General features: G+C 42.1%; 1 protein-coding gene across 1 annotated transcript; it reads left to right on the forward strand.

Moving 5' to 3' along the window:
• Positions 1–1,883: 1,883 nt before the first annotated feature.
• On the forward strand, positions 1,884–42,804 carry tiparp (TCDD-inducible poly(ADP-ribose) polymerase). The gene is made up of 7 exons (XM_079574148.1): positions 1,884–2,202; positions 3,291–4,328; positions 21,748–21,919; positions 23,846–24,033; positions 33,122–33,400; positions 37,269–37,526; positions 42,396–42,804. The coding sequence occupies exons 2-7, from the start codon at positions 3,316–3,318 to the stop codon at positions 42,583–42,585; spliced, it is 2,100 nt and encodes a 699-aa protein (XP_079430274.1). The 5' UTR covers positions 1,884–2,202; positions 3,291–3,315; the 3' UTR covers positions 42,586–42,804.
• Positions 42,805–72,089: the final 29,285 nt, after the last annotated feature.

The following is a 72,089-nucleotide window of genomic DNA, read 5'->3' on the forward strand; positions in this document are numbered from 1 at the left end:
TGGAACATTTGTTTTGTTTTCCTTTATTATATTGGAAATTCAGACGTTTGTGAGAAAAACACGGTGCATCTAATTAGAAAACAGTTAAATCAGTGTCATTAACCCTTTAAACCCCGACTTAGCCGAGCATTTCATTTCTCCAATTCAGCTTTACCCCAAACTAAAAGCTTCTCGAGTTGAGCTTACTGCCTACAGGTGCGTTTTTGTTGCCTGTTATGTTGTGTTTTTTGAGCATTTTTTTGCCTGGTTTTGTCGCATTTTTGCAGCTTTTTGACGCATTTTGGTCGCCTGTTTTGTTGTGTTTTTGGTGCTTTTTTGTTGCCTGTTTTGTTGTGTTTTTGGTGCTTTTTTGTCACCTGTTTCCCTGCGTTTTTGTCGCCTGTTTTGTTCTGTTTTTGGTGCTTTTTTGTTGCCTGTTTTGTTCGGTTTTGATGCTTTTTTGTTGCCTGTTTTGTTCGGTTTTGGTGCTTTTTTGTTGCCTGTTTTGTTCGTTTTTTGGTGCTTTTTTGTCGCCTGTTTTGCTGCATTTTTGGTGCTTTTTTGTCGCCTGTTTTGCCATGTTTTCTGGTGCTTTTTTGTCGCCTGTTTTGCCACGTTTTCTGGTGCTTTTTTGTCGCCTGTTTTGCTGCATTTTTGGTGCTTTTTTGTCGCCTGTTTTGCTGCATTTTTGGTGCTTTTTTGTCACCTGTTTTGCTGCGTTTTTGTGCGTTTTTGTCATTTTTGTGCTCGGTTAAGGCGCATAAAGAGGTTATAACTTACAGGCGAGTTTTCCTGCATTTCTGTGACCCGAAATAGTGACCCTGCAAGTTGTGAAATGTGTCTATGAACTCTTCGACTTCTGATTTAGTGGCTTCCTCTTTCATTGTTGGATGTTTTTTCTGTGCCATCGCCCCCTTCCCCTAGGTTTTATGTTTGCACCGCGACACCAAAGAGTTTGACAACCCTTTTCTGACAAAAGCAAATCCCTGAAGAAGCTGTGGGATAAATTATGTAATGTTTTAAATGAGTTCAAATAATCCATTCATATTTACTTTTAGAAAACATGCATAGAAAACGTTGACGCCCTGGTATTTCAATCCAAAATGAGCCACTGCATTTCTACATGCGCTTGATGACTCACATTTTAGCTACTTTGCTGAACAATCTGCTAAAAATAGTTTACAACAGTAAAGAATAAGGACAAAACACAATTCATTTTCTTTGAAATGTCATCTTGGCACCTAATTCTCCAAGTGAACTTCACCTAGGTCGCACTTCACGCGAGTGTCTTTGAAGCAAAAGTAGCTCTCTGACGTTTAAAAACCTGCTATAGATAATTCTCTGATGTTTATCTTATCTATATTATCTCTAACATTAGTTTTTATACAGTTTTAACCTCTTAACCCCCCATTTTGTCCCGTTTGGCTTTACCCAAATCTGAAAGCTTTTTGAAAATAGTGTCAAAATAGCAACAAAAATGAGATGAATACAAGGATGAAAACGCAACAAAAAGGTGACAGAAATGTGACAAAAAAGCCACAAAAGAGCATCAAAAAATAACCACAAAAAATGACAAAAAAAGCCATAAAAACGTGGGGAAAACAATGTCAAAGACAAAGTGACGACACTGCGAGGAAAAAGATCCATAGGTCTTAGCTTTCAAATGAGGCGTTACACTGGCCTATAGACTGCGACCTTATGGATTTGGGTAAAGCTGAACTGGAGAAAATGCACTTGGTTTAATGCGGGGGTTAAAAGGTTAAGCATCTCTGAATCTCACAGATTTAAAAAAAAATAGTTTATTCCCATTGCAGCTCCCGCATGCACCAGCAGACGCCTCCCTCGCGCAGGGCTCTGAGCTAAGCCCCGCCCCACCGCTCTGTGACCAGGTTAATGGGCGGGGCCTGACGCGCGGACACGGTGCAGGCGGAGAGCGCGAGCGTCACTCTCCACAGCTGTGTCTCCGAGCTGGGTCTTTGTCGGGCCCCAGTGCGCTCTTCTGTCCGGGAGCAGATACAAAGACACGGGCAGAGCAGACGGAGCATGAGCGCCGCGGGGGCAGCACTGGGACAGGGCAGACCCCACGGGACGACAGCCTAGCCCCCCGGGACACGGATAGTATTTCTTCCCGAGTGGATCAAGCCCGTCGCCGATGTGCGCACTGGATATAGCCCCGCGCAGAGAGTCGAGATCTGGGGGAGAGGGGCGGACTTTGTTGCGCAGGTACGGTCTTGTAGTCCTGGTTCCCAAAAAAATGTAGCGTTCCTTTTTTTTTTTTTTTTTTCTTTGGACGGCGAAGACTGCGGCAGCTGTAGGTCCACACACCAGTCCTGTCGCGGAGGGGCTTTGTGTTTGTTTTAGGGAAGCTGCTCGACTTTACAGCGTCGATCCGCGCTATAGAAGCGTTTAATCGCGAGAAGAAGAAGTGTGTTGTGCGGTTGTTGTGAAGCTCTTGGGCAATGTCTGTGCTGGCCCTGCTCCGCCGCAGTGCTGTGTGTTGGAGAGAGACTGGAGCCTACGTGCGAACTTGCTCGGGCAGCGTTGTGTAAGCTGCACGTAGACGGCAGGGGCTGCGTATCGGACTCCCGTGATCAAAATACATAGTCCCGGGAGAGAGAGAGGTTTTGTTACAGTAATGATTTTATCGCTCCAGCCTGGAGACGCAGCTGTAATTGCGCGGATGACGTTAGCGAGAGACCAAAGGCACAAGATTTAATGCTTAGTAAGCAGACCAATTTCGCACAATTACTGCAAAACAATCTAGTGTTTGTTGTTTATTGAATGCGAGATCCCGTCAGATCTCGGAGGCTGAGCAGGACCTGGTCTGGTTAGTCCCTGGAAATACCAGGTCGCCCCATTGGCATGAAATAGCCTACTGTTTAAGTTTGACTGTTTTAGGATAGATACGGATAGGCTGCCTGCGGAGTGGTACTTTGTTTAGACAATAGCCTATAGGGTGGCCCATTGTGTGTGTGGTTTAATGCCGTTCGCAGCGCGCTAAGAAGTCAGCCACATTACAAACTATCCCGACGCTTTTGTATTTAGCTCTCAAAACACTAGAGGTGCGTTGCTGTTCTGCTGCAGCTGGGATAGTCAGAATTTGTCGCAGGACAGGTTTCGTTTCGGCTCAGACAGGGCGAGGGCTGTGCTTCTAGAAAGGAAAGAGGAATTTTATGGCATAATAGCTCGTCCAAGCAACCATTAATCATAGCTTTATGCGCCAAGATGACTTCACCTTGGAAACTGAGCTTATAGGATTATAGGTGTTATCTTTGATGACTACCTCTTTCTCTTTCTTTCTCCTCTCCCAGGGCTATCTGGCTTTAGAAGGGGATCATGGATAAAACTTTGCACATTCTCCAGAAATCAGCAGACGTTGTGCCGACTGGGCTGTCGCTGGATATCAGCTTAAACATGGGTGAAGGGGACAACTTCACAGAGAACCAGATTGTGGGGCTGTCTGATAAAATACCCTTAGTGAAACCTTTCTTCAAAAAGAAGCAGAGAAAACTGGATGCCAAATGCCTCCACCGTGCCCTGGAGGACCCCATCCTGACCACTCTACTCAGCTCGGACACTCTGGTCTCTGGGGATGGGGTGTTTGTGCCCCGGAACCAGCCGGGCCGGACTCCTGGCAGCCTGTGTGCTGCAGCAGTAGTGAAACAGAGCTGTATGGACCAGGACTGTTTGAAAGACTCAACAGCTGCCAATGATGGCACTACTGGGCTCATATCCCGGGACACTGATATGGAAATAACTGATACTACTGTAGAACTGGAAGAGACTGAGCGCTCAGGGGAGCACCCCAAAATCCCCGATCCCTCCTCACACAGTAGTCACTGCTTTCAGGTGAAACCAGGCCTAAGGCCCACTGGGAGTACTCCCCCGAGCACGGATATACCCCCCACAGTCAAAGCTCAGACCCCTCTTCAGGACTGCTCCATCAAAAGCAATGACCTTTTAACCTCTGTTTCCAAAAGCCTCCCACTCAAAGACTGCACTGCTGTCCAGGAGTCCCTTCCCCTGCTTTTACCGGTCGCTCAGCCTGACAAAGGGGTACTGTTTCAGGATAAGAGTGAGGAGGCTTCCCTAGACCTGGTTTTCGAGCTGCTCACCCAGCTCCAGTATCATACGCACCAGGCGGACTCTGTGGACATCTGTGTGGATTTCCTTCAAGGACTTTGTGTTTACGGCAACGACTGCGCCCATCACCACACGGTGCTGCCCTACCACTGGCAGATCCGCCGGAGCAGCACTCACAAGTGGCAGAGCATAGCAGACGATTCCCAGGAGCAACTGGAGAGACTTTACTGCAACCCGGACAATGAGCAAGTGCGACTCAAGTACCAGTAAGTAGTGTTCCTCAGCACCTGCACCTTCATTCATCCTGTTTATTTAGATGTGGTTCCATAAGAGGAAGGAGACGTACTTCATTTCTCTGCTTCTGTTTTCAAAGTCTCATCATATTCTACTTTCAGTTCTGCCCATTCAAAGTAGTAACCAAATACTCACTCAAGCATTGTGGTGGATAAATATTCCTAAGCTTCCTTAAGTAGGCCTGGGAGAGAATTTGAATACCCGTCTCGTTACTTTGGCAAACCATGGTTATAACAGAAGACCAATATCCAATTCCTCCACTCCTGAAACCCGCTTTTAAGGGATGAATGGGCGATACAGTTGATTTTTTTTTTTTGCTTGTGACTCGGCAAACAATTGCGCAGTAAGTAGATAGGCCTCCTTGTTGTGGGAGATAAGCCTCTTCTGCGCTTGGGAACGGTGTAAAGCGCAGAATGAGCGCTTCCTCTTGGGTTTCAGCGGCAGAACTGAAAGCGTCAACACTTCCCAGCTGTTGTGTGCGCAGCCGATGAACCCGGGCCAAGTCATGCGTCGGTATCGAAGGTTACTTTTGAGCCAGTGTCTCCTGCTGTCGATAAAACAGTCATTTCACAAAGCAGAAGGAGCATTCGAGGAGGTTTCTGACTTTTACTGAGAATTATGAATGAAAGGGATGGAAGATGCTGTACGTTCTGTGAGAATATCGAGATCTATTCACTGTACTTGTGATATATATCGGAAATATGAATGAAAGGAAAGGAGAAGTCGCCATAAAAGTCACTATTATGGGGCTGCTTCACTTAGTTGTCAGCTGGTGTCACTTTTGTATCTGACGTTCCACCATAGTCAGTTCTGAAGTGATATTGGTCGGAAAATGACAAAGCGTCTTGACGGAAAGTGTGGTTCTCTTCTTCGGGTTCCACTCAGGGCCAGGGTCATCTCCAATCTTAGGATTTATTCATTTTAATGTAAGATAATGCCATTTCTGCTTTAGTCGTGCATTCAAGTTGGGTGTTATTCTGGCTGAGACATACTTTACACCCCGTTAAGCTCCAATTCAGTCCAGATATGGTCTATTTTAAACCCCTTTTGGACCTGGGTTAGTCTTGATTTGATCTTGATCTCGGCTTTATGTTACTTGGAAGTTCAAATTGTATTTTATGAGGTGCTACATGGTGTGACAAGTTTGTGAACCCCTGCTCTAGATGACTGAAGGGTTTAACAGATACAAAGATATCCTTGACGTAAGATGGAAGAGTCTACGCACTGACAGACAGAACCACGTTGACCTTTCATCCATCTCCTGATTTCACTTATCAGTCCATTTCCTGTAGCCTATCCCTCAGTCTCTGCGCCTGCGATTTGGCCGGGACGCCCTCTGCGGCTAGACTTAACAGCTCTCCTGGCAGAATGCTGTGAACTGCCCTGACCCTTCGCTTGCCTTGTGCGGTCAGCGTTACAGGCGTGCTTGGCAGCTTCTCCCCTCGGCCTCGGTCGCGCAGCTCGCTCGCGCACACCCACACGCACAAGCACGAACGCTCACGCACTCGTCTGCGCTGGCACGAAGGGGGCTCGCACGAAAACGGCCGGCACAAGAGGCGCTCGCTAGTGGCTCGGGTTGCTCTCACGCACGCCTCCTCGCAGACAGATAAACCCTCTCTTTTTACGAGCGCACACACGCACGCTCGGCACGCAAGCATTTGGCAAGAGCTCGTGGGCTGACATAAAGGAGCATGTAGCGCTTCCTGTTGAACTACTGTAGGTTCACACACACACACACACACACACAGCGGCGTCTGATAGAGGGGATCGGGCCGATGACCTTTTTCTCAAATAAGAGAGTGTTTGGACAAGCGGCTTACCTCATTTCCCCCTCTCCACGAGCTCTGACGGTAACCCGGCGGAGCGATGACATGCAGTTCTTTTCAGAAAGCGCTCCATGCATTATGTTTCATATGCGAACAGGCGACAGGCAGCGGAGGGAGAAGTTCAGAAGCAAAAGAACTTCCCTAACTCACAGAAACTCACAGATCACAGAAAACTATGCACAATCAGAGGAGTGTTCAAGCTACCCACATAGAATAAAGCAGCATTTAACACACATTTCCACCGAATGCAATGTTATCTCATCACTGCAGGCCTGGAATGTGGTCAAGGCGAACACAAACACTTTTACTCTAGTTCAAAAATGGAGTACAGATACTGCATGTGAAACCTGTGCAGCTCTAAAGCACTTTCACTACTTTTATGTTGTTCCTTTTACAGCTAAGCGCAGAATATGGAGCAGCTAAAACTTGCAGCTGGACGATATGGCGGAAAAATGAACTTAGATAAACTCCAGCTAAAACAAACAAACACCAAAGGTTAGCGCTGTGTCTGCCAAAGAAACAGCTGACGGTTTTAAGGTCCCATGACGGTTATTGAGATTGACCAGAGAAGAGATTGCGTACTTTGTGCAGAGGTGCAAGGCCTTTTCAGGTAAATGAGTGCGTATCATTCTGACAATAGATTTGAACACTGAACGCAGGTCTTTGAATATGCAAACGGCCATCCAAAACATCCATATTTGACTAGATAAGCAGACGATGACATCTGGAAAGCTAGACTTGCTACTTTTAAAAGTCACACAGAAGTTGTCGGGGTCCATTTTCGTAGCCTTCTTTAGAAAGTATCTTATTCGATCATTTGCTGAAACCATAGCTTTGCTTTAACCACATCTACTTTACTGTTGACATTATTGCAGTGACCTTGCAGTCGGCCTCATGACTGTATGAAGTGTTATCTATACAGAGATTTGGCTGCAGCCGAGTTTATGAATTTCCACAGAAACACGAGAGAAGCTTGTTCTGTAAACAGGATCTCCACCTGGTGTTAGGTTCCTCAAAGGTCCTTGGCCTGGGGGTCGTCTGACTCAGCGACAGAGCAGCGCTGACGTACGCGCGCCCTGATCATTCACGGCATTTGTGTCGCCTTTTATCCTGCGCGATTGTTGCAACCGTGACGTGAAACTGGTTTGACTGTTATGAAACGGTTGATTGAAAACACTGACGTTGAACATGTTCACGTTTTCACATTAGACAATAACACCTCCGGATACAATGTTTGCGCCTCCTACGTGTTGAGAATTCCCTGCAGGGAAAATAGTTACCGCATTGTTTTCTCCAATGGAATCTATATCTCACACTGCTCAAGGTCAAGGGGCTAGACTTGTTTCACTTCATAGCGGCTTCACACTTGGCCACGGGGGTTAAAAGTAAGGCTTCATGGTGTAAGTCCATTAAAGGACACTGTAATGAATTAAAGTGCATATCACACATTTGACACAAGTCTTGCTAAAACATCGTTATCACAATTATACTTAAGATTTTGCTCATAGTTTCACCCGGCTTTCTTTAGTTTGTTTATAGTTTCACTTCCTTATTGGACACTGACAGAAAGTGACATAAGTAGAGGCAAAATATTTTAAACTGTTGCCGTGCCGACCATGTTATGTCATTACAGTTTTTCACTCTTTTTAGTCATTTTCTGGCGAAATATAAACTTATTTATCACATACAAATAAAGTCAAGTGTAAATCGGGTCCATATGGATATTTATTCACAGCAGATTGTTCAGTAGAAGCGGAAAAAAAAAACGGCAGTCATAGCAAGCGCTAGCTCGCGTTCGCATTAGCACGATGCTAACATGTAGCATCATTTTGGCATTCTCTGTTTTTTTATGTATCTATGGGCTGTTGAACCACTTTGCTCCTCTCCATTTTCTTTTATCTTTATTTAGTAGAAAACTATATTCATAATTCAGCATTTGTTGAAGTAGTTTTTGAATAAATAGGGAAAGTTTAGATTCTTCTCAAAATTGTTTTCCCCCTTAACTGTTTTCAAACATGACCATATATGGGCGATTCCAGAGATGCTGTCTGTATCTATGGGAAATTAGTACCTCTATCTATGTCACTTCCTGTCAGTAGCTAAAAAAAAAAAAAAAAAATACTTTCTACCCAGCATTTCTTCATTAATTTGCTGCTTCACTGAAATAAAATAACAAATAAGAATTCACATTATTGGCGAATTGCTTCAAGAGTGAAAAGAATGAACAAACAAAAATCAGGTATAGGGCCTTTAACATTGAGGGAAGATGGAAAGCTGTGCATAATATCACATTTATTAAGATATTTTGTTGTTTGCAAAGGATATGTACTTTATAAAATATATGACCTGTGCTTGGAAGGTTAAACTGGGTGTAAAAAAACCCCTAACCGAACCAAAAAACACCTAATGAATCGATTAAATCTTCCAATAAAAATGAAATATTAGTCCTAGTTGTCCTGTTCCTTTTGTGATTCAGTTGCAGTTATATTTTCAGCCATAGATAAAAGAAGTTAAGCTGCAAGAATACAGAATGCTGCCTTGGTCTTAAAGCGACAGGAACCTAATGGTGACATCATCGCACCCTTTGAAAGTAAAGAAATCCAGTCACGTGACCTAATCCAGCTGATGACCGTTGCCCGACAAAGCGGTGGCACGTAAGCGCACACGCACTGTTGTGTCGCTCTGTCACTCATTCTCCAGGTTGTAATTGTTTTATTGTCTCGCAGCGATCTTCCGATGCCGGGGTAATTTCAGCGCGCTGACTCACCCACATCTAAAGGAGCACGAGCAGACTGTATAATTCGGTCATTGAGCCGTCGTTTGTGTTATTTACCGAAGCTTTGTGTCGGACTGGGCGTACCGCACAGAGCAGCCCCGAGTACACACACTTTCCGTCGCCGTGGAGACCGGCAGGCAGCGCAAGATAACACTGTTAGAGATCTGAAGAGGATGTATATTATAAGTCTAGATGGGACGTTACCGTGGCGACGCAGTGGGACTAAACATCCAGCTCGGGCGGCCATGTTTGATTCACTCAAGAGCTGGTTTAAACTGTGCCGGCGCCTTCAACAATAAACTGATGAAGAAGTTACAATGTAAATGTGTTTAGCGGACAAATCACAAAGCGCTTCACAAAACTAAGACAACAATGCAAATGGAAACAAAATGCGAACCCCAAAATATAATTCAATAGATACTAATGAAATACATGGTCTGTATTAAAATATACATACAAGTTACCCATTATGTCATTCATGGAAAGTTTGTCTAAATAAAGAAGTTTAGGCACTTTTTTGTTAGATACTGGTGTTATTGTCAAATAGAGGTACTCAGACAGCTTTTCTCTACTTTTAGTTAAGCTCGGTGCCGTTAATCGATGCCAGTGTGGAATATACTGTAAAAAAATATTGGTATCACTTTATTTTACACTACCTTGATACATTCTACCTAACTACATTAAGTCCAGTGTAATGTGTTCTGTAACAATCTGTAATAACTTGTACCTATGGGTTAGATGCACAATAGAGGAACTTGTATTAGTACTTTGTAGGTACATAATGTATTAGGACACGAGACCCTTAAGGTTTAAGGCTTAAGGTTAGAGTTATGTCTTATTACATTACATTGTACTTAATGTAGTTAGGTACAATGTATCAAGGGTACTGTTAAAAAAAACAAATAAACAGTATTTGTGGGATTGAGTTGGTAAGGGAAACCGTCTAAAAGTTACTCTGGTAAAATGTTAAATGGTCTCAACTTATACAGCGCTTTTCTACCTTCATCAGGCCCAAAGCGCTTTACAGTAACGAACCAGTCGCCCATTCACTGTCTCATCCATACACCAGTGTACTCACACACTGGAGGCAAGGAGGGTGAAGTGTCTTGCCCAAGGACACAACGACAGTGTCCATCTTCCGGAACTGGGATTCAAACTCCTACCTTCTGATTATGAGACGACCTGCTCCCCCATCTACCTACTAGGTTGTTCCAGCTCAAAGAAATGATGAAACAATGACCATTATCATTCGGTTTATGGCTCTAGATGTAATGTAATAAAGGCACCGTTAACCCGTTGAAACAAAATAGAGATACTTAACCCTAACTGAAATATTTTTTACCTATAGTCCCTAAAATAGCAGATTTTTATGGTAATGTCAAGACAATTGACCCCCAAATCTACTTATTGTTGACTTTGCCCTGTAACATCCATATTCAGCCGTACTAATGTGAAAATATCAGTATTAAATTCAATTCCTTAATCAATAAAAGTTCCCAAACTCCATGAAACCAGTGTTTGAAATATGAACAAGAATATTGATAACTCCGGTGAAAATTAGTGCGATGGAGGGAGTTCCGCATTGTGTCCGCCATGTTCGCACAAGGTGCCGGTCAGCCTGGCCCCTCGAGACTTTCATTATAGCTCTATATTTACTGGGCTCTTGTGTCGGTATGGAAACGCACCCCCCCCTCTTCCTTCACAAAGACGAGCGCGGGGGGAATGTGCCTGTGTGCTGAGCTGTTCCCATGTGTATGATCCATAGCGCAGGTTAATCCCATCCATATGATAAGCAGCCGTGGAAGTCCGGCTAATCCGCCTTTAGTCGTGAACTCGGCAGGAACGGCCCAGTCATCGCCCCGAGCGAGAAGTGGCGCGGCGATAAGCTAATGTTGGCAGGTTTATGTTTCGGGGCACTGCCTGTGGCCTTGTGTCGTACTCACGTCGGAGTTGGCCACTTCCTAACCCCCCGATTTTCACTACTTTTACTGCTCACCGCACAAGTATTAGACTGTGTTGTAAACAGTGTAGGACATGGGTGTGTGTGGCTGCGAAAACACGTGAGAGTGTTAAGAAGGAAAGTAAAGGCTGATGGAATATAGTATATTTTCAACAGTGTGCGTCATAAATCCAAACCAAAATCAAATTGTGTCAAAGCAGTACTTCTTAAATGACTAAATTAGAACCAAAACTTGGGTGAAGTGACAAACAAATATGACTAAAACGGAACTTTTGCAGGTTTTCAGTTCCCATGTGAGTGTTTTAAGCCCCACGCACCTATTGTTGAAGTCCTTTCTCATTTAGGGTTAACACTTCTACGCTGAGGTGCCAAAAAAATGACTTTAAAAGCATATTTTAAGATCACAAGTGGGTAGTGTTAAAAGTATTTGAGTAATGTACTGACATTTTTAGAATAATATCACTTTTACACAGCACTTTTTTTTAGCAAGTTGAATTTATGTTTTAGTGTTGTAATATGACAAACATGACATAAAATAAAGCAAAACAGTATTCGGCATCTCTGGATTCGCCCATATATGGTTTGAAAACAGTTAAGGGGAAAACAATTTGGAGAAAAATCTAAACTTTCTCTGATTATTCAAAAACTATTTTAACAAATGCTGAAATATTGGTATAGTTTTCTACCCAATAAAGATGCAAACACATAGGGAGGAGCAAAGTGGTTCAACAGCCCATAAATACATAAATTACGGAGAATGCTACATGTTAGCAGCGTGCTGATGCTAATGCTAGCTACAACTGCAGTTTTTTTCGCTTCTACTGAACAATCTGCTGTGGAAAATTATCCATATGGGCTCGATTTAGACTTGACTTTATTTGTATGTGATAAATAAGTTCATATTCCACCAGAAAATGGCTATATAGAGTGGAAAAAGTGTGTTTCCCTAAAGATTCTGTTTTCCCCCTCGGCGAAGCCACGCCCTCTATGACGCGATGCCGTCTCTATACACCCTGGAATTACACACAGTGGATAAAACCAGAATAACTTAAAGGAACAGGCCACCGTTTTTCCATATTGAGATATGTTCTTACCTGAGCTTAGACGAGTTGATTTTGTTTGGAGCCATAGGAATATACTCGGAGAGGCTAAATGCTGCCAACATCTTTGGTCTTTTTGTGTGACTGAGGGCACGCACAAAGACCAGACAGGTATGCATCAACTCATCTAAGCTCAGGTAAGAACATATGTCAGTATGGAAAAACGGTGGCCTGTTCCTTTAAGATAAAAGAGTTTTGATAATTTAAATTCCATTTTCATGCCAAATAAAGTTTTTGTCTATTACAGATTTACTCAGGAGGTAAAGAGTGACCACATGTTTCAGTCAAGAATACAGACGCTTCAATAATCACCCAAGTAGAAGTGATTAAACACCTTCAGAAAGCACATTTACTTGGAAAAACTCTCCACTAATTAGAGGATATTGGATTGATGTGAGCCACAAAGTCCGCCTAAATGAGCCAACAACCGTTTCGAACTAAAGATGTGAGAGAAAATGTGTAATATTTGTATTCTACTTCGTAAAAGCGTAGGTGTGCCACTGCCGTTTGTCCTCCGTGATTTTACAAAGAAGGGAGAAGTTGAATCCCTTTCTCACAAACCTCTTTGGGATCCTGTGTACTTGTTTCAAAGCGCTGCACGTGAGCGGCTGAAACACAAGCAGGCCCTTTGTGCGCCGTCGCCGCCGCCGCAGCAGCAGGTGTGCGGAGAGGGCGACTCGTCATTCAGAGACGCCGCGCTCCCAGGGCAGAGCGACCTGACACCAGCGCCTCTGCGTGTGTGTGTGTGTGTGTGTGTGTGTGTGTGTGTTGATATCGCAGGGGATTCCGTGTGAGCCGCTTTGTGTACACTGTCACGATCCAGGGAAACTAAAAAGGCGAGGCTTGAGCGAGCCGGTTTAGCGTGTGTGTGTGTGTGTGTGTGTGTGTGTGTGTGTTGTGTGTGTGTGTGTGTGTGTGTGTGTGTGTGACGTGTCAGACAGCTCCACGGTATGAATCAGTGAGGCGTCGCTGCTTACTCACAGCCTCTTATCCACTCATCCCTCCACCTTTCCACTCACTGTTTTCCCATAATGCAATTGCAGTTGTAAACTCTTTGACCTCGGTTTTATTTGCATCTTAAACTCTTTTCTATTGGGACAGCACTTATATTAAAATCCTTGAAATCTCGAAAGCAAGGCGCGTTTATTTGTAGGGCAGAATTTGTGCACAGGATCATTCAAAGGCTTTACAGTTCTGTTTTTTAGATACAAACATAAGTGTAATCATTAATTCTTTATGTTAAATAGTAAAGAGCGTAGATAAGATACTTTATACTGTTATATGCACAAAGAAATGGACAAGCGGGGACGACAAAGCCTCTCAACAAAGACCAATCTCAAACTTTGCGACAACAAAATGTGTTGTACTCAACGTAGACCAAACAAGGAGGTCTGGACATTCTGTCCCACGAGATCTTTTAAGGGACAGACTTCATTTATTTTTGAATTTGGTAGCACTTTAAAATTACTATGCTTTTCTTGCCTTATAAATCATGAATTAACACCTAATTCATATACAATTCATTAGTTAAGGTTGACTAACACTTAATAACTACTACAGGTAATGACTAATGAATAGTTCTTCACATACTTCGTCATTGTTAACTAATGAATTTCTAGTGATGAATTATGTGTTAACTCATAATTTATTAACCACTTAACCCCCTGTCTTAACCAAGCGCCTTTTCTCTAGTTCGGCTTTACCCAAAAGCTTCTTGACTGGAGCTTACAGACTATGGGCCAGAGTAACACCTCATTTGAAAGCTACAAAATAGATCTAAATGGATCTTTTTCTTCACATTGTTGACGTCACTTTTTTTTTACTTCTGTATCTTCACTTTTTTCATGCTTAACAACTAAGCATGATCAGAATTACACAGGCCACATAACCTGAATCAAACATAAAATTGGGTCCAGTGTACAGTATTGGCGCTTTGATAAATGTTTGCCATTAAAGTTGAAACTCCTATTACTTGCCCCGCCTTAGCTGAGTTCAAACACGCCGTCAAATCAATGCTCAGATTCTTCACAACTGCTTTGTTTTTTTTTTGCAGTCAGAATGAACATTATTATTATAACAGTATTCAATCTCATTACTGCATTAATGATGTTTGCCTTTTATCAGGGATCACGAAAAGCTTTAATAACTAACTACTATCTGATAATGTTTGAGCTGACCCATTCAGTTAAATTACTGATCATATTGGCTGATAATGCAACAAAGATTTCTCAACTGCAGTAATTCATTTGTGACTAACTCAAAATCTCTCTTTCCCTGACACCACATTTGCATTTGTTTACTCCGCTTACTTCTTTTCTAGTTTGCCCCGAAAGCCGTTAAACCGCACTCCAGATAACGGTGTCCCGGGCTCGTATTCTCTCCGCTCTCGCCTTTTCTTTTCTATTATTCGTCCGCCTTCTTCCCTCTTTAAGGCCTATTTGCGCGCTCTGCTCTTTCTCAAGTGTTCCCAGGTGGACACATTTATCATTTCATACTCTCCGTACTTTTTTCGAATGGTTTTAAACGTTCGAAGGCAGGGGCGAGAGGACACACTGGGGACACCTTGAGCCGAGAGCCGGGCCGGGGCCGGGTCTGAGGAATGTTTTCTTTTGCAATCCTTTACAAAACAGTCAGTGACACACAATGTTCGGCTCGAGCAAGTCAACATATCATGAATAACCAAGGCTTAAACATTCTTTCAGGAACTTCTCATTGATATTTTTCGATATTTAACAATGTCCACAGCTGCCTGACGAGCTTTCATTGTGAGCTAATGGCAGCTAGCAAATCGGTGGAGCCGTAACAAATGAACTTTGAGTGTAGAAGTGCTCAGAAAACGTTGCGAGTTTACAAAATGTGGAGGATAGTTTTGTGTTTCATTATCGACTAAATGACAAGCAATACAAGCATCGTCTGTACTAACGTAATACTTTATTGTTTTTATCGAAGTAAGCTGTGTTTCATTGTAGTTATGTTTATTGTGGGGTATTTTGCGATTAAGCAATGTTCGAACAAAGCTTCACTGCCATTTCTAAGCTTTAGAGTTCGATTCCTCTTTTCAATAAACTCGTTTATCGCGATATTTTCTTGCCTCAATATATCAATATTTTGTTTTATCGTGACAGGCCTATATGACGCAACAGTATCCTGGAAATTCAGATCCGACCGCTTTTAACTTAATACTGCTACTATGCAATAAATACTACATTTAGGTGAGTGCAAGATGAAAAATGGCATATAGCGCTTAATGGGCATGTTGCACCAAATCTACCATTTGTATTAAAATTGTAGGGCCTTAAAGCAGCACTAAGTAACTTGTTTACCTTAATAAACCCTTTTCGTAGTCCCTCTGGGGGTGATACAAGTGTTAATGGCATGACTGGGGCGTCTTTCATCTCCCCCTGGTGTCTCTGGCCAGAAAACCACAGTTTAAACTTGACTGCCACCGGTTCGGCGCCACCAATACACACAAGGAAGAAGCTAACAGGCTAACGGGCAAAACAGGCTAGTGGGCTAGCACCACTTGAACAGTATTTACAGCCAAGTTTCAGTGAAATAAATTATCTCCATTGTGTCATTGGATGTGCAATATCCCTCTCTCCCTTTGTCTTTTCTGTCAGTGTAGTATTTACTCTCACGGACAATTAATGAGTAAAAAATGCAACATGCTACGACACCTGCAGTAGCACTTATGGCCGGGGGCACGTACTGCTTTAAATCAAATATGCAAAATTCAAGAGAACGCTGTGTGACTATAATGTGTAAATGCTTATCCACTTTTGCACATGCTCCTCGTTTTGATATGAGCAATTGCTTGGTAAATGACCCCCAGATATGTTTTTGACAAGAGAACGACACTATGTTATGTAACATGGTTAAAAGCTAAAAAATTTTTTTGCAGGATATGCCTGTTAAGATTATTTCTATCCACCGTGGCTTTAAAAAGTTTCCAGAAATATTTGAATGAATAAATTATGTAGCCATCTGGTGTTGCAACCTCGTCAAATTACTGACAGTTTTTCAGTGAAATAGAAGTTTAAAAGGTAAATAGGAAAATGCCATTGCCCTCCATCGTGTTTGTGAACGTCAATAAAGGTTTACGCCTGTGGTAAATTCCATTCACTTCCCATGATGCAGAAAGGTGCAGCCCCTTTATAAGCCTCGTACTTCAACATAACAATAATAGTAAACGAATCATTGAAAGATAAAGCAAAGCAGTGAAAAAGGAACTAACCCGCGACCTGGAGGTGTCAGGCCAAAGCCGCCTCCGTCAGCAGATTCGCTCGACTGACTGACTTATCTGAGCATAACTGGCTGCCGATTGCGTGTACGTACATGAATCTGTCAGAGGAATACCTGCGTGTGTTATTTTCTCCTCTCCCCACAGTGTGACGTGCACAATGGCATGACTGATGCTGGTATGCGGGTCCCTGTATGAACAGACGTGAGAACGCCGCGGCTCTCCGGCGTGTGGGGATTAGCCGCCATCTTGACAGCGCCAAAGTTTTCTTAACCTTCACTTATTCCGTTTTTTTTTTTTTTTTTGCTGAGCGCTGAGGCAGCACTCTTCCCTTTACGCCGGGCCGGTAAACACATTCAGTAGGAGCTTGTCGAAATGAGCTGAAAACAGGTTTTTGCGAGCGGCTTCTCGGCTCCACCTGACTCACAAGAGCGTTTTCTTTCACTCTTTTGGGGAAAACGATCCAATTCAGAAGCTTTAACGCTTGAGAGTAAACGTATAAACCACTAAACGTTTGCCTGAAAAAGAGATTATGAACTACAGCCAGCAGGTTTGCCTAAAAAGTCCTCATGGAGAGATGCATTTTTTGCTTCTTTTTTTTTAAAGGGCATTTCCTTTCTCTGCAAATTAAATAAAGTTGCACTCCTGATTCTGCTTTGATTACCTGTGCAGCCCTCGCATCAACAAGACTGCTCCACCTCCTTGTTTTTCCCGTTACGCAAAATAAGAACCGAACGCCGTTTTCTTCGAATTATCTCGTGACCTTTTCTACCTCGAGGCTATCATTGCTCAGAGCAGCATGACATTTCAAGCCAGGTCTTGAGCGCGGTGCCAGCGTGGGCTTGTTTCTCTCTCTCCATCGTTCGATTGGCTAACACAATCAAAGCGCACATTCTCATCGCACTTAATTTAACAGATGGAATTTTATTTTTAGAGGCTGGTCTGAGATCAGTCCGAGAGTGGCCGCTGCGAGCGTAGTTGCTTATTGTTGGCGACATTATTGAACTCGCATGACGCTTTATTTGAATTGATTTGAATTTATGTGATGATTTTGGCTCGTTTTTGAGAGGTAGCCAGGGCCGGCCCCAGCCCTCAAGGGGCCCTAAGCATAATCTGACTTGGGGGCCCCTCATAAAACCAGTGCTGACTGGGCTCAATATTGATGATTGTGCTCTTAGTGCATGGTCTTCTGCTTATGTTATATTTAACTTCTTTTACTTCTTGAAGGGAGTTCAAACAAAAAATATGACGCTAAACAGAATTTCATTGTTTTGTTAAAGCAGTACTAAGTAAACTGTTTACCTTAATAAATCCTTTTCCGTAGTCCCTGTGGGGGTAGTACAAGTGTTTATGGGATGATTGAAGGGTCTTTCATCTCTGGCCAGAAAACCATGTTTGCAACTTGACTGCCACCGGACCAGAGCCACCAATACACACTAATAAAATCACGAAGAAGAAGCTAGCATGCTAACGGGCAAAGCTAACTGCGGGCTAGCATCACTTTAAACAGTATTTACAGTCAAGTTTGAGTGAAATAAATTATCTCCATTGTATAATTGGATGTACAATATCCCTCTCTTTCTTCGCCTTTTCTGTCATCGTAGTATTTACTCTCCAAGACAATTAATAAGTTCAAAAATCGCAACTTGCTACGACACCTGCAGTTGCGCTTATGGCCTCTAGGGGCAAGAGTTACTTAGCACTGCTTTAACTATATTAAGCGTTGTACCACCGTTTTCACTGAATTATTTTGGCCATTTTCTACAATAAAAATGTAGGCACTCTGGGTACCCCTGGTTGCCTCGGGGCCCTAAGCAGTTGCTTAGTCTGCTTATAGGCAGGGCCGGCCCTGGAGGAAGCAGACTTAAACGTTTTCAGGAGCTTGTGTGTCATAAGAAAGGTGCATAGAGCTGAAAATAATGGAGAGCGACAGCCGGAGATTTCCTTTTACAGCAGAGTTTGAAGTTACGGAGGTTCATTACTTTGTGTATGAATTGTGCTCTAAATGATTTTCCAGTATTTAGTATTTTATTTCACATAAGCTTCCGTCGTGCTTTTAAACTATTTTTGAAAAGTCTATGGAGGTTTTGAATGGGATTTCCGGCCCCATGAGGAGGAGGTGCGACCGTTGAGCTCCATTCCAAATGCCAAATGGAGCGATTTTTCAGGTGTCTTTTCAAAGGCCCGGCTGCTTGTTCCTCCGCGTGAACTCCGCGAACCTCTATAGCTGTGACGTTGGGACGGACTGACGGTAAACGCAGCGTCACCGTGACACAATTCGGCAAAAGCACACAGTGTTTGTGCTTGAAACGCCGCCGCAGTCCAAGGGTAGAGGGCTAGAAGCCAGCCGGAGCGCACAGGTGATGATCCCACTGTGTTCTCTCGTTCAGATACAACGCACACAAAGCAGAACAGGGGACGCACTGTGAGTCCGGGAATGGAACAAGCTCCGTGTCGGAACAAAGTGACACAAAATTAGTTACAAAGCGTGCTATTGGGCAAAGGTACACTAACCTGATGAGTTTCTTTGGAAGTCAAATTGTGACACTCCTTTCTGCAGTTTGCTTTTCACATCTTTAACATATTCAAGTCGTACAGTGCTTCTTGCGTGAGTGGGTAATAAGGGGCTTGGTATTTGCTTTGATGCAGATTACGCTGAAAGCTGCAATTTTGGAGAAGATGGCAATAGCGTGTTGGATCAAATCACACCTTACAAATGCGCTGTTCCATGGGGAAGTCGAAAGAGTATCTATAGATTGACATAAGCAAATAAAAAGAAAACTATTTAAAAGTGGAGAAGTGAAACAAGTCCATCAGCTGCGGCAAACTGTTAAATTCAACACACTGCAGTTCCCAAACGCTTTTATTGGAACGATAAAAATCTCAATTGGTGTTTTATAATAGTCCCAGGATACCACTAAAATATATATATATATATTTTTTTCTGTTTTGACGACACAATTCCAAGCTCTATTAGAAATACTGACAATGCTAGTAGCTCAAAGCGAATTTGGAGTGTTTTTTATGGAGGGGCCTCATTCATTCATTCATTCATTCATTCATTCATTCATTCATTCATTCATTCATTCAAACATTCAAACAAACCTTTATTTAACCAGGAAATATCTCATTCATGAAGCATATGCTGGTAAATACGGTGTCAATTTCACCTGGGTGCTTTTAGCAGAGGTTTAACTCGTGCCTCGAGCCTCTATTTAGGCTTTGAACAATAATGCCAGCTCATCCCCACCATCAAATGTTAGTTTTTGAGTTTATAATTGTGTAGAATTATGAAAGTTGCAGGGAAAAGTAGCCTCTCTGGCAATGTGTGCCAATTCAACAAGAAGCCAATTAGAACAAGAGAGAAAAGAGATGCATTCTGGGATGTGAGCAGCAGCCAGGAAACCACTTAGCATGCTAGCGTTTAGCAAGTTGGATGGGCTTGTTGTAAGTAAAGAAGTGGCTCTGACTTCCTGGTAACCTGATGACCAGACAATCTGCTTAGTTTTGCTTCTTCTCACATCAGTCAAATTCTATTTCGCTTCCCTTTCCAGTCATGGCTTCACGTGATGACTTAGCAGTGCCGGCCCGGAGCAGTTAGCTAGCGTCTTTATAATTAGCTTTGCCCAGAAGATGACTCTGCAGTAATTATCACCTCCTCAGTGAAACTGCCGGTGTGAGCACACAACCCCAGTGACCGGCACCACATGCAAATGTATACACAGTGTGCCGCATGAGGTTTCACTTCTCCAAGCTGTTTTGCAGAAGCTAGCAAGTTGTTAGTCAGGGCTAGCAGGTCACCACATTCACACATTCTTGCACACCTAGCGTGAAAAAAAAAAAAAAAATAGACGTAAATGCTGTGAAGTCGCTGTTGCTCATAAACAACACACACTTTCAATTCACAAATCACCCAAGAATGACCTCTAACTCTGGATTCAACCGGTTAGCCACAAAAAAACAAAGAAAAATCAATGAGGCCATTAAGCGACGCGGGCTGCGTGCATGTTTTCACTCTGTGCGCTAATCCCTGAGCGCATATACAGCCTGTGTGTGGAGCTGCTGTCTGCTCCTCATGTCGGTAGCGTGCCAGAGCCATGCCTGCGTTCATGCAAGTGCTGTGTCTGACCCAGAAAGGATTTGCCAGAGGCCGTATGGCGCAGTGGAGCAGAGACAGTCGTGCACACGGAGAGGGGATTTGACCCATGATGCCCAGACAGTGCGGGGTTAAGGGAGGATATACTTTTACTTTTACACTACAATTTCACGCGCTCTAAAGTATGCTGCTAATCTTTTAAGTAACGGTTAACAATTGGCAACTAATGATTTTATCACGGCTTTTCTTAATGGTGTTTTTTATGCTTCTATTTGACCTTTATTCAAGCATTAAAGTCACTCTTTTAAAGAACTAAGTAACTTGTTTCTCTGGGGGTAATACAAGTTGTAATGGGATGATTGGGAGGTCTTTCATCTCCCCCTGGTGTCTCTGGCCAGAAAACCAGTTTGCAACTTCGCTGCCTCCTGGTCTGAGGCGCAATACACACTAATAGAATCACAAAGAAGAAGCTAACAGGCTAATGGGCAAAGCTAGCTGCGGGCTAGCACCACTTAAACAATATTTACAGCCAAGTTTGAGTGAAAAAATGATCTCCATTGTGTAATTGGATGTACAATATCCCTCTCTCCCTTTGTCTTTTCTCTCAGCGTAGTATTTACTCGCACGGACAATTAATGAGTAAAAACGCAACATGCTATGACACCTGCAGTGGCGCTTATGGCCTCTAGGAGCATGAGTTACTTAGTTCTGCTTTAAGACTTCAGAATCTCTTTTAGGGGAGTAATGGCCTTGATGGTTTTAGTGATCAGGGAAACCTTGAACAGCCAACAAATTGTCTGTAGTTTTCAAATTTTTAGAGTTTGACGCCAGATGGGAGTACGACCAATTTTGCTTGAAGTTTTTTGTGTATTGGGTTTTTTAATGTGTTTAAGAGGTGCAAAAAGTAGGCACAGTTGAGATTTGTGTCTCTCCTAAACCCTAACAGGCCAAGGTTAACAATCCAAGTATACCCCACCACACCTCAAACTCATTCCAAACATCCTTTATTTTTGCTCATCTTTCATCTTCATAAAACTTTAGTCATGAATGTCACACAAACTGCTTTTGACATATCGACCTAATGAATTTGACTTACTTTCGACCGCACACGTCATCAGTGAAGTTGTGTTGGATTCCTTCCTTTTATGATTAACTACAAACGCAAAGTCATAGTGACATCCATAACTCACAATGACTCATTAAGCGTGCAGTTGGAGACTTGTTTAACTTCCTTCACGGCGAGTTACTTATAAAAGTCGATTACAGAAAGATAAGCCGTAAAGAGCGCGGTCACTCTGCCATGACCGGATGTCGCCCAACGTCCCGGTGAATGATTGTGGTTTTTCCTGCTTTCGTTGTCTCACGTTTTTTTCTCTTATTGTTGTTTCTGCAGGAGCCGGGTCTTCTCTCTCGATTTCGGGGCGATGCGAGTGTGCGACCTCGAGTTCGACCGCGTCCGACGACTGACCACTCCCCCCGGCACGAGCTCCGCCCCCTCCCCCAACTGTCACACCACGTGGAAGTACTACTGCCGAGACAACTTTGGCTGGAGGGAATACTCTGAGGTAAGACGCGCGTTGACTCCGCCCACGGGGCAATCAATGTCATCGTCTGGCACTGATCGATTCACGCTCTTTCCTGAATCGCCGCACAGCTGCGCCCGCTCTCAGGCAATTCAGCTCCAGCCCTCGTCTATTGATAGCTCTCTGTTTTTTATACGCATTTGTGAAACAGAAGGCATTTTGTTTTGGATACAGACACGGCATGAGAACCACTTTTTGTACCCAGCCTGGCCATAAAACAAGCCGATAATTGTTACAATAAACTTCCGGCAATGTCACAAGATTTATTTCCGTGCAGTGTGGCGTTCATTTTTAATCAAGGTCTTGCACTGTTGAGGGGAGAATCGGAAAATGATGTCTCTGAGTTACTTATGCTTTGAGGATGCTTTAGTAGCTGTGGGATTTAGGCAGAGTACACATTGGATAGTTCAAATTCAAGATGTTATTTCAACACCAGGAAAGAAAGTCTATTTGTTTTCCTCGGAATCCTATTCCTGTGTGTTCATCGCTCAATCATTTGGTGCATGGGGAGAAAATGCACCTACACTGCGTTCCAAATTATTATGCAAATGACATTTTTCTTAGATTTTCTAAATTGTCAACTCAAATGAGAGTCAGCATAATTTTCAAGTATTTAACTGGTAGAGGATCATTTAAATGTGGTTGAAAAAATCTCCCAGTGATAACAGTAAAAAACTCTACTCTCTACTGGAAAAATCTATGGTTCCAAATTCAGTAGAAATCTCCACATATTTTTCAAAGGTTATTTTCACACCTTCAGGGAGCCTAAACGGGCTTAAAGGGGCCGACCAGCTCTCTCCCCATGATTCTGGCCCAAAACATGACTCCGCCCCCTCCTTCACATCACAGCCTTGTTGGGACATGGTGGCCATTCACCAACTATTCACTACTCCATTGATTTGACCATCCAGGGCTACACGGCCTCATCAGTGAACAAGACTGTTTGAAAATGAGTCCTCATGTATTTCTGAGCCACTGCAGCCGTTTCTGTTCATCAGCATTCAGTTATCAGTTTAGGGGAGGCCCGGATAGAAGGGTTATGCACAACTGCAGCCTCTGGAGGGTCCTACACCTTGATGTTCGGGAGACTCCAGAGGCACCAGCAGCTTCAAATACCTGTTTGATGCTTTGTAGCATCTGTTCTCCTAATCTGATGTGTTTGTCTGGCAGAAACGGTCCATATTGTGCCTTTATCTGCACAAACCCGAGTGTGCTCTGAATCATCCACAAATCTCTTATCAGTACGATTATTACGCGTAATCTTTCATGAAATATTGAAGGTTTTCATACCTAGACCAAAGCATTCAACTATTTCACGCTTTTCATCAGCAGAGAGACCCTTTTTCTTTCCCATATTGCTTGAAAATTATGATCTGCTTAATAAAGTGGAACATCCTTTTTCAGTAGTTTTTCCCTTAACTGGGCTTAACCTGAAAACTAATCATCCCAGGTCTCTGAGATTAATGTCAGTGATTCATAGAGCCCCGAGAGACGATACCATCCATGAGTTTCATATATATATTTTTTTCCTACCTTTTTGACACAAAAATACAATTTGCATAATAATTTGGAACGCAGTGTATGATATGACTTGTACAGGAGTTGTTTAACACATGAAAACATTACCAAGGTTTGATACAAGATTTAGCAGAATTATTGAAAACGTTCATCCAACCCTTATATTTTCTACAAAGATCTTTCACATTATACACGACTGTCACAACTTCCCTGTTTGTTCTTGATTCACGTATATTTTCTGCTTCAAAACACTATATGAATCCTCTTTCCTTTTCACCACAATCTGGACAATTAAATAACTAAAATATCACAAACAAATCAGCCTTATCCACAAAATACGCCGTGTCCCTGATGTTAATGAAAGCCTTTGTCCCGTCTTCTTCCCGGCAGCCCGTTGTGAAGCTAATCGAGGAAGCCAGCGCCAGGGGTCTGAAAGAGGTCCGATTCATCACGCTCCAAAACCAGTACATCCTCAACATCCGGGAGGGCTTCCAGCAGAACGCCGTGTTCGGCTTCAGGCGGCAGATCAAGAAGCGGCCCATGTACATGTCCTCCGTGGTCCTCACTCCGCACCTACAGTACGTAACGCCCCAAAAACACGCTTTCTGCCCGTGAATCCTGCTGGTTTTAGCAAGGGGATACGTGTTCTTCACAGTTCACAGTCTTTTCTCGTTTGTGTATGTTCTTGGATGATGATTTGCATGTCTTACAGCAATGTCAATATTTGTGCTCCTCTTATGCCGGGTTAGAACAAGGTTATTGTGCTTTTTCAGGCATTTTGTGGCATTTCAAGCATATCTTACAAGCGTATCGTATTTTACCATTCGTTGGGCTATGTTTATCAAACTTTCCAACTCATTTCCTTTCTACACATTTTGTAATTGGCCTCTGTCCCTTTAAGACGCGCCTCTTTCCACTCCCTCGCTTGTTATCGAACACACCGCTGGCTGTTTCTCCAGCTCTGTAGATGTAATTTACCATCAGAGAGGGATGGATACAGTTGTGAAGCTCCAGTGTGCTGTGTGTTTTTGCCATTCTGAGGAAGACGGGCGAGCTTTGCTTATGGGAGTGGCTTTGTATAAACTCACTGTGTCCTTAAACGCTGAGGAACGGCATCTCATATAGTGGGAGCCTTAGGAGATTCAGTTTGCACAAACAGATAAGAAAAGACTCTATACACAACTGGAGGTATGTTTCTGATGAGGGACCAACATTGTATGGGAGAAAGTCTTATTTCACACACTGCACAGATGAGAAAATATTCTGATAAGCCCCAGGTTTAAGAACGGCTGATAATAATTACTCAGAGCATAAAGGTGCAGCAGGAACATCCAGTCCTTACGCAGATCTAAAGGTCATTTGTTTAAGAGTCGAGCCGCGTCTTGATCTACAATCCCCTTCTGCGACGACTCCATTGTGCAAACCGCCTTGAACGTTCTGTATGCAGCGGTATAAGTTAGAACAATAACAATTTGCCGTCGCTGTTAATGTGGTTTCCCGACGTTTGTTTGGGCCTGACGTCATGCTCGCAGGTGCGCACACAAAAAGGCAGAGCAGGCTCTTTGGTACGGAAACACTGGCGGCTTTATGGACGGTCGTATTGTGCGATGTGGCTGATTAATGAGGAAGGAATGCGAATGTTCATGACGCTATGAAGTGATACAAATGTCGATAGATTTGATGCAACACTGGTACAAGCAGCAGTGTTGTTGTTGTTGTGGGGTTTAAGCAGTTTTCTATGAATACAATACATAGTTTCAAGGTAGCCCTGGCTAACACTCCCCTTTCCCACCAAGTCACTGTAATGTGGTTTGTTAAGAAGCATATGACGGGTAGATCATTGTTTCTAATTAGTGTTGGATAATGCTGGTAGTAAATATGAACCTTCGTTATACAGCAAGGAAGTAGATTTTATGAAGACAATTTCACAAAAAAGGATAGAAAAGGGAAAATTCAACGTTCCAAGGACGTTCCAGTCATGGTTATTGAACTCATTCAAAATAATAAAAGAGAGAAGCTTATTGGATTGCGACCTTGCAGGCGACAACATTTCCTGGCCTTAATGAGGAGATTGACTATTCAGTATTTCTGTGAGGGCCCCTGCCTTGTGTTTCCTTTTTGGGAGCCGCATCTCCATGTTGTTCATTGTTCACCTGTATTATACTGTATTCTTGAATGTGGCATCCTAATATTCATGTTGTCACTCATGGTACTTATGTTTTTTGAATCTTGTATTTGTGGTCGTAGTGAAGGGGTGCTATAGATTTCCTAAAAGTAGAACATACCGTTATCTTTTATTTATCTTTTAGTTTATTAAAATAATGTATCTTCCAGTGTTTGATCATGCTCATCATGTGACGCCACACGTCCGAAAATAGTAGTAATAGTAAATAGTAGTCCAATATAGTATGGTTACCTCTGCTTATGCCAAATCCCATGCCAATTTCCAAAGCAGGAGTGAAATAATACTAGTAAAACATAAATCCATGAGCTACTGCCTGGTTTTCATGTGACTGAATCACATAGTCGGAGGAAAAGGCAAAGAAGAAGGAAAATAAACAAAAGCAATGCAAACAATCTGCATGTAATGATCTGTTCCGTCTTAGGAGCATCTTTATGTAATCCCGCTTCCATAATAAGAAAGAAGCTTTACTAGAATGCCGTTATTTGAGCTAGCTTTCATCGAATCATGAAGTTCTATCTCTCACATAATAGAAGTCTAGACCCATTCGATGTGCCAGACGGGGCATATTGCCTCGAACGAACGGGAACGAAAATGCCCAGATTCCACATCAAACAACAAAGAGCCCGGGACGTTTCGACGATGGACATAATGCGATTCTATTTGCCGCGGTATCGAGAATCCAGATATTTGTGGAAAGGAATGCGCTCTTTTTTTTTGGTACTCGGTTAGAGCTATAGTTGCAAAGAGCTGGAGCCAACGGAAAATAAGATAATGAGGTGAACGAGACCAGACGAGGGAAGCGCTCGAGACTCCGGGGGCTGCTCTATTAATCGCAAATGAAGAATGATTTTGAGTGGTTGTAATTAGCATTTTCGAATAGATTTGTTTTTGGTTTAAGATTTGTTGCACAGGCTTTATTGCTAATTGGTTGTGGTCTCCTTTTCCTCTTAAAGGGACCACAGTTGAAGGTTTTCCATGGACTGATTGTGTGCGTGCAGTGTTGACGTGAAGATTTCCCTGTCAGTTAATGCGTAAACAACACACAGACAGATTCAAAACCTGAAGGCTTATATATGGATATGAATAGGTAAAGCACATGGAAATAGTGGGAAGCACTCTTAAAGCCACACTGCGTAACATCACAGCCTATAAACAAAATTGAAACACAAGCATTTATTATATTACAGATATTTTTGTGATTGAAAAATACTTAATATTTGCTGTGAGCGACTCATCTCTCCTAAAACATGACTGTAGCTTTACCGGGAGTGGGTGCGTCTCCAGCTCGTCGCCATGGAGATGTGACTAAAGTCAGTAGGATTTGAGATTTAAACAGGTTAGGTTGATCACCCACTGCAGTAACAGCATTATCTGTATCAAGCTGGTCATTAGGAGCATGCTTTGTTCCCATGGCAACAGTAGTCCAAAATGTTACACAGTGTCCCTTTAAGTAAAGTGTATTATTCAGTCCCTCAAGGATTTCGCAGGCATTTTTTTTGTGATTGTTGCTTGTTTCCAAATGTTGCGATGAAAAGGAACATTTTTTTTCTGCTTATATTTTAACATTAGAAATTTTACGTCTGTTTTAACAAAAGAGACAATAGGGAGAGTTAAATATTTGAAATAGACATTATTTTAAATAGTTGTATCATCTAAAAACAGAAGCAGAAGTTGCGGAGTTAACCTCTTACCCCCCGCCTTAACTGAGCACATTTTCTCCAGTTGGACTTTACCCAAATCTAAAAGCTTCTTTCAAAAAAGCGACAAAAACGAGGATGAAAATGCACCAAAGAGCAACAAAAACAAATACAGGCAACAAAATAGTGATGAAAAAGCACCAAAAATATTCGCTTGGTCAAGGCAAGGGTTGAGAGGTTAAGGAATAGCAGTGGGAAAGTTGCAATACCGCTTTGAGTTTGCTTGATTTTGTGTTAAAAGTTGCGATCAGAACATCGTGAAGCCCTGGAGAGACTGATTATTGTCTGCAAAGGATATGGCACTGGCTAAATATTTGTAGTTTTCACTATTTTGATTTGATCGTGTTGAGTGTTGGCGGAGTTTGGCTAAAATGAAGGAACGTGACTTGAATACTTTTATGTACAAATAGTGCTCGTTTGTCTCTTCCAGCCATATTTGGACAAGCACGGAGGCGTTTGCATGCTCTGCACCTGCCTAGCCTTTATTTCAGCACGATCCACCAGAGAAGTGCATTGTTCTAGCCCCGAGCGCGTCATCCCAGCTCGGGCCCGTTGCAGGAACCTCGCGGAGACATCACGGCCCATTCGCGACATCCTAACACGTCCCGGCAGACGCTCCCCGAAGCCTCCAGATCGGTGCTCGGGAGGCGGAGGAGGAGGAGGAGGAGGAGGAAGAGGGATCCGATTAGGGCGCGGAGACGAGGAGCGCGAGACAGAGAGAGAGCGAGGTCTAAATGGTTTCCAGATTGGCTCGACAACAAAGGCGAGCGGAGAGGGGAGAAAGGAGTGTGAAACGTGACTGCGCGGGGCTGGGAGTCTGCCGCCAGGAATCCAGCGCTGGGACTTTTCCAGCTGTTTGTTGTGTGTGTGTTTTGTGTGAGCGCAGGATTTATCACTAAAAGCAAGAGACAAAACACTGGAAAAAATGCATAAAGAGGAGCTGCAGGATATACGAAAAAAAGGAGAACATGTTACATGATCTGTGAGCTATTTGTTTTATCATCAAACTGTGTCAAAATAACACTGGGAAAATGGTAATTAGCAACAACACAAGGCTAAAAATGAACTCAATTTCGAGTGTCATGACTAGAACTGAACTTTAGTGAATCATTAAGCTACCATGTGTTTTGTTTTAGGCTATGTTAGCGAGGAAAAAAAAGTGTAAATCTCAGTCAGATGGAAGACGTCAGGGATTTTGCAATCTTCAGATATGGATACCGTGTCACATAACATTGAGAAACAATAATCAGGCCTATCCACTGAGGTTGTTTAAACTGCAAGGTAGGAAGTCCTTGAAGACGTGTTCTGGTAGATCTTTATGAGTTTCATCATCTTCACAGTCGCATAGCTGGAGTGTTTGGTTACATTCTCTTTGGCGAGGTTGTCCGTTTAACAGCTCTTTCTAATAGATTTAGATAGTGATATTCTCAAGGAGAGTCTTTTGTGGTGAAGGATGACCCAGCGTTCTATGGCAAAATGAGTCTAATGCAGATAACTTTGCATAATCACTTTGGAAACTGCCCCAGAAAGCATCCTAAAAACAGGCTCCACATTCTACTAAAGAAATCTGTCCTCATTATTAAACTACAGGCCCTTTACAGTGTTGCTTCGTTGCATAAATTCAGCCTTATTAGTATTGGTATCGGGGAAAAAGTTTATGTACTTCTGGTATTGAAAAAAATCACAGCATCGAAAGCAGGTACTGAAAAACAGGGACAGCAGTAGAGGAAGTGACTTGGTTGTTTCAGCTCAAATAAATGATTTTCGTCCTCCAATTTTATCCTAGTTTGCCCCTTTTTTTTCTTCTTTTTACCCAAATTCTTGCCTTATCTTCATTCTTGTGCTATTTTTTTTTATTACCAATATTTTCTCTACATTCTCCACATTTTTACCCTATTCCCTCCCTCCATATTTTTCAAGTTTTTTAGTGTCATTTTGGTCATTTATTGGTTTATTTGGTCGGGACGGTGCATGTTGATGAACATACATGGATCTCATGCATGTAAAAAAGCCACATCGGATTGCAGCCTTGGGCCTAATTTCCATCCGTCGCCCCCCATGCGCACATTCATTCATCCTGGCCTATTGTACATGTTTTTAGTGGTAGGGGAAACCAGAGTGCCTGGAGGAAACCTACGCAGACATGGGAAGAACATGCAAATTCCACACAGAAAGGCCCCGTCCAGGTGGGAATCGAACCTGGGACCTTCTAGCTGTGAAGCATGAGCGCTAACACAGCACCCCAATTTACCCAATTTCTTTTTTTTTTTTCCCACAATTTTTCCCAAATTATTCCCCATTTTTCACACATTTCTTCCAAACGTTTTCTAGTTCTAGACGAGAAATATTTTAGTATCGGTATCGACAAATGTATCGTTCATTTGTATCGCAAACCAAGTGCCATTAAAGTACCGGTATTGATAAAACAGTACCCAGCTCTTCTTCCTGTGTCAGCATGCATTTGTCTCTTTGTTTAGTGCTTCCATTATACTCCTTTTTACTGTCAGATATAGCTCTTGTTGATATGGAACGGGGTCGTGGATGTTGTGCAATCCTAGTTCTGAATATTGACCTCCGCTTTGTCTCATCCAAATGATTCCTTTTGACATTTAGACAAATCTATTCTGATGTAATGGCCTCTTAAACGCAGCGTTATGAATACAAGGCTGCCCAGTGGAAGCGAGCCTAGAACAATGTCCGTCTAATTGAGTTAAAACCATTTACTGAGGCCTGGGGGGGGAGTTCATAAATCAGTGTTTGGATTTAAAGAAGGCACACAGTGTTTTAAGACAGGCTCCCGCTGTCAAACCGAGTCGGCTTCACACGGGGGAAAAAAAAATGTCCTACTTTAAATTCGCAGAAATGCTTTTAGCGATGTTTGCGTTCGTCCCAGTGTCATCATCATCATCGAATGTGTGTCAGGCCCGAGTCCCGTGGGCGTGTTTCTTTGAGGAACAGTCTGTGCCTGTCCCAGAGGAGGCTGAGGTCGTTAGGGTCTCGCTCGGCGCACTCCGTCATCTCCATCGCCCCGTGATGTTTACAAGAGCTCCCTCCTCCTCCTCCTCCTCCTCCTCCTCCTCCTCCTCCTCCTCCTTCTTCATATATGTTGCACCGTTATCAGCGCCGCACAGAGAGATACTGAGATCAAACATGTTGATATCCATTTTAGTCCGAGATCAGTTCAAGGTTCCCTGTTTCTGACACGGTCTCTGTGTGTGTCTCCAAATTTTGACATTAAAGCAGTACTAAGTAACGTGTTTACCTTAATAAATCCTTTCCGTGGTCCCTGTGGGGGTAATACAAGTGTATATGGGATGATTGGAGGGTCTCTGGCCAGAAAATTATGTTTGCAACTTGACTGCCACCGGACCGGAGCAACCAATACACAATAATAGAATCACGAAGAAGCTAACAGGCTAACGGGCAAAGCTAACTGCGGGCTAGCGTCACTTTAAACAGTATTTACAGCCAAGTTTGAGTGAAAAAAAAATATTACCATTGTATAATTGGATGTACAATATCCCTCTCTCGCTTCGCCTTTCCTGTCAGCGTAGTATTTACTCTCCAAGACAATTAATACGTTAAAAAAATCGCAGCTTGCTACGACACCTGCAGTTGCGTTTATGACCTCTAGGGGCAAGAGTTACTTAGTACTGCTTTAAAGGAGGAATCAAGCCCATGAGTGTCTTTATCCCACTTTAACCAAGCACATTTTCTCCACCTTGGTATTACCCAAAGCTAAAAGCTTTTTACCGGTGTGACCAGCTGTAGTTCTCAGCTTTCAAATGACATCTGAGCTTCTTCCTTGTTTTTGTTGTCATGTTTTGTTCATTTTTGTTGCCTTTTCTATCTCATTTTTTATCACATTTTCATTGTTTTATAGACGTCAGGTTTCCATTGCTTTTTGTGTGTAATTTAACCGTGATCAAGCCACAAAAATGTGACCAAAACATGTTAGAAAAGCAACAAAAAATGGGACGAAAAATGGGACGTGTAGGTCTTACTTTTCTCTGTTTGAGGGAATGTTTGCTAATAGTAAGTAAGTAAGTACGCTTTATTTGTATAGCACCTTTCACAGACAAAAAGCCACAAAGTGCTTCACAACACCATTTAAAAACACCAAATATCATAGCAAATCTTACGAAACGATGCTTTTGGTTTAAGCCTTTTTAGTCCTGGTTTAGTCCCTGTATCTCTAATAATAAACACATCCTAAAAGCACTATGACCACGTCTGGCACGTCTGTCATATTCCCCCCTCTCTCTTCTCCATCCATCACATTTCATTTCATTTCACGCTTGTTTTCAGCCGCCGCGTGTCCAAAACCTCGGGGGAAATCCGCACATCGATTGAGGCATCATCCACACCAGATAAGAGGCTCAGACACGGGGAGATACTGTACCAGAACTGTTGCACGGACCCCCTCCCCCTCCTCCCTGTGACAACCTGCACTTTTACCCCCCACTCTCTCCTCCCCGTTCTGATAGGGCTAACCACATTTACACTGGCGTAGAGATAACTTGACAGCCAAACACGGTTATCCAGAGAGACGCCAGGCACAATGGTTTTCTTGACACATCCGTGACAGCTCCGCAATTGGCATTTTGTTCGCTCCCGTCTGTCTCTCTCTCTCTCTCTCTCTCTCTCTGTCTCCCTCTCTCCTCCCATTCCCCTCCCTCCCCGCCGCGATGTTTGGTGTCTGGATTTCATTTTCACACCGTCCCGCTGTTTGGATGGGACTCTTGACGGCTCCCGTGGAGTCTCCCCCCCGCTTCGTCGCGCGCTCGTTGCTCTTAGTTTTTGCGGAGTATGATTTCGGGAGGAGGGGGGTGTAGGCGTTCGCTTCAGAAATGCTTTTATTTTAGCTTTCGTGAGGCGAGATGTGGGAATAGGGTTTTAGATTGTGAAGTTTGGATTCCATGGGGGGACTTGTGGCTCTGTGAAGAGTTTGGTTGCTGGGACAAAATGGCGTGTGTTTGACAGTTTTGAAAGAGACATCGATCATTGCGCGACACGTACTTAGGGCTTGGATGTGAAGGACATTTTTGTGTGAATGTTTCATACATCTACAAGGTGTTAAAGGGGCTTTTGTTTGCTCTTTTTTATTTGGATTTGAGCGAAGATTGAGCAATGAACTTAAATCATGTCCGTCGATGTCTAAACTTTGGGATTTGCAGGTTTTATACCTAACAAGAGATTAAAGAGGAAAATTAAATATTTTCCTCCCCTACATGTTCTTTTTCTACCTTTCCCCCACAACTGCCTCTAAACTCATGCACTGTCACCCAAAAAGTTTTACTTTACGAATTGCCGTCATGCACTAGCTTAATATAGAAGCTGCAGTTACACATGTGACCTGAGGTGGCAGTAGTGAGTATAAAATGGCTAATTTGCCTCTAGCCCTAGGTCATTTTTTTGTTTGCAGACAAAAAAAGTCTTCTTTAAGGGGGGTATTACGCAAAATAAACTTTTTTTTAGAGCGTTTCACCATGTTACAATGCCATTCTCTCATCAAATGCGCATCTTTGAGTTGTCTTTGAAGCTTCACCAGTGGCTATTGTGGCGCTAGATCAAGAGGAGCAGGTGGGAGGGGCTAATTTGGAGACCCTCTGAAAACCAGAAAGTGAAGTATATTTAGTTTTAGCTGTTGCATTTTCTACCCAGCAAAGTGTGAGATAGTGATAAAGATGGGTTTGAGATTATTACCAAATACCTCCAAAAAGCACAACACCCTGACTGTGCACATCTCAACATCTAACCCCGTTTTGTCTTGTCTTCCTGCAGGACACTGGGAGGCCTGTCCCTCTCCGCCGCCTCGTCATCCTCGGACCTGTCCGCCTCTCAGCCGCTCTCCCCCACCACCACCAACCCGCCGAGCCTCTTCCCCGAGACCTGGCTCCCCATGACCATGACCCAGGACTTCCTCCAAGTGCCAGTGTCCCGGGAAGACCGCAGCTACCGCACCGTCTACAGCCTGTTCCACAAAACCGTGTCCGAGACCAAGTTCAGAATCATCAAGATCCTCCGCGTGCAGAACCCCTTTCTCTGGGAGAAGTACAAGAGGTGAGCGCTTTGTAGATGGCGTTTTATTTTCCTCAAAGACCTGCCTGGAGTGAAGTTGTCACATTCCGTACATTATATGATGATAATTATATAACTGTTATAATCTGGGGTGCTGCAGTGGGTCAGGTCTAGGTTCAGGAACGCTATGTGAACAAATAATGAGATCAGCCGATTATGCTGAATGACCAGGTTATTCCTTCAGTGGATTTGTTCGTCCCTGATGGCATGGGCATATTCCAAGATAACAATGCCAGGATTCATGTTGCTTACATTATGAAACAGTGGTTCAGGGAGCAGGAGACATTTTCACACATGGACTGGCCGCCACAGAGTCCAGATCTTAACCCCATTGAGCATCTTTGGGATGTGCTAGAGAAGGCTTTGTGCAGTGATCACACTCCCCCATCATCAATACAAGATCTTGATGAGAAATGAATGCAACACCGTAGAAGCTTATTGAAACTATTTCACTGTGAATGTGTGCTGTAATCAAAGTTTATGGCGTCCAACCACATACTGGGGGGGTTAGGCTGTGCAAAAGTTGATATAAAAATGGCAAAAGTGCACAATAGTTACCATACCAAACAGAAAATCCTCAAATGTAGAATCTTGCAATGTTCTTGTTTCCTACTTTACCTTTTTTCCCTCTTGTACTTGTAGTGACAAGAAATTTGTTTTGTCCTTCAATGTCCTGCACGAGGCAAATCCAGAGATCTGAACCATGGGTTTATAGGCAAAGTCTGCCATTAAGTCCTCCATAGTCCAGAGCGGCGTTTTACGAGGACCGTTGCCATGGCGACCTTGAAAAACTCTGCACAAAATGTTCCAACTTTTGAATACCGAAGTGTCTTCAAAATGCTGCCCATAAAAGAACAGGTCATGTGATTGAAGCCCATTCACAGGCTCTTATTGATGAGGATTAGTTCCAGCGCTGAGTGAGCACATGAGTTTGATTCCTTTGTGGGTGGCGCAGGTTTTTATTCGGACTTTATTGATGCTATGACAATTAGGGGCTTGTGTGGAGATTTTTTTGCCCTGTAAATTCCCTGACCGCATTTGGCAGAGGTTTCGCGATGTGATTACATTTAAGTATTGAATTTAGGCAAACTCATTAACGTCAATCTGTGCAACTTTTTCGCTTATTTGTTTTGAAGATGTTTTGGGGCTCGCTTTGCTGCTGACCTCATTTCGTTGAAGCTAATGTTATTATACACAATCGGGGACGCCAAATAACAAATGCTAGAATGTTTATCCTCCCCCCATCCGGTTAACGCTGGGGCGCTTTGGCTCGCGTCGAACGGTTCAAAATCCAGATTCCTGTCACTCACACGGTGAAGACATAAACTCAGCTGGAGTGAAAGAACAAGTTGTTAAAAGTATCGGCAAGTGGAGGAAGTGGAGGAAATAGGCCAAGCGCGGCAGCTGTGTGGGGGCTTCGTGAGAAACGCTGGAGCGTGGTTTAGAAGACGGAGGATGGGGTGAGATTTGGTCGGGGCGATGATGTTGTCGTTGAGGTGCTGCGGTGAGAACGGGCACGTAGCATCAGCTGTGACAGTTAGCACAAAAAACCTGCTCAGTTTCGCAATGACTAGCGTCTTTGAGATGTGAACCCGGGGTGAAGTTGTTTTTAAGATGCGTAATAATAATAAGAAATGTCAGCTGCACAATCAGTCGGAATCGCACAGAAGTTGTTTTTTTTAAGGCCGGAAAAGGTTGAAAGGTTAGGCAACATAATGTCCTTTTAAAAAATGCTAAATAAATCCGTCTCAACAAGGATTTAATATGTTTAAAACCAGCTCTCTATCTGTATTGGGACAAAACAGGGCTGCACATTATCACCCCAAAATATATCATTGCAATAAGCTGAAGCAATATACTTTTTTACCCAATTTTTTGAAAGAATAAAGTGCTTGATTGCGTGATTGTATGGATCGTCCTGTGTTGAAATTGTTTGGGAAAATATCACAATAAGACTGTTATCGCGATTCGCAAGACAGAATATTGCAATCTTTTTTTGCTAATGTGCAGCCCAACGGAAAGTATTGCAACAACTCAACTGAATTGAGTGTCAATTTTATTAAATATTTTATTATAAGTAAATGCAACAAACATCAGATCGTGAAGAAATATTCTTTTATCAGCTGTAATGACCAAATAGTATAATATTCATTACTTTCCACTTCCTATCAGGTAGAAATGGATCGTCATGTTAAATACTGCATATTCCTTTTTTTGCACAAATGACTCAACTATATTTTGTCTTCCTTGTACTTTCTGTGCCATTGCCTTGAATAAATGAATAAATGAAAAATTACTCATTTTACTCTGCACATTGATATAGTAATTCTTAGACGTCTGCAGCTTAGTTCATGTGATTTACTGTATGGTATGGGCTTGTCCTGGGATGCGTGCGGTGCCAGTCAGACTGAGGTCACCAGAGGTCAGGGCTCGGTCACAGCCATCTGGCCCTGAGCGGCCCCCTCTCATGGCCCAATGACACATCAGAGGGCTGCGTGTCTGCACCAGTGCCCAAGAGCTCGCGGATTACACTTGCTTTAGTCCACAAGACTCTGCGGGCGTGACCGCAGCAAGCGCCCAGAGCACCCGCTGCAGCAGAGTTTTATCATCTGCACTTTTTTAAGTTTGTTCAAATCTTAGAAGAAGGTCAGGGGCTGGTAAAGAGCAGTGTTTGTGTATGTGGAACAGGGGCTTTTTACCTTTTGTGTCATCTCCATAACACAGCAACATTTATGTTTCTCATTGAAATTTGGGAATTTTTGTGTTGGTGCTGCAATTATCTTTGACAATGCACATCGTGAAGGGAAATTTGGAAATACAAACACATCTAGGTGCGTTGTTTTTTTTAGGGAAGACCAGTCGCTGGGTTTGCCTCAAAAAAACAATGCTCCTAGATGTAGAACCACATGCAGTTCAGAACATATTTGCAGAAGTATAAATTACAGGGTTAGTAGTAGGTATAATATTTGTCATATTGAACCCTAATGTTAATTTCTTGCTTTTTCTTCCATTTCCTTCCGTTTACATTTGTGTCATTTATTTGAGGCAAAACAACCAAGAAACTTCCATTAACTCAATAAAGGGCAGAGAAAAACACTTTCCGTATTTTTATCCACTTTTTCCACAAATGTTCCCAGTTTTTCCACTTCTTTTAAAAAATTCCCCCCCCCCAATCTTTTCCCCAATCTTTTTCCCCAAATGTTTAAATTTTTTCACTGATTTTTTCGAATTTTTCTTCACCTATTTCCTATTTTTTTCCTCCATTTTTGATGACCAACAGCACCAAAATGTGTATACTGTTTTTGGCAACATTTTATAATAACTACACATTATTTAGCCTTTATAAATGATGAGTTAACAGTTAATTAATCAAGATGAACAATGTGTTAGTTTGTAACACTTAAAAACTACTTAACAAAGGAATAAGTCAAGTATGAAAAACGATTCATTATGAGTTTGGCATTAAATGTAGTTATTAAGTGTTGAAGTAGTAGTAGTAGTAGTAGTGTTAACTAATGAATTGTTCATGAATTAATTCATCATTTATAAAGGCTAAATACGGTGTAGTTATTATAAAGTGTTGCCACATTTTTTTGGTACCTGCTTTCAATTATTATTATTTTTTTTTATACCAGTTGTATCTAAACCTTTTTTACCATTCTAGTGCTAGTTAGCAGGTTTATAGATGGGACATGAGAAAGTGGGGGATTTTGTTTTGCTTTGTGTGCGTCAAATTCTGATCAATTGCGATTGTTCTTGAAACCTAAATAGTTGTAGTGTTGTCCTATAGCTACACATTCACTTCCCAATCCCCCCAAATGCTTCAGCCTGTCCTTCTCTGCGTCCACAGGAAGAAGGAGTACATGCTGCGGCGCATGTCTGAGGTGGACAAGCTCCTGAGCGAGCGGCACCTGTTCCACGGCACCTCGGCGGACGTGGTGGAGGGCATCTGCAAGCACAACTTCGACCCCCGCGTCTGCGGCAAACACGCCACCATGTTCGGACAGGGCTCCTACTTCGCCCGCAAGGCCGTCTACTCACACAACTTCTCCAAGCGCTCGCCCAAAGGAGTCCACTGCATGTTCCTGGCCAAAGTCCTCACGGGCAGGTACGGAACGCCAGCCTTTGCTTTGATACTGGGGCGAAATGGTTTGATTCTTAAGGTTGGACAATATAAGACGTCATGAAGGTCTTCCATTTTACTTATTTAGTTAACACAGCCGGAATAACCTAATTTAGTCTTGCTTTGGTGAATTAATCTCATTTTCACACAATTACACTGCAAAAAGTAAAAATTAAATATCTAAATTTGAGCATAATAATCAAAATTTTGGTTGTTTGGACGAGTTACGATGTAGTTGGAGTTTTGACCTAGATTATTTCACTTGTTCTGAGATGTTTCTGACTCGTTTCAATGCATTTCATCTCTATTTCAGATTACTTTCTTTGCCAATGGGGTCAGAAAATTGGTTTTAATCCCACTGGCTGTTTTACTTCCTTATTTCAAGCGAGATTTTCTCAGAATCAGACCGACATGTCACCAGAAAAGCAAAGTAATCTTGGTCAAATCAGAAAAAGTCTAAAACCGCTCAAAACAAGATACATTTCCTCCATTAAAGTCATTTAAACCAATGTTTGATATTTACTTTTTATAGTATAGCTTAAAATAAATAAAATAAATGACTTGAAATGTGTGTTTAATTAATAAACGTTTGTGTTAAATATTGGGGATGCCATTGAATATTGGAGGGTTTTTTTTCATGTTGTGCAATCCTGTAGTAATCTCTCAAAATGGTGCACTGGTATCGAATCGTTTGAGAATCTTGCCCTGTGTTTATTTCCTGACCACATCTAGCCACATCTGTGAGATTATAATGTAGAATTTCAGCAAAGTACATTATACAAATTGGTTTTCAGTGGCTTCTCTTTTTATTTGTGGAGCTTTATTCGTACAAAGTCATTCAAAACGCACAATAATAGAAAGGAGAAATTCCCACACAATAAAGTTTAAGTGCGTAAGAATTTCGCCCAACCCCCGCCTTAAACCGAGTACATTATGTCCAGTTCAGCTTTAACCAAATCCATAAGGTCAGTGTAAAGCCTCATTTGAAAACTGATCTCAATGGAGCTTTTTCCTCACGTTTTTTCACCTTTTTTTCTCTCTTTTGTTGTGTTTTCATCACACATTTTCGTCACGTTTTTATCGCTATTTTATAAGGTTCAGGAGGAGGTTAAGAGGTTAATGAACCCACCTGGCCCAAGTACCGGTAGTTGATGTTCAAAGTCTTTTTTTTTTCTTTCTATTCTACAAATCAAAAATGTGAAAGTAGGCCTCCTAAAATGACTCCAATTAAAGTCCACATGAATAATCATACAATTGAATGAAAAGCAAAGAGTGGTGCAGGTTAAAGGCCTTCAGTTGTCATTTGCAAGGCTAAACAGCATCATTTTCAGCCTGGATTTGAACCATGTCACGGTAGAGGCCTGTCTTTCATCTTCAGAAAGACTTCACTGTGTTTAGTCCTGTCTCTGGGACCATGGAGAGCTGTTTTTTAGGTCTATTCTCTGAGCACTTTACTCGGTCATTAGCTGTTATTGTCCTCATTGTGCAGAATAGTCCACTGCAGAGTCGAAGAGCAAACAATTCTCTTCGATATAAAGTTTGTATTGTTTTCAGATGTGAGCTGGAAAGTACCATCGCCTTTCCTGACTCCAAAATGAAGGCCGTATGTGTCCTCCTTCCCCCCCCCCCCCTCGGCTCACCACATACACCTTCTCTCCCTGACCCCGCCGCCGCCTCCATCGCCCGCGAGCCTGTGCCAATTAGATTTACTCCATGCATCAGTGTCCATTAGCCTCACTGCCCGGCCGGAGGTCCCTTTTCATAAACCATCGCTCAGTCATTTCTCGCTCAGTCAAATGCCGGGGCCCACATGTAAAACAGCTGATTTGGCTGCGCGCATCCATCACCGGCAGAAGACAGCAGAGCGCGGCGGTTAAAAAGGCTCGGCCGCGGAGTCACATGAGTGTGGAAAGGAAAAAAAAAAGTTGGTGATATCTCTGGCAAACTTAGGATTACATTTGCACCTTATGTTTCAAGTTTCCCACTGGGCAGGTTTCAGAGTTACAGGGTAGGGCTGCACAATATGGGGAAAAGCTGTTATATTGAATAACTTTTGATTATTGTGTCCGGGGGCTGTGGATGGCAATTTAATGTATGAAATAAATAATACTAGTTCACAAACCGGGCTTCTCTTGTGCTGTAAACGAACGGTAATTTTATAAAAAAGAGTTAGAGGCCTGGATGTATCAGCTGTTACAACTACTTTAACTAAATACTAATTATATTTAACCAAATATTGTAAGCAATTCAGTTTTTTTAGGCCACTACAGGCAATACTACATTTTTTCACCTAATCTTAAGACAACATGTTTAAATATTGCACTGACTCGATGTTTCTCCATAGACTTTTTCAGAGGGACTTATTAATATCTATTTCCTGATTTATTGAGTTCTGATTTTCAAAAAACAAGGCGAAATTTCAATTTTGAAGCAGTACTATGTACAGTAACTTCTTTACCATAATAAATCCTTTCCGTAGTCCCTCTGGGGGTAATACAAGTGTCTCTGGCCAGAAAACCACAATTGCAACTTTCCTGCCACCGGGTCAGAGTCACAATACACACTAATGGAATCACGAAGAAGAAGCTACCAGGCTATCGGGCAAAGCTAACTAACTAGTCACTTTAAACAGTATTTACAGCCACGTTTGAGTGAAAAAAAATGTCCATCTCCATTGTGTAATTGGATGTACAACATTCCTCTGTCCCTTTGTCTTTTCTGTCAGTGTAGTATTTACTCTCACGGACACTTAATGAGTAAAAAAATGCAACTTGCTACGACACCTGCAGTGGCGCTTATGGCCTCTAGGGGCATGAATTACTTGACAGATTTTTCCACTAAGAAACAGATTATTTTAAAGCTAAACAAGAAATCCAAAATTTCCTCTTAAAAAGTCTAACTTTTTTATTTTCACACACAGCAATGTTTTTCTGGTTTTAGGCTGTGTTAGCAAAAAAACCTGCCAATATCTCTCCGTCAGATGGGAGACCTTATGATAATTTGGCAATATTTTGTGCAGCCCTATCCTTAAGCGATATCATTTGAGAGAAAACTGAAATGTGCTAAACTAATACAAGAATCCCATGCATTTCAGCTCCTTTTTAGGGATGTTAGAAAGGAAAGAAAATACATAATATGGAGATGAGACATTATGCTGTTGTACTGCTGTACTGTACTGCCTAAACCATATACCATCTCTTGCTCCTATCATCGCGTACAGTCTCGTCTGTGCCAGCGTGCGGAGGCTGAGACACTGTGTCCAGACCTGAGCACAATAAAGGAGTTCTCTGCCCGCGCTGGCACACGCCGCCGCCTCCTCGCGCTGTGCCGTGTTTCAAATCCATTATTTATCCCTCCAGAGAAAGGGGAACAAAGGTTGATGGAGAACAGGTCTGGACTTAAATATTTTAGGGAAGCAAAGACAAACTGAAAACAATGCGATGGCTTTTTTGTGTTGTTGCAGCGTAGACGCTCCCAGAATAGCAGCAGTCGGGGCCGCTCTACGTCACTTTTTGTTGCCTTCACGAAAAACAGAAAGAATTGACTCTTATGAGGTCTTCAGTGTGACGTCTACTGAAAAACAAAAACAAAAAGTCACCAAAAAATTACTACATAAACCCTAAACCAGAAGAAAACATGGTACATCATTTTAAATTGTTCGTGCTTTTGTTAAAATATGAAATAAAGTGAGAGTTTCTTATTCATCCAGGCCTGTTCTAACTGCAAAAGTGTTCAAAAAGGGAGTCGACTGGACTAGTTTTGTGGTGGTTTTCTTTGTTAATATAAAGGTAAATAGCAGAGGTGGGTGCCTTGCGTCAAATGGTTTGACTGCGCGGAATCTACTCTGAGCAGGGGCGAATCCGAGTATACAGGGGTTGGGGCATTACAGGGGAACCACTGACAGAAAAACTGCCAGAAACTAACAAAAATAAGAATATTATGTTATATTTATCTTTCAGACTTTAAGGTAAAGCAGCTCATGTTCAAAAGACTCTGTTTCAATTTTTTTTTTTAAGTATGTCCCCCGGGCCCCCTCCTTAAAATGCTGTTCCAGTAACTTGTTTACCTTAATAAATCCTTTTCGTAGTCCCTGTGAGGGTAATACAAGTGTTTATGGGATGATTGAAGGGTCTTTCATCTCCCCCGGGTGTCTCTGGCCAGAAAACCATGTTTGCAACTTGACTGCCACCGGACCGGAGCCACCAATACACACTAATAGAATCACGAAGAAGAAGCTAACAGGCTAACGGGCAAAGCTAACTGCGGGCTAGCGTCACTTTAAACAGTATTTACAGCCAAGTTTGAGTGAAAAAAATGATTTCAATTGTATAAATGGATGCACAATATCCCTCTCTCCCTTCGCCTTTTCTGTCAGCGTAGCATTTACTCTCCAAGACAATTAATAAGTTGCAGTTGCGCTTATGACCTCTGGGGGCAAGAGTTACTTAGTACTGCTTTAAATCCAAATTAAAAAAGTTTTATATTAGCCTAAATTTTCGAAATCATCAAGTAGATTAAACACATTTTGAAAAGTAGACACGCTGGTGTTTGTGACTTGAGGTGACTTGCCGGCTAAAGCAAGACTTGACTTGACTTGACCCCATGACCAATCGACTTGGACTTGCATTTAGTGACTTACTCCCACCTCTGGTAAATAGCCAACTAGCCAACTTTCTCACTGTTGTATCTTTCTCTATATTTATAATTTTACTTTCTTATTATTCCTGGAAATATGAAATGCCATGTGAAAAAGAATAGCCAAAGTTGTTTGTGAGCATAGGAGTTTAAGTCAAGCTCTGGCAATGGCGATAATCATGACTCTAACGATATTTTCTCTTTCTGTCGTCTGTCCAGGTTAACCGTAGGAAACCCCTCCATGCGGCGCCCCCCTCCCATCAACCCGCGCGACCCCTCCAGCGACCTGTTCGACTCCTGCGTGGACAACTGGGTGGACCCGCAGATCTACGTCATCTTCAACGACGACCAGAGCTACCCCTATTTCATCATCCACTACGAGGAAGTGCCCAACACCGTCTCCGTTTGATCTGTTCAGCGAAGCCCTCTCGCCTTTTTTCCCCCTGATTCGGACCGTCACGAGTGCCAAGAATGGATTTCAGACTTCAAAAATCAAGGATATTATGACCTCTAAGAATGTCACGTGTAAACCAGTCAATGGGTTGCGTTCATGACAGACGGACGGCAGGGGACGCCGCTTTAGAGAGGGAAATGCACTGTTCCAATCACGTTCAATTGAATTCAAACAGAAATTGTAAGGATTTTCAGGATTAATACAAGGCTAAAGTTAGAGATGCACCGATTCAGCATTTTTGCTTCCAATTCCGATACTCGGGGTTTGAGTATCTCCTGATAACCAATATTTACCAATACCGAGAGACTGTTCCTCTTTTCTTCTTGAGATCAATAAAGCCCTATCATTTTTGGTGTTACAGATCAAATTAGTTATATTAAACTAATAGAAAACATATAACAAGGATCACTTTTTTGGCTACATGACTGGCTTTTAGAGCATTAATACAATCAACAAACATAAATGATATATAATCTGATCATTACAACAATTTCATAAACTAGCATACAAGCACTTGCTTTGCTTCTTTTCGTATTTCTATGTTAGTTTCTGACCCAGCCTTGATAGGAGTCAGCCCTATGTTCCCCCGTCAATAGAAGTGGAGGAACATAGACGTATCAAGATTAAGCACCAGCCCACTATCCTTAAGGTTAGTGGCTTCCGGGAACCCACATTGATTAGCGTCTTGTTAGCGTTAGCATGCTGGCACTAGCTTTAGCATGCTGTTGTTACCTGCAGCATTTTGCACGGTGATCAAAAATACATTAGCAGAAATTAAAACCAACTCAGCAATTGAATTCTCCAGGTTCTTGGATCAGTATCGGATGTTTGTAGCCCATGCCCGATATTGTATTTTTCCCAGTATCGGCTCTGATATCCGATACCAGTATAGCATCGGTGCATCCCTAGCTAAAATGGAGCTAAATGAGGAAAATTCATGACTAAAATTTACTTTTTTAAAGTTGTTATTTTGTTTTAGGCGAATCCCAGGCACAATGATCATTTTGAATATTATAGTGAATGAATAATGAAGTAATCTCACCAGTTTTTTGCTGACAAAGACGTCGAACTTTATCCCAGATTTGTTCCATGTGGATAGAGCCATTCATTACAAAGATATTAACCACAAACCAGGTCCAAACACGTGCATTCTGACCTGTCCCGCTCTTCAAAACGCTGTGGTGTGACGTGAACGCAACCTATTGATTTTTAATGATATCTCTGTTGAAACTGAACTTTACCTCGCGGGATACTTGAAAAGGCTCGAAACAAAAGTCTCGGAGAAGTTTTTTTTTTTTTTTTGCAAATGGGACACATCTGTATAAATCTGGATCCAACGAGACTGGACTGCATCAAGGAGGAACAAACCGGTGCGGACCAGATTGAGCCGGACACAACTGGACTGTAAACAGACGGCTTCATCGTCGGCAAAGATGGAGGACTCGCTCGCGCCGATTATAAAGGGGCGTCATTCGGGGGGGAGAACGGGAGAGACTGTCGGGGTTTTTGCCCATCACGTGACACCCACCACCGGGGTTACTAATGTAAACAAATGCCACAGGATAAAGGAAGCAGCGGCTTAAAACGTGAAAATGGCGATATTACAAAGTGAGAACAAACGATTAGCAACTGTGTAACTGTGCGATATAGTCTAGTATCTTAATCTATTCACACCAAGTATCACATTATAAAGTATTTGACCTTCCAAGTACCACCAAAATTGAATTATGACTCAACCAGGTAACTAAATCAGAGGTGGGTCGAGTAGCCACAATATTTACTCAAGTAAGAGTTACGTTACTTGGAGATAATTTTACTCAAGTACTAGTATTGACCCAAATAACTACTCAAGTTAAAGTAAAAAGTACTTGGAGAAAATGTATCTCAAGTATTATGAATAACTGTTTGAGCAAAAAAAGTCTGATTTATTTTCAATTACGCCATAAATTGTGTGAAACAAAACATAAAAAGTGATATTTACGAAGAGAATTCCAAGAAAAACAATAGATCAAAATTCAGCAGTGACTTATTTACTCACAATGGGAAAAGGAACCATTATTTTTACTCATGTAAGAGTGCAGATACTTCATTATAGTTTTACTCAAGTAGAAGTAAAAAGTACAGCATGATAAAAGTACTCGAAGAAGTGCAAATACTACTGTACTGAAACTATTTCCTGCCTCTGCTGACTATATTATGCTTAATTCGGGTGTAAGCACAGAACTTAAATGCATTACTAACACTTTAGACTAACTATACCTTATTTAGCCTTAATAAATTATGAATTAAGTGTTAATTTATCATGAACAATTCATTAGTTAAAGAGGTTGGTCATTTTATACTCCCTACTGCCACCTCAGGTCTTACGCGTAACTGCAGCTTCTATATTAAAGTGATAGTCTGTAAGTTTGCAAAGTGAGGAGACTGAAATTTGAAAACAATCAAATTCCTCCCCTCTTTAACCTGAAAGCCCTTCTTCGTTGGCAAAATGAGGAGAGCAGGAACAGAATTTTCAGAAGTAAATGATCAAGCTCCTCCCCCTCCCTCCTGATTGGACCTGACAGGCTGGTTCACAGGAAAAGCTCGTCTCATTGGTCAATACGGGAGGATACAAGACTCTGATTAGTGTCTGAGATCCGGGAAGGAGGGACTTCACTAAAACTAATATAAATTTATTATTACTTACTTGACATCAAAATGCAAGACCGGGTGGTAGATTTTGCACTTTTAATGAAATTTGTAATACATTTAGACTTCCAGACTATCACTTTAAGCTCATGCATGACGGCAATTTGGACCCGAAGTGACACCTTTTTGAGTGACAGTGCAGGAATTTAGAGGCAGTTGTGGTGAACAGGTCTGAGCTCATTCTACACATTAGGACATTAGGAACATATGGGGGGGAAATATATAATGTTATAACTTTTTAAACTCCGTAAAGTCCCTTTAAAACAAACAAAACAATGATCTAAAACCTTCATTCAATATTCAGCCGTCTACTACCTCTGTGAACTGAAGCCATGTGGTGCAGACTGCTCTGTTAGCAGCGTGGGTGTTGCGTAGATCAGCATAACCTGATTGTTTTGGACGATAACGGACCCCCCCGCCCCCTACAGAATCACCCGGACTCGGCGCCTCGACTCCGGGGACGCCTCCCTGACTCCAGGTCTCCGCTCTGCTGTAGACCGTAGCATCTTGCCAGTAACTGTGAATGAACAAAAGCGGTCGTATTACTCCGAAGGAAGCGGGAAACCAATGACAAAGCTTCCACACCTTTCTCCTTTTCTAGAAGCCCCTTTTGGATTTTCTCACAAAAGGTTTACGTGTTTACCCGAGGCCCTTATACTTCGTGCTGCGTGTGTGAAACTTCGTTAGTGGACATGATGATTCTTTGTGGCCTATAGATGAAATGAAAGATTTGTTTGCATGACGCCAGTGCTGTTTTCGGCCGGGCGTTTTAGCCTTGGCCCGGCCCCGCCCTCTCTCCCTCCTCTTTGGGCGGGTGAGGGGGCTGACACTGAACGCCCATGCTGCTGCTGCGGCGGCGGCGGCGGCCGTGGCGCGCTGAAACGGACTCGCGAAGAGCTCATCTCTCCTGGGACACTCGCTCAGAGACTGTAGATCTATCGAGACAAACTGTACAGATGTTCTCTCTGTTTATATTTGAGCTGTGTGCCTTTTGTTCATAAAAATGTTTATTTATGTTAAATGTAACATTGATTAAATAAAATAAAAAAAATCCAAAAGAGAAAGTGACCAAATGGCTAACATGTGCTTCATCTAAATAACAGTTTTTTTTACGCTGTGATTTTTGTGAGCGGTTCTGTTTATGTAATTACTTCATCTCGCCAGGTTTGTGTTTGAGAGGGAACAGAGAGCTCTCCCTCGTCCCTCGTCCCGCTTTGTCTGGCACAGCCCGTCCTGCCTCCTCTACGCTGCCTGTGATTTCTCTCAGAATCAGTTTTAACCGTCGCTCTTGATAAAAAGCACAAAGGCGGCAATTATTTAGGTAATATACATGAAAGACACCGACTCCATGATTTAGGGATTTGAGCTATTTATTGGTTTATTTAGAAAGGGGCTGGACGATCGGGCTTTCAGCTGTTGTCCTACAGTAATTAACCTCTGAACCCACAACTGAACCGAGCACATTTTCTCCTGTTTGGCTTTTCCCAAATCTAAAAGCTTTATTTAAGAAAAAATTGCGACAAAAACAAGAATGAAAACATGACAAAAAAGCGACAAAAACGCAACAAAATAAGTGACAAAAGAGTGTCAAAAACATGCTGGAAAAGTAACAAAAATGTGACAGAAACGTGACAAAAACACGACAAAAAGCCATCAAAAATCGACAAAAACATGACCAAAAAGCGCTTCAAAAATGGGACTAAAAATGCTATGCATGTCATGGCTCTCAAATTTCCCTCCAGTCCAGAAGCTTTTAGATTTGGGTAAAGCCAAACTGGAGAAAATGCACTCGGTTCAGGCAGGGGGTAAGAGGTTAGCAAAAGTTCACCTATAAGAAAAATGTTAAGGCTACCTACACACTTACTACACAGGTGTAGTATGGAACTTTTCATGTACTGTATGAGTGGTCAGTGTGTGGTCACTGTGGCCCGTATGATGCTCGAGGATGAATTGTTTTTTAGAGTTTCTGGTAGGATTTCATGGCTGATGGACTGGAAACCTACAAAACAACTGATCCTGGACAGAGACCACTGTGATGCAAAGTGAAGGGGCCAACCTGACCACCAATACAGCCACTGGGTCACACTGTTTTTTTTTTTTCACATAAAAAGTTGCATAAGGCACTTTAACCCCTACCTGAACCGATCACATTTTGGCATTACCCAAATCTGAAAGCTTCTTCAAAACAATTGTCAGAACAGAGACAAAAACGAGACAAAAAAGCGATGAAAACGTGACAAAAGAGCAACAAGAAAGTGAGGATAAAAAATGGTCAGATGGGGGGGCACGGTGGCACAGCAGTTAGAGCTTGTGCTTCACAGCTAGAAGGTCCCGGGTTCGATTCCCACCTGGACGGGGCCTTTCTGTGTGGAAACGATGCGAGATCAGGTTATTCCATCTATAGATTTCTTCTTCCCTGGTGGCACGGGTATATTCCAAGATGGCAGTGGCTGACATTCATCGGGCTCACATTGTGAAAGAGTGGTTCAGGGACACATGGATCGGCCGCCACAGAGTCCAGATCTTAACCCCGCAGAGAACCTTTGTGATGTGCTGGAGAAGCCTTTGCACCGTGATAACACTCTCCCATCATCAATACAAGCTCTAGGTGAAAAAATGAATCCAACTCTGGATCTTTTAGTCCGTGTAAATTCATTTTTAGAGGATCTTTTGACATTGCAAAAGCTTATTGAAACAATCAAAGCTAACGCCGCTACAACCAAATATCCAAGCGTGTGTCGAGCAGTGTATTGTATTGTATTAGTAATTGAATATCTTTTCTGCGACATGAACAAGAGGATTAAGACGCTGGAGCATGGACAGCTCAAAGAAAACAATTAAGATGATACAGATAAGGGTTTCTCATGTTTAGAACCAGCTCGCCCTGATTTGATCTCCTCAAACATGTTCTAAATAAGTATAAGTTTAGTTAGTACTTAATATTCAAAGCCACACACTGCAGAACATTCCAGGTTATATGTAGCTGCTGATGATTGTATTTCAGTTTAGTGTTTATTGGGTGAAATGTTACAGTGTTGGTTTTGATGCTTTTGAAGATTGATGCGAAACATAAGCCACGAATCTAGGCGCAACGCTTGTCAGAAAAATCGACATTTATTTTTTGCTAAACTCGTACAGCCCTAATAGTCCCTCCTCTCCCCCTCGGTCCCCCTCCCTCTGCTCTGTGAGTACTACATGAGCTGCGTGCCTAATGCGCCCCAGAGAGAGGCCTGTCCCGCAGACCTGAGACTGAACACACCTCCGCACCGCTCTGACCTCCACCGCCACCCAACTCCTATCGCTTTCATCTCTTTTTATTCTTCAGTTTCACTTTTTTGTTGTCCAAGGTCTGCAGTCAAATCAATGAAACCTATAGTGCAGAGGAACTCATAGAACATGGGTCAAAATGATCCCTGATCCCACATGGTGAGTGTCAAGGTAGTAAACAGGTTCGTGCAGATTCTATAGAGAAAAAAAATGATTTTGAGGCAAGAAAGTAATTTTTTTGACCAAGACTATATTTTGTTTAGTGCTTATACTAGTGCACATACACTTCCCCTGTTGATCTCAAACCATTGTTCTTATAGAGCTAAACAATGGCTGACATACAACTAATGACATTTTCTTGATTTTAATACTTTTACAGAAGGCCTATAGGCAGTGGGAAAGAAAGACAGACAGACAAATGTTTTTAAAAAGCATCTGATGAGGTCACAAAGAAGGGCAAGTCAGTCAGATCAGTTGCAAAGGCTCATGGGATCTGCCATATAACACTGATACTGCAAAACACTGCTGAAGCTGAGAGAACAGGGGTCCAGTGATCTTCCCAGTGTAGGTTATTGGAGCATCAGACTCAGACAGCAGACCTGTATTAAGTACTGACTCCTCCTGAGGTTAAGCAGGTCAGAGAGAGAGAGAGACAGTTCTTTTATTTCACTGAACCTCTTTTTGAAGCACATCATATGGCGAAGCCTCTGTTTTTGCTTCTTTTGTTTAACTCTTTAACAACTTACCCCATCATGTTTTACAAAAGGACCACCATGTATTTCACATCACCTCCCGAGGTGTGTGATATTCTTGCAGAGGTTTTTGAATTGGTGCCATCTGTTGTTAACAAATGTAGGTACTTTGTATAAAGGTTTGAGAACTCTCGCTTGAAAATTATGTGAGTTACAGGTGCTTAAGCAAAAAGTGTGACAACCAGACCCGGTCTCCCCTATATAGCTTTTTGTGGGCATGTTGCACCTAATTTAACAATATCCAGCAGTACAGAAATAGGCCACACATTTGATATGTAAATAAGATAATGCAGAAATCACTTTGCTGCTGATCCACTTTTGCACAAACTACTCACTTTGCACATGAGGAAAGGCTTTGTTAAATCACCCCAAAGTCGTTTGAATTGAATATTTTATTTCATTTCCCCACAGCATCAAGTTTGAGACTCATAAATTAGAAGCTAACAACTTCAAAATACAGTGCGTCTTTGTTAGAAGCTCATTTTCACTAATAATATTCAGGTTACAGGCTATAATTACTCCACAGTTTATCCCAGACTGGGGTTTTCAGCGAGCCCACTTTATTAAACTATACTAACAGTGGCTTCACTTTGCACTTTTAGGATTTTTTTTAAGTGAATGATGCAACTTTGATCTTGCTGGAATCATCCACTATACTGAACACTGTCTTCTGTACATGATATTCTGTGAAGTGGAGATCATTTGGTTGAGAAATCCAGAGAATTCAACAACTGCGATAGACAAAACCTTCACCGGACCGAGAACCCGGATCATATTTTCCGTTCAAAAGTGTCTCGATTTCCAGAGCTTGATGGATGACCACAGCTGGACATTTGTGGATGGAAATGGCGGACGTTTCCTGCTAACCAAGAAGTGCCTTCTCCAGAGCCAAAGCTTGAGACAGGATTCCCACCGAGGTTGCATCATGGCCGCCGGTGACGCTCAACAGTGCACAGACGAAAAGAATTGAAATGTGATTAAACTTTATTGTCCATTGCAGGAAATTTGTTATGGGCTCACATCTGCTGGCTGATTCAGAGACAAACAGATACATCAAATACACACAGATACATACAGTGCAGAGTAGAGCTGCTCGAGTATTGAAAAGAAAATAATCATGATCATTTTGGTCATAATTTAAATTTTCTTTCTTTCTTTCTTTCTTTCTTTCTTTCTTTCTTTCTTTCTTTCTTTCTTAATCAAAAAACTATTCTGAGTATTTCATGTTTTTTGAACAGTCATAAAAGTACAAATGATTTCAAGAATGCCTCGATTAAGGAGAGGTCTCTGTTTCACACCTGCCCCCTGCTGGCCAGCCCGCACACCTGCGCAAGTAAACTGGGCTGGGCGACCTGATGACATCATTATTTTGAGCCATGGCACATGCAATGCGAAGGGAAACTAACACCAGCGGCATGAGATAATGTAAGTCTGCTTTGCAAAAAAAAAATTTTAATAAAAAATTTGAAAAAAAAAGTGAAAAAAAAAGAAAAAAAATCAGATTATGGTAATTTAATAATCGTTTAGTGTAATGATCGAAATCGTAATCGAATTTCGATTAATTGCACAGCCCTAGTGCAGAGGCAGCCAAACAAACAACGCTCAAGAGAAGCTATAGAGATAAACACTATTAATGTCTCTGAAGATACAACTGTCAACTCTCAAACGTGAAAATGACAGTAAACCTTTGTTCTAAAAGTGCATAAACATGAAATGAAGCCTTGGCCAGTCATCGCTCACAGTCCTGCGGCCGCTTTCCATGTGTGCTGCGACCCACCTCCACCCCTTCACCACATCTGCTATCCATGACCTCTCCCTGCTGCGTCCTTCACCGCTCTCCTGTACCATCACCAGTGTCCAGGCTCCGGGGGAAGACATCGCTACCGCTAACCTACCCATGCATTACTATAATCCGTATATCGATGTGCCGGGTTTTGGAGGATAACATTAAATCTCTATTTATCATACTGGGTCAAGCTGTAAAATTGTACTATCTCTGTCGTAGCCTTGACTGTGGTGCTCCGACTCTCAGCCACTGAATGTTTTGCTTGCATATCAGTATGACGCTCTGAGAGGGTATTTATCCCTTTTCTGTGGAAGCATAGACAGACTTGAATGGTCGGACAAGCGCAATGTCTCGAGTTCATGTCTCCGGGTCCCGCACCGATGGTAAATAAACATCTCCTGTATAAGACATCCAGACTCCTGCCTGTTCTGCATCTATCCTCTCCAACACCATTGTTAATTCTCTAACAAAGGGGTCTGATTGTCTATGTGTGTATCCAGGTTGAAATGTAATATAACCCAATATGCTTCAGTTAAATAATTATAACATAAAAATACTGAGCCCAAAAATGTATCTTTTGTCTGTTATTTATTGAACGATAAGTTGACATAGTAATTATCATGACAGCCCTATAGTGAAACACAATTTAGTTTTCTCCAGTTCAGATTTACTCAAATCTTTTTCCACATTTTCATCGATTTTTGTCACTTTTCTGTTGCTCTTTTGCCACTTTATAGTCACTTGTTTGTTTCTTTTAGATTTGGGTAAAGCCAAACTGGAGAAAAATGTGCTTGGTTCAGGTGAGGGTTAAGAGAGGGTGAAGAGCATTTCATACACAAGGCAACTCAATGTCCCATATACCAAACTATATCAAATTTTCCGGGTCAAAATCAGTGTGCCAATATTTCAATGAGCAAAGAACATCAACAAATTATAATAATGCACAAAACATGTCGAACCTAAAGCTGGACATTTCACAGCAAAATGTATATTTATTAGAAATGAACTGAAAATACTACAATTTAGTTTGCAACACCGACAGTGACAGAAATATTCCATGTGTAAATGAAAAGCCTATTTAAAATTTCACCATCTTCTACTATGTTGAGCTCTCTGGAGGCCACATGAAGACGGCGAATCAGCAGGCGGGGCACTTCCAGAGGGGGGCGGAGCCTGAGTGTCTGTGTCGTGCCTGTCCCGGGCCGCTGCGTGTCTGTCTGCTCCTCTCGTGTGCACGCAAGACTGCGCAGGTTTGCCCCCTGTTTGCCCCCATCTCTCTCTCTATCTCCCGAGTCTCTTCCAAACGGCCGGGTGCCTTATAATCTTTCCCCCAGCCGGGCCGCTCCACTTTTCTTAAAAAACTTCAATCTCCTCTCCGAAACCCGGCCCCCTGGCTCATCAATCCTCTTCATATCCCCGGGCCGAGGCATCTTAACGATTTTGGCCTCTTTGCTTTTACTGTGTCTACGTGAATCATGTGGCGCTGCCATGGTCGGAGCTGGATTGCCTGACTGCCCTCCAGGAATGGCTCGTGGCATGTGAAAACAGCAGGAATGTCTGCTTGAAATGAGTCTTTGACCTCCAAATGAGGTTTGGAACAGGGGCGTGTTCAGGCTTTTACCACCGGGGTCTTCCACTGGTGGCACTACAGATATAGTCAAGTACAAGACTAGATCATGTGACCTCTGTAATTGAAATGAAACTAACTTTATTTCAAGCACACACCTTCACAGTTTATGAGCAAGCTTCACTATATTTTAGGGAGTAATATACAGTAAGTGGTCACCAATCTGAGGTCCATCTACAGTAAAATCACTCAAACAATACCTCACATACATTTGGAGGGTGTTTTGTTCAGTAAGGGGTCCTAAATTGAACCCCTGACTGTAAGCAACAACAGCATTAGCAACATTAGCTGCTAATTCCCGATTGATTTGATAAGGGAGTCAATTTTTATGTTTTTTTCTTATTTTATTTTTTATAGATATATCTGATTTTGCTATATATACGGAAGAAGAAATCTAATTCAATTCTAAAAACATGCAAAAATAAAAATCCAGTTCAGGGCCTTAAAGTGATAGTCTGGAAGTCTACATGTTTTACAAATGTTATAAAATGTGCAAAATTAACCACCTGGTCTTGCATTTTGATGTAAAGCAACAAATAATATATATTTATAATTTTTTTGTAAGGTCCATCCTTCCTGGATCTCAGCAACTAATCAGAGTCTAGAATCCTCCCACGTTGGCCAATGAGACGAGCTTTTCCTGTGAACCAGCCTGTCAAGTCCAATCAGGAGGGAGGGGGAGGAACTTGAGCGTTAATTTTTGAAAATTCTGTTCCTGCTCTCCTCATTTTGCAAACAAAGAAGGGCTTTCTGGTTAAAGAGGGGAGGAATTTCATTGTTTACTTTTAAATTTCACAAAAAGCTGAGGTGCACAGTCTAGACCAATGGTTCTCCACTCGTGGGTCGAGAATCTTTTTCAGTGGGTCAGTCGCACCCCCAGCCAAACTATGAAAAAAAAAAGTGACTTATAGTCCAGAAAATACGGTAGGTCCAGAAAAAATGTACAATCACTACTTGCTTTTTTTGGCTGGTTTAATACTTAACAACAGTTTTTGAGGAAAAGACAATAGATTACACTGTATTTTACAAGTCATATTTGTGTTGCAGCTTGTCATCACAGGTTTATTGTGAGTCCCAATAACCATAACAGTTGAGAACCACTGGACTAGACGCATTAACAAAATAAACATAATACATCTTAAGATTCTTCTTAAATATTTTCCTAGTTTTTCTTGGTTTTCAACATTTTTTCTGTTGTTTGTTTTCCTTCCTAATTGAAAATAGGCACAGGATGTGACATAATAAGATGTAAACTGTCATAACTGTCATTGTGCAACCATAGTGTACACACTCTTCCCATTTCACTTCCTATTTAGAACAGAAAAAACCTTTGTTTAGACTTTGCTTGCCAAATACCACTTGAATGCAGTCTTAATTTTGACAACATATTTTAATATTGAAAAAAGATGGAGGAAGCGCTCAGATTGTAACAACGACTGGTGCTCATCGAGGTTCCAGATTAGGTCAAAATATGAACAATACGAGCGGGGAAGCAATCACATCCGGGGGCCGTGGTGGGGATTTTATGTTTTAAACAAATGAAAAGAATCCTATGATCGGCAGAAAACAATGTTCACAGTCACAGTTTTAGTCTCATGAACAACTTTTCACTAAATTTTTCAGGCCATGGGTGTCCAAACTACGGCTTGCGGGCCAACTGCGGCCCACGACCCACTTTGAATTGGCCCGCCGCAAATTCTACAATATTTTTTTTATAGTCAATAATTGAATATATACAATACATGGAAATCCATTAAAAGAAAGCTGTGATGAAGTCTGTTTTTTTTTTTTTTTTTACTTTAAAAGGACTATAAGGAGTTTAAAAATGTTAAAATTAAGTATTTTCCTCCCCCTACATGTTCCAGCCATGTCCTAATGTGTAGAATGAGCTCAGACCTGTTCACCACAACTGCCTCTAAAATCCTGTACGGTCACTCAAAAATGTGTCACTTCGGCCTGAATTGCCGTCATGCACGAGCTTAATATAGAAGGTGCAGTTACACATATGGCCTGAGGTGGCAGTAGTGAGTATAAAATGGCGAACTTGCTTCCAGCCCCTTTAAGCATATTCAATAAAATAGCATATTTAAAGCCACACTGCGTAGAATTTTACCGAATAAATACAATTGAAAAGCAAGCATTTATTTTATGACAGATATTTTCATCATTGAAAAATACCACATAAATGTTTGTTTGTACATTTATGAGGCTCACCCCTCCTAAGATTTGACTGTAAACTTTACTGGTGCGTCTCCAACTCGTCTCCACGGAGATGTGACGAAACGCAGTAGAATTTGAGATTTAAACAGGTTATTTTCTCATCCAAATCGATTCTTTTATTACACACTGCAGTAACAGCATTTTCTGTGTTGAGCTGGTCATTAGGAGCTTGTTTTGTTTTGCCGCAACAGCATAGTCCAAAATGTTGCGCAGTGTACCTTTAACATTTTATTGAATTTGCTCATTTTAAAACAACAGAGTGTGGCCCAGTTGTTTGTATATTTTTCTGTATGTGGCCCTCAGTGAAAACAGTTTGGACACCCCTGTTTAAAGCCATGCTCACAGTATAAAGGCCGGGGGGAGTAAACCATGTGTCAGCATGTGAGCATAAGTGCACTCTGACACTGATAATGTTTGCTTTATGTATCTTTTGTGTAGGTTTCGCACATGAACTTTCCACTTCCGTAAAGAGCCACCGCTACCCTGGTAAAAGCGCATACATATCATTAGCATCTTGTTTTTTTTTTTTTTTGGCCGTTAAACATGAAGAAATGTGATTTATATCTAGGGCAAACCACATTGGTGTCAGTGTGCAGCTCCGTTATCAAACCGCTAAATCACTGCTGGCTGAGGAGGCAGATTATTTGCTGTGACAACCTTTCAAGTGACAACCGGGCTGTAGCCATGACAAGCACGTACCACCCCGTTCATTCCTTCTTTCATTTAGTCGCATCCTTTTGCACACACACACACAAGCTTCTCATGACAGTCCTCCGTCTGTCCTGGCCCACACGGACAGCATTACCCACGTGTTTATCCTTTACACGCAGAGGCAAATGAGCATCGCTTCGGTATTCCTTTTTTTTTTTTCTTTTTTTAATCCAATCTCTCCCACTCCTCCCCTCCCTCGCCTCATAAACACTCTCACATGCGCGTCTCCCTTTTCCCGCTCTCACACACTTCCTGCATTAAACCACGCACTGCTCCAGCCCATGCCCAGCTGCAACTAATAGACATTCCACTTTCTTCTTCTTCCTCCTCCTCCTCCTCCTCTGTATCATTTCAAAATTTCAACTCCACAAACCGGGGGGGGGTGGGAAGTACCGGCGGCCAAATATGGTCACGCTGGCGTCCTGACCCCTGGACGACCCTCCCAGAGAGGCGTGGGGGTCGTGACCTTTAAGACCCCGGCTTTAGGCGTGCGTTTTGCATGACTGTGCGTGGGACGGGGATGGGGATGGGGATAAGTCGTCGGTTAAAGTTCACGGCGTGCTAACATAGTAAATACTCTGTCCATTTAGACGGGCCTCTCTGCGCGGTTTATGGCTGACTAATTATCTCCGCTCTGGGTTTTATGACTTCCTCGCATAGTGGCCGCGGAGCTGGAGCGATCACAGGCACGCGGCGGGACCAGGCAGGTGCGGGACGGGGCGCAAATAAAGGCGCTGCTGCTGTAAATGTTTTGTAAAGCTTTCATGTGTTACGAAATGTACTTTTTGTTTCAATCAGCTCAAAATGTTCTGGTGCACAACGTTTAGTCACTTCTCACACCCGCTCACGCCCCTCCGTGTCATTGTTTTCATCTTTTTGTTGTCACTTTTGTTGTCACGATTTTGTCACTTTTTTTCTGCATTTTTGTCATGTTTTTGTAGCTTTTTTTCATAGCTATTTTTGTCATGTTTTCGCCACATTTTTGTCTCTTTTTTGGTCATGTTTTTGTTGTTTTTTATTTATTTTTCATTGCTCTTTTGCGTTTTCATCACGCTTTTTCATTGTGTTTTCGGCATGTTTTTGTCTCTTTTTTGTTGCGCTTTTGTTGGAATTTTGATGAATATTTTTTAAAGATTCAGATATGGGCAAAGCCAACGGACAAAATGGGGGTTAAGAGGTCAACATGAGTGTATGCTGGTGATGTCACACCACGGCAACAGCATGGCAACCGGCAACTCTGCACTGGCCTCCTGTCACTCAGAGAATAGAATTTGAAACAGCTCTGCTTATTACAACTCTTTTCATAGCTTAGCACCAAAGTACATCTCTGACATGTTAGAGCCGTATGAACCACCCCTGGCCTTGAGATCCTCAGGGAGGCGTCTCCTGGTGGTTCATAAAGTCACCACTAAACACGGTGAGGCTGCGTTTCAGTTTCACGCAGAAAAGGCCTGAAACAGCCTCAGTGAGGACGTGAGACAGGCCTCAACTCTGGCTACGCTGCAAAAAGTTGTTTACTAGATGGGTTTAGATTTCTCACTTTGAGTATAATAATCCAAATTTGAGTTGTTTTGACTAGTTCAGATGTAGTTGGGCATTTGACCTGTATTATTTCACTTGTTCTGAGAGGTTTCTGACTCTTTTCAATACATTTCGCCTTTTTTTCAAGTAAGTTTCTCTGCCAATGAGGTCAGAAAAATGGTCTTGTCCCGTTGGCACTTTAACTTTCTTATTTCAAGCGAGATTTACCATAGAAACAGTCTGAAATGTCCTCAAACTAGCAAAATAATCTTGGTCAGATCAGGAAAAAGGTCTAAATGAGTGAAAACCCCTCAAAACAAGATACATTTCCTCAGTTCAAGTCATTCAAGCCAATGCTTTTAAGTGCAGGCTGAAAACACGCCTATTTACTGCTGCCTGTGGCAATTGAATTGTATTTTAACTCATTTTAATATACAATATGAATACATACATATTGTATGAACAGTCTAGACCAGCAGATGAAACCGTGCCCGGGGCATCCCCTCTCTTTAGAAAACTCAAAAACCCAGTGGGAGAAAAGAGAAACCCTGGGGAGAACCAAAGCAAGGAGAGATCCACTCCCATTATGAAAAGGTACAGCCCACATTACTATTGTTTTATCCCAGCTACATTACAGACCAAATGAGGAACTTGTTTTACTGCTTCATAATTTTATAATTCAATATGATGTTGCAAGTTACTCAGAGAACCTTTGTTTTCTGTGAGTGGGTGTGAAATGTTTGAGAACCTTTGAGCTGTGGCAAATCATGATCATAAACACGTAACTTTAATATGATTTATCCGATCCCTCCTTAAGTCAAAGATTATAAAAGATTATTACTATTTTTCCCTATTTCCATTAATTTAAGATTCTGATGTTTCAAATTTGAATAGGATTTGACCTTGTGTGGTTTTGCGGAGGGCAGGACTCTTGAGCTCTATCCCGGGTCAGAGAGATGTTCCAGTTTTGAATACTCAACTCTAATAATGCAGCATAAACTCCTGCTTTTACACACAGATTCATCCTTCATTTGCCTCGCCCACATTATGTGCATCTTCCACATCATTTACCCCCGGTGCATTCCTCTCCTCCCCTGTTATCAGAAAACCGCGTGAGAATCAGGTAGCTCGTGCTCTCGCGGATAGTGCAGCCTTTCTGGGAAAAGACAGAAGAGATGGCTCGCAATATAAAGGGCTTATTTGGACCGTGCAGCGCTGAGCGGCAGAGAGCGTGCCGTGCGAAGCCGGGGCGGTTGAGTGTGTGCGAGTCGCGGTTCAAAAGGTTAATTGTGCCATATGGAGCGTGCATGTACAGCCACATACAGGGCCGTGTGCATGCCAACGCCACTCGTCTGACTGGGTTCAGAAGGTCAGCCGTGCCGCGCCGCTCGCGATCCTGCCTTAATAATTAAAGCTTAACAAGCACATGGCAAATCGTCACGACCCCGTCCACGCAGCCGCTCCATCATCAGGCCAAAATCCTGATCTGCTGCGGCCACGGGTTTCCAAAGAGTCTTTAAAGGGGAACGTGCTTTTTTTGTCATTTTCAAGATAGATATAGCTAAAAATCGTAGTTATTAAAATACTTTGTAAGTGTATTTAACTGTGAGAGTCATCAAGGTCAGTTCATTATACTGATATTTTGAGAGTTTGGGAACGTCTGCTCTCATGGATGCATTTTCATTGTGGGACAGTGATTCTCAAACTCTTGAGCTGCTTCAGGTGGTTCTCAGGCTCATCTGCAATTTTGGACTTTAAATTAATCATACAGTTATTACTAGACGCTTTAGTAGTGCATTTATGCCCAGTTTACTTTAGACATAATACTCTTTTCAGATCCAATTTAATCCTGATTTGATCTTGAAATACTGCAGGCCTGGTGGTATGTGTCAGTCATATATTATATAAGGTGGTACTTGATGTGAAAAGTTGGAGAACCACTCCAGTTATATGCAGTATGTCTACTTTATGGAGAGGGGATTGTCCTTTGTTCAAAGGCACAAAAACAGAAAGAATGCTATATGTAACCCCTGACTCACGTTAAGCAGGTAAAGAGAAATTAAAGTATAGACCAGTTGCTAGGTTCAATAGGATTACAATAGGAACTAAAGTGAATGTGTGCAATGAAATGGCTGGAGACAAGGAGTGAATAAGAAAAAGTATTTTTTTAGTACCAAAATGAAACACAGATTCAGAAATATTTTTACAATCTGCATAGCTGGCATATGCAACAAAACAATCCCCAGTCCTAATGAGCTCAGTGTATCTCAGTGTATCTTTTTTCAAGTCGTACGTCAAGTCAATTGTCTTTATTGTTCCGTTCGTTTTCCTTTAAGCGGTGTTTTGAGGTGTTACCACTCGGCCACTGGTGGAAAGCAAGTTGTTCTTCGAAGTTCAGTTCTGTTCTGGGCACAGGCTCGCCATCTCCGTCCGGAGAGAATCCAGGAAATCCATCCAGGGTTTTCTTAACCATGAAAATCTAGCCTGCACAACAATAATGGTATTATTGTTTACAGCTAAATGAAAATCTGTTATCCTATCTCTTTTCAATTTGCTATAGCTTTGTTTTTCTTTTAAAATCTTTTCTCATATTACTGTGCTACAAAATACACAGTAATACTTCACATGCATGTTTTTTACTCAAATATCCTTTCTAATACATGAACTTGTTTTTAATCCATGTAAAACAAATGAATTTCTCTTTTTATCGTTTTTTAATTATTTAACCATAATATTATGATTAACTATTTTTAACTAATTAACATATCAATTTTAAATGAATTTGTATCTTTTGAACTCAGTCTCCTTTAAAATCAACATTTGGATCAGTAAAACCTCTGTGCTACTAGGTTTAGCATTACAGGGTACACTTTCATATAACAAACCATGAAAAATGTACAATCAACTTAAAAATAATCATTACCTTGGACCAAAAATAATCCAAAAATAACCAAAAGTGCTTCTCTGTATTGTTATGAACTAAAATAGAATTTGGCAGAAACCATATCTTCACCAGAAATAGCTTTTACATTGCTTTCAAACACAAAAACGGCACTCGCGATTAGCTTTAGCATCGCGCTAATATTAGCATCGCGCTAGCATGTTTTTCTCATTCTCACATGGCATGGACTTACCAAGATGAGGTATCGTGAGGAACACAGCAAGGGGCACAACAACACAGCCTCTCCAGCTCGTGCTCCTTCCACTTAATACAACAAATATTCCAAATCAACCAAAATACAATGTACTTGTTTGTTTACATCATTTAAAAATAAAATAAAACTCACCAGACGACCCAAAATGTTTCGCTCGGACCGTCTACAGCCTGTCTCGCTCATTCCCAGAGCGCGAAAGGCCGAAAACTAGTGAGTGATTTGGTCCGAAGCTTGGGAGGCGGGACTAATACCATTTTTAACAAATCAAAAGGTCATGTTCACCCAACGTGACCGTGAAAACCGGAAAATAAAGTTTTAGTGAAGGAATCACACTTCCTCTTTTCAAAATAAATGTTTTTCAAAATAAAAGTGCATAAATGCAAACACAACAAAAAGGAGAGAAAAGGACCCATTTTCTCTACTGGGTTACACCCTCCCCTGCTAAATATCATGCACGTCTCGTTGCATGTGCATCCAGTATTGTTCATCTTTACTAATAAGAGACTCTGAAAAGGCTGTACTCAACCCCTGAAACAGTGATTTCACAACAGTCACAAGAGGGTTTCCTAAATTAGGATATTCAAGTCTTTTCGGAGGTTGTCTGATTCTTTCTGATCGTCTTATTGGTTGAGTTGTAATGGGTTCATTACTGTCCATTTCATCAGGTGAGTCGTTCATTTGGTTTCCTTGTTCCTCGACTGAATCCTCAGGAGGTTCATCCGGTATCGTCACAGTTTCATGTTCCACAAGGTTGTCCATTTCTGTATTGTCTCCATCCGGTATGTTTTCCACAGATTTGTTCATTTCTGTATTGTCTCCATCCAGTGTAGTTTCCACAGGTAAGTGATCTTCAAATTCATCCTCATTCTCATTTCTCTCCATGATCGGTTCTGCATCGGCAGTGGTTTCAGGTTCTGCTTTGGCAGTAGGTTCAGGTAAGTCACATTCAGGTGGGTTTGTCGTTTCAGGTTCTACGTTGACCATGGATTCAGGTTCAGGTATGTCACATTCAGGTGGGTTTGTCATTTCAGGTTCTGCATTGGCAGTGGGTTCAGGTAAGTCACATTCAGGTGGATTTGTCATGTCCGGTTTCTTTGAAGGTTTTTGATACTCATGTACAGTAGTAAATCTGGTTACCTCTTCAGATGGGGAATCCTCAACCCATTGAATCAGTTCGTACAGTTCATTGTCAGTTTCGTTTAACTCTTCATCATTGCTCTCTGTGGCAGCAGCTTGACGTGTCTTAGGACGGCGAATTGGTTGTGGCTCAGGTGTATCTGCTGTGGCAAAAGGGAGGAAACTGCAGGAAAGCAAAAGGTCTCTGTGAAGAGTTCGTGAGGGACCTTGCTTTGACTCGGGCTTAACAGTATAAACGGGTAAGGTACCTGCACGTTTGACTACAACATGGATGTCTTTCTCCCATTTATCAGCAAGCTTATTCTTACCACGCAGCCGCACATTCCTAACTAAAACCCTATCCCCAGGTTCAAGTTCGGAAACGGTGATTTTGCGGTCAAACCTGGCCTTGTTCTTGTCTGCCACTTTTTGTGCATTTTGTGAAGCTAACTTATAGCTTTCCTCAATTCGTTTCTTGAGACTTTCTACATATTGTAGGTGTGTCACTTTTTGGTCTTTGTTGAGAGGAAGTCCGAACGCGAGATCAACTGCTAATCTGGGTTTCCTGCCAAACATTAATTCGTAGGGGGTAAACCCTGTGACGTCACTACGTGTGCAGTTATACGCGTGTACTAACGGCATGACGTAGTCTTTCCAGTGGGACTTTTGTTTGGACTCAAGCGTTCCTAACATACTAAGTAAAGTTCTGTTAAATCTTTCAGTGGGGTTACCCCTTGGGTGGTATGGGGTGGTTCTTATTTTCTTGATGCCTGATATCTCACACAGCTCTTTTATCAGTTTTGCCTCAAAATCAGGACCCTGATCGCTGTGCAGACGCTCAGGTATGCCGTAGTGGACGATGAACTGGTCCCACAGGCACCTGGCAACCGTTTTGGACTTTTGATTAGGGGTGGGCAACGCAAGAGCAAATTTAGTAAAATGATCGGTCATTACGAGGATGTTACTAGTATTGCTACTGTCTGGTTCCAAACTGAGAAAGTCAATGCAAACTAGCTCTAAAGGTCGGGTTGTTGCTATGTTGACCAGGCTAGCTGCTTTTTCAGGAGGACGCTTTCTTCGTGTGCAGCGATCACATTTTTTCACTTTTTGCTCAACATCGGTTGCCATGCGTGGCCAGTAGAATCGTGTTCTGGCCAGATCAAGGGTTCTGTCAATTCCTAAGTGGCCCATATCATTGTGCAAACTTTGGAGCACAGGAGCTCTGAGCTCCTCAGGAAGAACGAGCTGGTGGGTCACTTTGTCTCCATCTTGTCTTTTTCTGTACAACACCTCGTTGTGAATCTCCAATCGATTGAGTTCCCTGAGCAATAGAGGAAGATCTGGGAGTTCTTTTCTCACTGTTGGTGGAGGTGTTTGACCATGTTCGATTTGCTCAAGAACTTGTCTGATTGTCGAGTCTGCTCGTTGTTTGTCTTTAAGTTCTGATTGGGACAAAGCAGGAATGGTAGGTAAGCCATGGAGTTCTTCGGAAAGATAGAGGTCTGGTATTGCATCAGTTGAGATGGTAAGTGATTCTACAAGCGTAACACCACTATCCTGACCGTCATCTCTGATTTTAACCAGGTGGTTTTGACAGATTGCTTGGACAACATCACTATCTACAAGCTCAGTGTTGTCAGTGTTAGCTAGGTGACGCTCTACAAACTGGCTTACACGCTCCTGCTCTTTCCTGGACTGGACATCATTTACAAGTTCACCATGTGGACGTCTAGATAACCCGTCCGCGTCTAGGTTTAGCTTGCCTGCTCTATACTGTAACTTAAAGTTATAGTTGGATAAAGCTGCAAGCCACCTGTAGCTTGTGGCATCTAATTTAGCAGAGGTCAATATGTATGTAAGCGGGTTACTATCTGTAACTACCGTGAATTGACCACCATACAAATAATCGTGAAACTTTTCACTTACTGACCATTTGAGTGCTAAAAACTCCAACTTGTGTGCTGGATAACGTGCCTCACTTCTAGATAACCCACGACTGGCAAAAGCTATGGCCCTAAGCTGACCCTCTTGCTCCTGGTATAGTGCTGCACCTAAGCCAGTGGTACTGGCATCGGTGAGGAGTACGTAAGGCAGCTTCGGGTCTGCAAAGCCTAGGATAGGGGCTGTTGTTAGCTTTTCAATGATGGAATCAAATGCTTTTTGACAGTCTGTGGTCCATCGGCTCTCAAATGGCAGTCTGGGATCAAAGTATGTCTGGTCGATGTCTTTGGACTTTGACTTTTTGCGGAGTGGCGGATAACCACGTGTGAGGTCATTGAGTGGGCGTACTATGGACGACTACCCTTTGATAAAGCGTCTGTAGTACCCTGAGAACCCTAAAAAGGATCTCAGCTCTTTGAGATTCTTTGGTTGTGGCCAGGTCTTTAGGGCCTGGATCTTTTCGGGATCTGTCTCGACACCGCTTTCGGAGATTATATGACCAAGGTACCGGACTGTAGTTTGAAAAAATCTACATTTTTCGGGTGATAACTTTAGCCCGTACTCTTTAAGACGATGGAGTACTCGCATGAGTCGTCGTTCGTGCTCTTCTAAACTGTTTGAAAAGATGATAAGATCATCTAGAAAAACTAGCACCTCATGTAAGTTCATGTCGCCGACACAACGCTCCATGAGCCGCTGGAAGGTGCTCGGGGCGTTGGTTATGCCCTGTGGCATGCGGTTGAACTCCCAGAATCCAAGTGGTGTTACAAATGCTGTCTTTTCTTTGTCTGCTTCCTCGACCTCAATCTGGTAATATCCAGACTTAAGATCGAGGACTGTAAACCACTTGGATCCTGAGAGCGCCGAGAACGTCTCTTCTAAATTTGGAAGAGCGTAAGAGTCTTTCCGCGTTTGTAGATTTAGTTTACGAAAGTCTATACATAGACGCACATCATTGTTTCGCTTTCTCACTACGACAATGGGAGACGAGTAGGGTGACTGGGACTCTCTTATTACACCTGCAGCGAGCAGTTCTTGGAGGTGTTTGCGCACTGCCTCAAGATCTTGAGGGTGGATAGGGCGTGCACGGTGCTTAAAGGGAGTCGGATCATGAAGTTTGATGGAATGCTTCACTTTGCTCGTGCACCCAAAGTCAAGATCATGAAAAGCAAATACCTCCGGGATGTCAGCGAGTTGCTTAGTTATTCTCTCTTTCCACTCCTGTGGGATCGGTGAGTCATTGAAGTTGAAACTTAGCTGTGTCTTGTCTGCGTTGGACTCATTTGCACTGATGACATTGTGCTGTGACAGGATACAGTGGAAAGCTCCAAGCTCTGCGATGACACAGGATGACGGAATTGTGACATCTTGTTCTGTTTCGTTTGTGATCATTACAGGCACTTTGTGTGGAGCTCGTGACGGAAGAGTTATCAAGCACGTTTTGACACAAAGGCCACCAGGTAAGGAAGACTGAGAGGGGTGTTCAACTATAGCGCAGGTGTCTGTAGAGGTGCAGTGAATGTTAGCAGATCCCTCTAAAACGACAGTTTGTCCAGCTGGAACTACTGCTGCAGTCTTGCCTGACAAGGTAACTAATCCGGCGTTCCCGTCCTTGTTTTGTGTATGTCTTAGTTCAAGAGTTTTTAACAGTGCTCTATACCCATAAGGACAAGGTAAGTAATCACTAGTCTTGATGTCTAAATACTTTTCATAAAGAACATCAAGCGTATTTGTCCCCACTAACACTGGTGTCTGACTGTTAGGGTGAGTGTCTGGAACGACAAGAGCTAGAGTTGGTATGTCAATCTCTGCATCTAAGAAGTCTTTTGGAAAGGTAATGCACATCTCTATATAACCTAAATAGGGGACGGGCTGACCTGCAGCGCCCTCTACTTCTAAAAGGTCATAGAGTGGGTTAAGGTCTTGATCTGGAAAGTTCTGTTTGTAAAATGACTCAGTGACAGTAGACACTTGTGACCCTGAGTCAAGAAGACAATTCACATTAATGTCAGAAATGCTAACTATAGCTGTGCATTTAGAGCCAACTAACCCTTTTGGTAGACTGTACTTTTGAGGCTTAGTGACAGACTGCTTAAGGTTAGCTTGTTGCTTGTGCTTAGTGGGACATTGTCTGGCTACAGTCCCCATCTGCCCCGCAATAGAGACTGATTTTAGTTTAACTGTTCTTCGGCGGCTGAGGGGTTTTCAGCTTCCCATTTCTTTTGTTTCTCTTTCAACAATTTCCGCTTTTCAGTAACTAGGCCTGGGTTTGGTTCGTTTTCGCAGTTCGGTTTAATGTGGCCATCTTCTCCACATTGGAAACAGTACCATGGTTTGGGAGAGGTACTTTGAGTTTTGCTTGTTCGTTCATGCTCCTTGGTTACTTTGTCCAGCTTTGGTTTCTCTTTTTGTCTCGAGTTGGGTGCACTTTTTGAGTCCTGAGCTTTTGGTTTTGCAGCGAGTTTTACTAGTTGACTTTGGATTTCTGCAACTTGTTTTGAAAGTTCTTTGATTGAGCTCAAGGTATTTGCATTATCATTTTCTTCGGAGCAGCACGTTGCAATTTGCAAGTGGGATGTCGCTTTTTGTTTTGTACTGCTTAAATGTTGTCTCATGCGTGTGTTTTTGGCAGCATTTTGGTCTTCTTCAGTGCGTAGCGAAAGAAGAAGATCAGGAAAGGTTGGGGGATTTGTTCGTTTTTGCTTTAACTGGAGCGCAGTCAAAAGGGAATCATCCCAACAACCTCGACAGAACTGTGTGACGAGAAGTCTGTCAAAATCATTGCTCAACGCACCACCACGCTTTACAGTGTGAGTTAAAGCTACATGCAGGCGCTGTAAGTAGGATGACGCTTTTTCACCGGTGTTTTGGAAGGTGTCAAGAAACTTGGCGTAAAGCTCTCCGCCATCTTGAACTGTTCCAAATGCAGAATCTAGCAGCTGAAGGTACTCAGACGGTGAGCTGTTGGTGTTCAAGTGCTTAACTACATAGGCTGCCGGGGGTAAGAGCGACTCAATGATTCTGCGCGATTGTTGCAGTTTGGACATGGAAGGGTCAGTCATGATTAGGTCTACACTGGAGCGCCAAGTGTCATAGTCTGGCTCATAAGCTGGTCGGGGTTCTTTGCCAGAGAAAACTCTTAGTTTTTGTGAAAACTGTTGCACAGAATAGTCTTCTCTTTTTACAATGTGCTCAACTACGACACGCTGCACTTCTGGAGGATTTAAATCGTGTGCAGTAATTGCGGGCGTAGTATAAGCTGGGCTACTCGCAGTGTTATTTGTCTGGTTGGTTTGTTGGGCACTTTGGACACTAGGCTGAACTGGTGAAGGCTGAGACTCGGCCAAGGATGATTCAGTGGAGTTATTTGTCTCAGCTTGTTCAGTTTCTGGTTCTTTGATTGATTTAGCAATCTGTGACATCATGTCTTTCAGGACATCTACATAATCCCTGCCACTCATCTTAGCTAGGTATTGGATTTCAGTGAGATATGACTTGGTAGTGTCATTCCCAACCTGTTCTGTGTAAACACCGGCAAGAGATTGTATCCTATAGCTAGCACCACTGTCGGATACATGTGTACAAGGTAATGGATCAAGTGATTCAACAGCAAGACCTGAACTGTACTCAAAAATAACATTCCGGAAAAACTCAGATTTACTGTCATTAATTTTCAGGACTCTCGAAATAGACCCATATTGTTTTAGGAACTCGGTCACTTCATCAAGTTGTTCATCTCCAGCTATTTCACTCACAATCACTGAATTTGGGACTTTTACTGAGTCACGCTCAATAATCTCCATCTTGGGTACGTTATAGGGTATAAATAACGTGAGGAAATAAAAAGAAAAGGCTCCTGGCTGGCTCGCCAAAACTTACTGTAACCCCTGACTCACGTTAAGCAGGTAAAGAGAAATTAAAGTATAGACCAGTTGCTAGGTTCAATATGATTACAATAGGAACTAAAGTGAATGTGTGCAATGAAATGGCTGGAGACAAGGAGTGAATAAGAAAAAGTATTTTTTTAGTACCAAAATGAAACACAGATTCAGAAATATTTTTACAATCTGCATAGCCGGCATATGCAACAAAACAATCCCCAGTCCTAATGAGCTCAGTGTATCTCAGTGTATCTTTTTTCAAGTCGTACGTCAAGTCAATTGTCTTTATTGTTCCGTTCGTTTTCCTTTAAGCGGTGTTTTGAGGTGTTACCACTCGGCCACTGGTGGAAAGCAAGTTGTTCTTCGAAGTTCAGTTCTGTTCTGGGCACAGGCTCGCCATCTCCGTCCGGAGAGAATCCAGGAAATCCATCCAGGGTTTTCTTAACCATGAAAATCTAGCCTGCACAACAATAATGGTATTATTGTTTACAGCTAAATGAAAATCTGTTATCCTATCTCTTTTCAATTTGCTATAGCTTTGTTTTTCTTTTAAAATCTTTTCTCATATTACTGTGCTACAAAATACACAGTAATACTTCACATGCATGTTTTTTACTCAAATATCCTTTCTAATACATGAACTTGTTTTTAATCCATGTAAAACAAATGAATTTCTCTTTTTATCGTTTTTTAATTATTTAACCATAATATTATGATTAACTATTTTTAACTAATTAACATATCAATTTTAAATGAATTTGTATCTTTTGAACTCAGTCTCCTTTAAAATCAACATTTGGATCAGTAAAACCTCTGTGCTACTAGGTTTAGCATTACAGGGTACACTTTCATATAACAAACCATGAAAAATGTACAATCAACTTAAAAATAATCATTACCTTGGACCAAAAATAATCCAAAAATAACCAAAAGTGCTTCTCTGTATTGTTATGAACTAAAATAGAATTTGGCAGAAACCATATCTTCACCAGAAATAGCTTTTACATTGCTTTCAAACACAAAAACGGCACTCGCGATTAGCTTTAGCATCGCGCTAATATTAGCATCGCGCTAGCATGTTTTTCTCATTCTCACATGGCATGGACTTACCAAGATGAGGTATCGTGAGGAACACAGCAAGGGGCACAACAACGCAGCCTCTCCAGCTCGTGCTCCTTCCACTTAATACAACAAATATTCCAAATCAACCAAAATACAATGTACTTGTTTGTTTACATCATTTAAAAATAAAATAAAACTCACCAGACGACCCAAAATGTTTCGCTCGGACCGTCTACAGCCTGTCTCGCTCATTCCCAGAGCGCGAAAGGCCGAAAACTAGTGAGTGATTTGGTCCGAAGCTTGGGAGGCGGGACTAATACCATTTTTAACAAATCAAAAGGTCATGTTCACCCAACGTGACCGTGAAAACCGGAAAATAAAGTTTTAGTGAAGGAATCACACTTCCTCTTTTCAAAATAAATGTTTTTCAAAATAAAAGTGCATAAATGCAAACACAACAAAAAGGAGAGAAAAGGACCCATTTTCTCTACTGGGTTACATATAAGTTTTGCAAATCAGTAGTGGCGTTAGCTTGGGTCCTGATCTCGTCTCATTTTTCCCGCGGCTCAGACTGACAGCGTCACGTCAGTCTTAGTGCACAGACTGTGTTCTCCAAAACGTCACATCAAGTCAGCAACATGAAAGTTTTCAGCGAGCGCGTTCACATTGTGGAAGTGCTTATATTATTTTAAAGAGGGGGTATTATGCTTTTTTCAATCACATAGCACCAGTCTATAGCACACTACAATGATGACCAAACCTTCTGTTGGTCTGTAAATGCAGTAAATTAGAATAACTGCCTTGTATAAAATTGCTCTCTCAAAATGGCTGTAGGAATGTCTTGAAATAGGCCTCTGTCTCTTTAAGAACCTCTGACCCTTTCCGACACGCCCCCTCCACACGCTGTCTGTGGCATCAGTGGGGAGGGGGTTCTGCTGAGGAGCAGTGGTTGGTTACTCGGCTGGTGACGAAAGCTCGGAGGCGTCTCCAGGAGGTGGGGGCGTTCCTAGGAGGACTCAGTTTTTACAGATTACTCAAAAATACGTGAATGTGCCAAGGCAACACTTCAGGCATGTTTCTATTGAGGTAGTGACATCATAAAATGATGTAAAGCTTGACAAAGTCGATTTTGCATAATACCCCCCCTTTAAAGTTACTGGTGAAATGGACAATACAGCGCTGGTGGTGAAGCTTAAGAGGAAAACCACGATGAAGCTCCCGAACAACAACGCTTAGCTGTTGCCAGTATCGTTCCTTCCAATGTAATAAACAAACTCATAGCTGGTTTTGTGGTTGAGGAATATGTACAATTAATCTAAATCAAGTTGAGCATGTTGTGTGTTTGTTATTTCCAATTCAAAGCACTTTGTAAAGCGTAAGAGCTCCTTTACACACGTTCTCTTTGTTGAAAACCTGGTGCAGTTTCTGACGGGGCCAAAATGTTTACATATAACAAACAAAGCTTTTTTATGTCAACTAAAGGCCTGTAGTTTATGCTCTTTATTGTTGCCTTTCGCTGTAATTTGTCCACATATAAAATAAAGCTCAGAGCAAATTTATCGTGCCATTATTGAATATATTTACTGGTGTCGGGCTGTTTGCGTGAGTTCGCTTTTTGTGAAATGGAGCATTCCGCATCGGAAAAAATGAAGGCTAATAGTAGATGTTTTTTTAGTAACGCATGAGTACTCTAACACGTGCAGTAACATAAGAAGCTACTTTTCCAGAGGAGTAACGAGCTAACTTAACAAGATACTTTTAAAAGGAACCCAACACTGATCACCGAGCTGATGTTCCCCCATTGTGTCTTTATTCTCTTCATTTGAATGTTATTTCAAGGGGCTAGATGCAAGTTAGCCATTTTATACTCACTACTGCCACCTCAGGTCATACGTGTAACTGCACCTTCTATATTAAGCTTGTGCATGACGGCACTTTAGACCTGAATTAACACCTTTTTGAGTGACAGTGCAGGATTTTAGAGGCAGTTGTGGTGAAGTCTGAGCTCATTCTACACATTAGGGTGTGACTGGAACATGTAGGGGGAGGAAAACACTTACTTAATTCTTACTTAATGCTTTCAACATTTATAAACTCCGTATAGTCCCTTTAGGCCTGGGGAAAATACACGAGAATGTACTTCTGGAACCAGGAGTCTCTACCAACAAATGTGCTCCATTTACGCCCTTAACTTACTGTGAGTGTGACTATAGAGTGAGAGGAATTTTGGGAAGGACAGTTGGGACAATAATCCAGAAGTGACACATATTTCATCATAATCCAGCAATGACGGGTTTTCGCAATGCTTAAAGTGCCACTTCATAAAACATTGATCTTTCAAGTACCACCAGATCAAGATCAAGTTCTTATCAGGGCTGAAATGCATCTGAAAAAGCACCAAAATAGACCTAAAATATCTAAACTGGTGGTGAACTATGTCTAAACCAGAAGAAGACACGACTTAAATGAAGTTATTTATCATGATTCAGTTTAAGGCGAGACACTGCAGGTGAATAGGGAAAACATGTATAGTTACAGATATCAATTTGAAACTTTTGCTGTCGATCACTGGCATAAATGTGAGAAAAAAAATACATTGCAAGTTTTCTGTCATTTTATCTTTTCATATAAGAACAAGGTGTTTTATGCCTAAAAATGCCCCAAATTTCCCATCTTTTCGGTGACGAAATCTGAATAATGGATAGAGCTACATTCAAATTTATGGTTTCATTTTATTGATGAATGAGTTACCAAGACTGTCTCAGAGGGGATTTAGGATTTCTTGTTTAGTTTTAAAAATAAGCTGTTTTTTAGTGGAAAAATGTGTAAAAATTAATTTCCGCCCTATTTTTTGACATTCAAAACTCAATAAATGGGGCTAGGGATTAGATAATAAAAAATCCCTCTGAAAAAATCTTCTAAATATTGTTCAGTCCAAGGCTGGAAAATTTGAAGTCTTTAGGTCCTACTGACGTGGATATAGTGTCGCCACAATGACAGAAAAATGTGTTTTGAGAAAAAGGCCCTTGAAATTGTTTTCTCCCATATAAGTCTATGGGGGAACATTGAATCAGCGCAATATTTAAACATGTTGTTGTGAAGATTAGTCATATTTTCTGTTTCCGGGTGAAAGCTTATATGTTCAGAGACCAATTTGGCCCAAAACCTGAAAACTGAAAAAATTTAGTTTTGCTTGTAGTGTCTGCCCTTAAGAACCTCTTATTTCAATCTGTAAACTTTCCATCTCATTAAAAAAAAGCATGTCAGCGTCGCCTTGTTTCACCCTCTTTTCCTGTTGACTTTTGCTCAGTTGATGTAAAATGAAGAGGCAGCGCTATACTCCCATTAAGACTCCACGCACAATGGAGCGAGCGGCTTTGATCGTTTGTGTAATTGGACGCATTAAACGCACAAGAGCGTAATGACTGCCGCGGCGACGAGCTCCTGCGGCCCCGCGTGACGCAACTGTTACTCTCATGGAAGTGATCTGCGTTTTGACCTAAAAATGCGCGCGTACGCAAACAGCCACACACCCCCGCCCCCCCATCCCAACGGCAAACTGCCCTATACCCCGTCATGCCAGCCCGAGTCGCCATGGCAACCTAACCTAAAGTGCTGCAGCCATTGTGCCCATAAAAAAAAACAATTCAAATCACCCATTCTATTCAAATGATGATGGTTAGCAACATTAGCATCACAGGACAAATCTTTTATAACTACAGGGAGGAAGAA

Source organism: Gobius niger, assembly GCF_951799975.1.
Source record: "Gobius niger genome assembly, chromosome: 1".
NCBI classification, from domain to species: domain Eukaryota; kingdom Metazoa; phylum Chordata; class Actinopteri; order Gobiiformes; family Gobiidae; genus Gobius; species Gobius niger.

Coding starts and splice junctions, on each gene's coding strand:
- tiparp (XM_079574148.1), top strand. CDS start 3,316: ATGGATAAAACTTTGCACATTCTCCAGAAATCAGCAGACGTTGTGCCG. Junction 4,329..21,747: donor CAAGTGCGACTCAAGTACCA/GTAAGTAGTGTT, acceptor TTGTTTCTGCAG/GAGCCGGGTCTTCTCTCTCG. Junction 24,034..33,121: donor GTCCTCACTCCGCACCTACA/GTACGTAACGCC, acceptor GTCTTCCTGCAG/GACACTGGGAGGCCTGTCCC.